Source organism: Scyliorhinus torazame, chromosome 15, assembly GCF_047496885.1.
Source record: "Scyliorhinus torazame isolate Kashiwa2021f chromosome 15, sScyTor2.1, whole genome shotgun sequence".
NCBI lineage: Eukaryota > Metazoa > Chordata > Chondrichthyes > Carcharhiniformes > Scyliorhinidae > Scyliorhinus > Scyliorhinus torazame.
The window spans coordinates 172,356,203-172,428,291 of NC_092721.1; the positions used below are offsets into that span (position 1 = coordinate 172,356,203).

General features: G+C 51.3%; 1 long non-coding RNA gene across 1 annotated transcript; it reads left to right on the top strand.

The window, feature by feature from the left end:
• The first annotated feature begins 41,074 nt into the window (after positions 1–41,074).
• LOC140391989 (uncharacterized) lies at positions 41,075–55,728 on the top strand. The gene is made up of 3 exons (XR_011935222.1): positions 41,075–41,136; positions 43,802–43,874; positions 54,032–55,728. It is a non-coding gene; the product is annotated as an uncharacterized lncRNA (long non-coding RNA).
• Positions 55,729–72,089: the final 16,361 nt, after the last annotated feature.

A 72,089-nucleotide genomic window follows, 5' to 3' on the forward strand; every position in this document is an offset into this window, starting at 1 on the left:
ATAGTACCGCCCTTCGGCCGCTTGCTAGGCTGTGTGCTGGTCACCCTGTGCAGAGCGGTGGGATGGGGGGTAGACAGGCATCCAGACATGATGCTAACAGTGGTGGCCTCAGCTTGGATCTCCGCTCTGATGCTCATCCTTTGCGCACTGCTCGGTTCTGTTCCCCTGCCACCGATCGGCAGTATGCAACCTGCGGCTACTTGGTCAATACGTTCAGCGGCTGTTAGCACTCCCAAAACGGTAAGTACTGGTCGGGAAGTGGTCTGTGACTGGGGTGGGTACAGTGAGAAGAAGCCAGGCCAGGTTTGTCGGACTACTGATTAAACGAGGCCAGTCAAGGGGGCTGACATATGTGAACACTGTGAGAAACCTACAGTCATCACTTTGTGTCGACACTTTCTGGAAACCAGGAAGTAAGTGCTTTTGGCGAGAATGGAGCAGGAGGTGACTTGGATATTTGGATAGTGCAATGCGGTGGAACCAGTAAGAAATAGTGTGACATTGTGTGTTTTTGACAAGTTACTTCATCTCCTCTAAAGTCGTAGTTTGTAAAGTACAAACAAGATTGTACTTTTTTTGTATAATTGGTTTAATTTCTAAAGAAATGGGAATATATTTAAAACAAAGTTTGTGTGTAAGGAAGCACATGTTCAACTGAAGTTGTTTTAATTTTTAGCAGTTAAAAAGTCATAAATTTAGAAAAATTAGTTATTGGAAATAAAGTTTCAAAATTAAAAAAAGAATGCCGTCCACGCCCGGAATCATGGAGGAGAGATTCCTCCATTTTGTAGCTGCCAGCAAGCAAGCAACAGGACTGTGTGAAGAACTGAAGATGGGTCATTTTGTAATAAGGTAGAGAGGACCAGAAGTGCAAACAGACCAGGATCTCACAACTAAATCTGCTGGAAAGAGCTTTGTGGTAAACCACTGTGTTCCTATATTAAGGGTTGTACGTTAGAACCTGCACTACAGGTTCACCTGGGCCCCTGCATGCTAGCTCCGCCCAGGAGGCGGGTTATAAATATGCGTGACCTTCAGCTCACAGCCATTTCACCAGCTGCTGTAGGAGGCCACACTTCAGATACTAATAAAGCCTCACTTTGGATTCAACTTCGTCTCCAGCCAAATTGATCGTGCCTCAATTTATTAGCATCTGATTCAGAAGATGGACCTCCGGATTAAACCGGATCGCCTGCAGCTGGATCCACACGCAAGCGACGCCAGAAAGGACTTCCAGCACTGGTTAGCTTGTTTTGAAGCGTATATCAACGCGGCGCCGACCCCTGTTCCAGAGGCTCAGAAGATTCAAATATTGTACTCCAGACTCAGCTCCAAAGTCTTCCCGCTGATCCAGGATGCGCCCAATTACGCTGACGCTATGACTCGACTCAGAGAGTTATGAGCAGAAGACGAACGCGCTCTTCGCCAGACACGCGCTCGCAACGCGTACTCAACTACCTGGTGAGTCTATTGAGGACTTCTGGAGGGCCCTGATCCCACTAGTTCGGGACTGTGACTGCCAGGACGTTACAGCTAAGGAGCACTCAGACCTCCTTATGTGGGACGCTTTAGTAACTGGGATTGGGTCCGATGTTATCAGGCAGCGGCTCCTAGAAGGGGCCACGCGCGACCTCACAGAGAGTTAAACACTAGCGTTTTTCATGACGGCCGCCCTTTGCAATGTACAGTCCTACGCCCCCAACCGCGCGGCCCACTCCTCCTACGCTTCATGGGCCCCACAGTCAGCCGCCCCAGCAGGGGCGCTCCCCACCCAGTACGCCTGCGCTACGCGCCAGCCAGTGATCTCCGGGGGGCACCAATGCTATTTTTGCGGCCAACAACGACACCTCCGCCAACGCTGCCCGGCCCGCGCTGCCCTTTGTAAGGCCTGCGGGAAGAAGGGCCACTATGCAGCGGTGTGCCAGGCCCGCTCAGCGGCAGCGGTCGCCCCCACCCCCCGGTCACGGACAATGGGGGCCACTATCCTCCCCTCCTGCAGCGGTGAGCCAGGCCCGCTCAGTGACAGCGGTCGCCCCCGCCCTCCCTGGTCACGGACAATGGGTGCCACTATCCTCCCCTCCTCCCCAGGCCATGTGCGAGCAATGGGCGCCACCATTTTCTCCCCCGCACAACACGTGCGTTTCATGGGCGGCGCCATCTTGCTCCACCCCCACAACGTGCGTTCCATGGGTGCCGCCATTTTGTGAGCCCCAGCACCTCCGGGCGCCGCCATCTTGTCCACCCCGCAGCACACGGAGACCAACGGCCTTTCAGGACCCCGACGCAGCGGCCGCCTCACTACCCGACGATCAACCACGACTCGCATCCATGGTAGTCGACCAGTCCAGACCACACACTCTGACCAACGCATCCACCAGCATGAAAGTCAACGGCCACGTGACCACCTGCCTACTGGACTCCGGGAGAACCGAGAGCTTTGTACATTCAAATACGGTAAGGCGCTGCTCCCTTAAGGTACACTCTACCAATCAAAGTATCTCCCTGGCCTCTGGATCCCATCGCGTAGCGATCCGGGGGTACTGCACGGTCACGCTCACAGTCCAAGGCGTAGAGTTCCACGGTTTTCGCCTCTAGGTCCTCCCTAACCTCTGCGCTGCACTTATCCTTGGCCTGGATTTTCAGTGCAACCTCCAGAGCCTGACCCTTAAATTCGGCGGACCCTTACCACCCCTCACTGTCTGCGGCCTCATGACCCTAAAGGTCGATCCTCCTTCCCTCTTTGCCAATCTAACTCCAGATTGCAAACCCGTCGCCACCAGGAGCAGACGGTACAGTACCCAGGATAAGGCCTTCATCAGGTCCGAGGTCCAGCGGTTGCTTCAGGAGGGAGTGATCGAGGCCAGCAACAGCCCCTGGAGAGCTCAAGTGGTAGTGGTTAAGTCTGGGGAGAAAAAACGAATGGTCGTGGACTACAGCGAGACTCCCACCCACTCCCACGCATATCTGACATGGTTAACCAGACTGCGCAGTACCGGGTCTTCTCAACGGTGGACCTGAAATCCGCTTACCACCAGCACCCCATCCGTAAATCGGACCGGCCATACACCGCCTTCGAGGCAGACGGCCGGCTATATCACTTCCTTAGGGTCCCCTTCGGCGGCACCAATGGGGTTTTGGTCTTCCAAAGGGAGATGGACCGAATGGTCGACCGGTACGGCTTGCGGGCCACGTTTCCGTACCTAGACAATGTGACCATCTGTGGCCATGATCAGCAGGACCACGATGCCAACCTCGCTAAATTTCTCCGCACCGCCACTCTCCTCAACCTCACATATAACAAGGAGAAGTGTGTGTTCCGTACAAACCGCTTAGCCATCCTCGGCTACGTGGTCCAGAACGGAGTTCTGGGGCCCGATCCCGACCGCATGCGCCCCCTCATGGAGCTTCCCCTGCCCCAAGGCCCTCAAAATCTGCCTGGGGTTCTTCTTGTTCTTCTTGGGTCCCAAACTATGCGGTCAAGGCCCGCCCACTCATACAGTCCACTCATTTCCCCCTGACGGCAGTGGCCCAACAGGCCTTCGCCCGGATCAGAGCTGATATTGGCAAAGCTGGAATGCACGCTGTAGATGAAACACTTCCTTTCCAAGGAGAGAGCGACGCATCGGACGTCACCCTTGCCGCCACCCTCAACCAGGCAGGCAGGCCCGTGGCATTCTTTTCCTGCACCCGCCATGCCTCCGAAATTCGGCACTCATCCGTCGAAAAGGAGGCCCAGGCTATCGTGGAGGCTGTGCTACATTGGAGGCATTACCTGGCCGGCAGGAAATTCACTCTCCTCACTGACCAATGGTCGGTAGCCTTCATGTTCAACAACACACAGCGGGGCAAGATCAAAAATGATAAAATCGTGCGGTGGAGAATCGAGCTCCCCGCCTATAACTATGAGATTAAATATCGCCCTGGCAAACTCAACGAGCCCCCAGATGCCCTATCCCGAGGTACATGTGCCAGCGCACAGGTAGACCGACTCCGGACCCTGCACGACAGCCTTTGTCACCCAGGGGTCACATGGTTGTACCACTTCATTAAGGCACAAAGTTTGCCCTACTCCGTCGAGGAAGTAAGGATGATCACCAAGGACTGCCAGGTCTGTGTGGAGTGCAAACCGCACTTCTACCGGCCGGACTGCGCGCACCTGGTGAAGGCCTCCCGCCCCTTTGAATGCCTCAGCGTGGATTTCAAAGGCCCCCCTCCCTCCTCCAACGGACACACATATTTCCTCAGTGCGATCGATGAATACTCCCGTTTTCCCTTCGCCATCCCATGCCCCGACATGACGTCTGCCACTGTCATTAAAGCCCTTAATTCTATCTTCACTCTGTTCGGCTTCCCCGCCTACATCCACAGTGACAGGGGATGCTCATTCATGAATGATGAGCTACGCCAGTTCCTGCTCAGCAGGGGTATCGCCTCCAGCAGAACAATGAGCTACAACCCCCGGGGAAACGGACAGGTAGAAAGGGAGAATGGGACGGTATGGAGGGCCGTCCAGCTGGCCCTACGGTCCAGAAATCTCCCGGCCTCCCGCTGGCAAGAGGTCCTCCCTGATGCACTACATTCCATTCGCTCATTACTTTGCACTGCTACTAACAGTACACCACATGAACCCTTTTTTTGCCTTCCCCAGGAAGTCCACATCCGGGGTATCACTCCCAACTTGGCTCACAGCTCCGGGAACCGTGCTTCTCCGTAAACATGTGTGGCTCCACAAGGCGGACCCCTTGGTGGAAAGGGTGCACCTGCTCCACGCAAACCCACAGTACGCCTACGTGGCGTTCCCCGACAGCCGCCAGGATACCGTCTCCCTCAGGGACCTGGCACCAGCAGGTTTCACCCCCACACCACCCCGTCGCCCTTGACGCCACCCTCCCCTCCCCCGCCGCCCCCATCACCCTTCCTAGGACCGTCCGTCCTCCCCCTGCCCACCCCCGTTGATGAAGAGGATTTCGGCACGCTCCCGAAGCCAACTTCGACCACGACAGCACCAACATCGCCGGCTCCCAGAGGACGATCAAGGCGCCGGACCGGCTGAACCTTTGACCGGCCCACCAGATGACCAGAGACATTTTTTTTTCACTGTTCTGTAAATATTAAAGATTGCGAATTGTATATAGTCATCCACCACCCCGCCGGACTCAATTTAAACAGGGGGTGAATGTGGTAAACCACTGTGTTCCTATATTAAGGGTTGTGCGGTAGAACCTGCACTACAGGTTCACCTGGGCCACTGCATGTTAGCTCCGCCCTGGAGCCGGGTTATAAATATGCGTGGCCTTCAGGTAGCAGCCATTTCGTCAGCTGCTGTAGGAGGCCACACTTCAGATACTAATAAAGCCTCAGTTTGAATTCAACTTCGTCTCCAGCCAAATTGATTGTGCCTCAAGCTTCTCAGGAGAGCCCATGGTAGCACAAGGCAATGCTGGTGTGAGCTGTATCCCGAGCTCCAGGGCCTCTGGTGAACAAACAATTAAAGTAGAATGGGAGCCTTAAAGGGGAACGTGCAGTCGAGGTCGCACTTAGTCCCATTTTCTGCAATGAGGAGCTCCGCTTGCCAAAAAACCTCAGTGCAGGGAGAGATCGGGACGCCATTTTTAAATAGTGTCCTGATCTCTCAACCCCCCCGACGTGTCCCCCCCAAGCCCCTACTGACCAGTGAGGGGATCCTCGTCTCCCCCCCTGCATCCACCCCGCACCCACTAAGGGCACCCCTGGGCCCAATTCTATTGTGTAAAAACGACAGCTTGGCAGCGCCAGCCTGTCACCTTGGCAGTGCCCCTGCCAGCATCACCTGGGCACCTGGGAAGTGCCACGGTACCAGTCTGGCAGTGCCATGATACCAGGCCAGCAGTACCAGCATGCCACAGTGGCACCAGTAGTACCAGTGTGCCACCCTGTCCAGAGGATTAGCAATTTTGGACCTCAAATCCTCTGGGATACCCCCACGAAGCTAACAGAGTGTAGGCTTACCGTACACACAACATGGTCACTCAAATCGTACCAGTGGTTGAGGTCAGTCCATGATGACCTTGAATTGCAGTTGCATTGGTAGTGAAAGTGCCAGTGTTTGCCATCATTACTGTGTGAAACACAAACATTTCAGCCATCTGTAACTGCACAGTTACACTCGGAAAGCTGTAAGTTAGTGTCAGTGATACACCGCTCCTCCACAGGGTGTGCTACTGCCACCTTCACAGATATACACGGTAGCACAGTGGTTAGCACAGTTGCTTCAAAGCTCCAGGATCCCAAATTCGATTCTCCAGCTTAGGTCTCCAAAATTATGAGGAGCATAGACAGAGTGGGTAGTCAGAGACTTTTGCCCAGGGTAGAGGGGTCAATGACTAGGGGGCATAGGTTTAAGGTGCGAGGGGCAAGGTTTGGGGAGATGTACCAGGCAAGTTGTTTACACAGAGGGTAGTGGGTGCCTGGAACTTGCTGCCGGAGGAGGTGGTGGAAGCAGGGACGATAATGAAGTTTAAGGGGCATCTTGACAAATACATGAATAGGATGGGACCCCGGAAGTGTAGAAGATTTTAGTTTAGACGGGCAGCATGGTCGGTGCAGGCTTGGAGGGTCGAAGGGCCTATTCCTGTGCTGTACTTTTCTTTGTTCTTTGTTCTTTGTTCTGTGCGGAATCTGCACTTTCTCCCCATGTCTGCGTGGGTTTCCTCCGGGTGCTCCGGTTTCCTCCCACAGTCCAAAGATGTGCAGGTTAGGTGGCTTGGCCATGATAAATTGCCCTTAGTGTCCAAAAAAGTTAGGTGGGGTTACAGGGATAAAGAGGATAGGGTGAAGGCGTGGGGCTTAAGTAGGGTGCCCTTTCCAAAGGCCGGTGCAGACTCGATGGGCTGAATGGCCTCCTTCTGTACTGTAAATTCTATTATATAATTAACGCAGAATCAGCAACTTAATATGAACCGTAACTTTTTATGCACTATTCTAATTTTAGAAGCCAGTGGAAATGTGAAAACTTGTTGAATGAGGTGTAACTGATTTCCTAGCAGCATAATAAGTCAGAATTACTGCTTTATAACCTCTCTGGCCCTGAAAAACCAATGTTGTAAGTGTGGCATTCATTTTAAGGCTTCATGATCATTCTCTCAGAATAATATTTCACGGTTTCATAATCTTTGGAATAATTAACATTAATTTTAATATATTTTAAAGTTTTTTCATGTTACTTCAGTTTCTACTTTAATCCCATATTCAATCCGATATTTAATTTTCTTTCTGTAAATTGATTAAAGCATTCTAATTCACGATTGTACTTCCTGCTTTGCTGCCTGTGAGAATATTTCAGTCTGACTGGCTGCTCAGTCTGCTTGATAACACTATTGCTCCTGGATGCCAGAGATTCCTTGTGAATAACATCACATTGAGCGTCATACCGCTCTGTAAAATAAAGCAAATTAGCGTGGTCAAGAAAAATGTAATGTATATAAGCAACAACTGTTTATAAATATGAGAAACGGAAATAAAAAGATTTTCAAAAAAAAAAACATTGAGCGTCATATTGGAATGAACAAAAATCAATTTTCTGAAGCCTCTTATGTCTTTAATGGCAGCTTTCTTCAGTTCAACGGTGTGCTCCTCACTCCTGACTACAAAACCTGGGTAATCTAGGATGGATAATTATGGAACAATGAGGTTTCCTTGTTGTCTAACGGTTAGTGTGATATGTGGAATGTTACGTGGCTGATTTTCAAATCTTTGTTACTGTTGAGAGTTTAATAAATAAAATATTCTCAACTCTCAAGTGCCTCCTCAAGGGCACAGGTGCAGTATCTCAGAGAATAATAAGTGCACAGCATTTCCATGTCCTGTAACTTTTGATGCCCTTGGCGGACATCCTCGGGAGGGCCTGGAGGCTAAAGGCCTCGGTCAGCTTACCTGTGCCACAGACGTTGCTGTGCCACCCTGGTCTGCCAGCTGCCCTTGATATGCACTGGTGTCAGGAGGGCGGGGGGGGGGGGGGCGGGATTCGGACGAACTAGAGACCGCCGTTGTCGCCTTGGCGGAAGGCCCTGTGTTGGCCTCCAGAGCCTCCTACCTGACAGCTGGAGTGAATTCCAAAAGGCTTCTGAGTCATCTGGCTCTGCCAGTTTTGACGGGCATGGACAGGGTGGATAGGGAGCAGCTGTTCCGCTTCGTTAAAGGGTCAGTCAGGAGGGGACACAAGTTCATGGTGAGAGGGATGAGGTTTAGGAGGCATTTGAGAAAAGCCTTTTTTACCCAGGGGGTTGTGACGGTCTGGAATGCACTGCCTTGGAGGATAGTAGAGGCGGGTTGCCTCACATCCTTTAAAAAATACCTGGATGAGCACTTGTCCAGTCATAACATTCAAGGCTATGGGCCAATTGCTGGCAAATGAGATTAGGTAGGCAGGTCAAGTGTCTTTCATGTATCGGTGCAGACTCAATGGGCCGACGGGCCTATTCTGCACTGGATTATTCTGTGATTCTGTCCTGGCAGCTCCCCATTGTCTGCACCATGGTGTCGACACCCTCAGCAATGGATGGTCCTCCGTGACTGGGCCATGCTCTGCAGTGCCTTGGCAATATCCACCTGCAACTGCGACATGTGTCCTATCGACTGGGACAAGATGGCGAGGCCCTCAGCCATGGTTGACACAGACTGAGCCATGCCTTGGACATCGCCACTCAAGGTGCGGACGTGGTGCTCCAAGATTTCCTCTATGGTCGCCACCCTAACAGTGTTGGCCTCGGTGCCACGCATTGTCGGCATCATCTCCTGCGCCCCGAGCCGTTGGGACTACTCCAATCAGCGATGCACTCACTGGAATGTTGCTGATATCCTCTCCTGAATGTCACTGCTGTGTCCTATCATCTGCATCAGCTCTTGGAGAACCTTGTCCAGATGCTCGGCATCTGACTGGGACCCATCTGAGTCCTGGGATCCAGCAGACCTCCGACTGCTGTCGCCCTTGGATGTTCCTGCCTCCACCTGAGGTGCATCAGCAACCGTGTGGTGCTCACCAGATTGTGTCCCAGAAGCGTGTCCACTAATGTGGCCCACCGATGTGTGTGTCTCTGCGCTGCTGGAAGGTGGGGGTGATAGTTGTGATTCCTCGATGGTGGTCTCCTTGAATCTCTCCTCCGAGGTGGTCTCTTGGATGGCGGGGAGGGGGGGAGGGGGAGGGAATGACTCCGAATGGCCCAGCCTTGTCAGGTAAAGGTCCTGCAAGACAATGGACATGTGGTTAGTGAGAGAGAAGGATCATTTTGTCTGACTAGAACTACTTAATTGAGACAGTCATCTGGATGAAGGGGAAGTGGATCCTCACCTCTGTCATGCAGGCCAACCTCTCTGTCGGTGACTGCTCTCTCCTCAACCAGGGCCTGCTCCTCATAGGGAGTGAGGACTCAAATCGCTGGGGCTCCGTCTTGACCCTTTCCCATTTATTATGGGCTATCTTCTCCTGTGGGAAGAAAGAGCAGTGGGGTCTATAGCTGGTGGCATGTATGGGCACCACACCTGAACATGAATGGATTGTGCTGGTGGGTGTCAATGGGTTTTGTGGAACATGCACGAAGATTGGATGTGGGGAAGATGTGATGTGTCAGCCTATGATTTGCGGGGAGGTATTTTGGGAATTTGAGGGGTGGCAGGTAGAATAAATGCCAGAAGAAAGATGGTAACTCACCCTTGCAGCTCAGTGGAGGGCATTGGTCTTCCTTCGACATTGGATGATGGTCGTCCTTGTGACACTTCCCGAACTGACAGCCTCTGCCACTGCCTCCCAGGTGACATCGCTGACCCTGCTGCTGGTCCTCTGACCCCCCTCGGGGGAACAGGATGCCTCACCTGTCATTCAGAATACAGAGGGCTCACAGGGGAGGTGAAAAAGCATATTAGAGAAGTGGAGAAGGATTATGATAAAGGCTAGCAGTCAACAAAGAGGGGACTCCCAAAGTCTTCTATAGGGATATAAATTGTAAAAGGATGGTAAAAGGAGGAGTAGTGCTTATTAGGGACCTAACAGGGGATTTACGCATGGATGAAACGTATTAAATGAATACTTTGCATTTACCAAGGAGGTGGATGCGATCCAGGACATGATTACAGATGAGGAAACTCTGCCTCTAGAAGGGTTCAAAATTGATAAGGAGGAAGTGTTGAATAGACTATTGGTACTGAAAGTTGACAAGGCGCCGGGACCGGATGAGGTGCATCCAAGAATTTTGATGCAAGTGAGAATGAAATTGCAAGGGTACTGGCCATAATCTTTCAGTCTTTTCTGGACTCAAGGGAGGTGCCAGAACTAGAGAATTGCAGACATTATACCCTTATTCAAAAAAGGTTGTAAGGCCAAGCCCAGCAATTACAGACCAGTTTAACACAAGCTTCCAGAAACAATTATTCGGGATAGAATTATTAATCACATGGAAAAATGTGGGTTGATTAGGAAGAGCCAGCATGGATTTCGAAAGGGAAATTGGTGCTTAACTAACTTGCTGAAGTTTTTTGAAGAGGTAACAGAAAGGATGGATGAGGGTAATGCTGTTGATGTGGTGTACATGGACTTTCAGAAGGCATTTGGTACAGTATCACACAACAGACCTGTGAGAAATGTTGTAGCTCATGGAATAAAAGGTACTGTGGCAACATGGATACAAAATTGGCTGTGTAATTGGAAACAAAGAGTAATGGTCAATTGATAGTGTTCGGGCTGGAGGAAGGTTTGTAGAGGTGTTCCCTTTGGATCAGTATTGAGACCATTGTTTTTCCTGATGATCTAGATGTTGGTGTGTAGGGGACAAAGTTTGCTGAAGATACAAAACTTGGAAATATTGTAAACTATGAGGAGGACAGTGTAGAACTTCAAAAGGACTTAGACAAGTTAGTGGAGTGAAGGATAGCTGGCAAATGTAATTTAATGGAGAGTGTGAGATGATGCGTTTTGGTAGGAAGGACATGGAGAGGCAATATAAAATAATGGGTAAAATTCTTAAGGGGATGCAGGTACAGAGGTATATACGTACATAGAATCATAGAATTTACAGTGCAGAAGGAGGCCATTCGGCCCATCGAGTCTGCACCGGCTCTTGGAAAGAGCACCCTACCCAAGGTCAACACGTCCACCCTATCCCCATAACCCAGTAATCCCACCCAACACTAAGGGCAATTTTGGGCACTATGGGCAATTTAGCATGGCCAATCCACCTAACCTGCACATCTTTGGACTGTGGGAGGAAACCGGAGCACCCGGAGGAAACCCACGCACACACGGGGAGGATGTGCAGACTCCGCACAGACAGTGACCCAAGCCGGAATCGAACCTGGGACCCTGGAGCTGTGAAGCATTTGTGCTATCCACAATGCTACCGTGCTGCCCCAAATACATAGATCATTGAAGGTGTCAGAACAGATGTAGAGAGTATTTTATAAAGTTTTTAGTATTCTGGGCATTATTAATAGCAGCATAGAGTTCAAGAGCAAGGAGGTTATGCTGAACTTATACAAGATACTAGTTAGACCTCAACTGGAGCACAGTGTACAGTTCTGGGTGCCACGAGATAGGAAGGATGTGAACACATTGGAGCGAGTGCAGAAGGAGTTTATAAGAATGGTTCCAGGGATGAGAAAATTTAGTTATAGAGGATAGATTGGAGTGTTTGGGACGTTCACCTTGGAGGGAAGAAGGCTAAGAGGAGATTTGATAGAGATGTTGAAAATAATGAGGGGGCTGCACAGAGTAGATCATGAACAGGAGGACGAAGATTTAAAGCGATTTGCAAAAGAAACAAATGTGATGTGATAAAAAACTTTTCCACACCGTGAGTGGTTAGGGTCTGGAGTGCACTGCCTTCAAGTGTGGTGGAGGCAGATTCAATTGAGGCATTCAAGAGGGCATGAGGTGATTATTTGAATAGAAACAATGTCCTGGGATATTGCAGGGAAAAGGCAGGGGAATGGCACTCTGTCAGAATGCTCATTGAGGAGCTGGTTCAGACACGACAGCCGGAACGTTCCAGCTATTCTCGCCGACGGGACCTTCCAGTCCCGCCAACGCCGAACCCTCGCCGCGGGATTCCCGCCGGCAAGGGGTGCATAGAATGGAAAACATCGCTGACAGGGGCGGGTCAGATGATCCTGCCGCCAGCCAACGACAGGCCATCTCTGCTGCCACAGGGCGCGTGGACAATCCGGCCCGATGGGCCAAATGGCCTCCATCTGCGCGGTGACAATTCTGTCATTCCGCTAAATCAACTTCTGTGCCACCCGCGTGGTTTTCTTATTGCAAAGTCTTGTAACAAAACAAGAAAGCGGTACTATTTATCATTTCATCACAACAAAATAATTAGTTTACAACCCAACATTTAAAGGAATGTAACATGTTTGGGAAAAAAGCACTGCCATTCCCTGATGGAACCCGTATTGCTGTCAACCACATAATTGTTTTACTTGTTATGATCCTTTAGTAATCAGTTTGATTTTGCGATGAAACAGATGTAGCGATGTTGCACCAAGGCCTCGTGCTTTCAGAAACTCTTACTGTCTACATGACCGATGAGCAAAACTCCATGATTTAAAAGCAACTGCTCTTTTCAATGTATAGATGTGGATGGAAAACACACTCAAGAAATGGTGTGCACGGCTGCACTCGTAGGATTTCAAATTATCAGTGAAAACTCTTTAATATCTTTGACGGCCTTTCCAGATAAAATCCTCCGTGTGATTTTAGATTTCCAGCCAAGGGAGATTCAGTTTACAGTTTTTTCACAGACACATTGGAGATAATTGTTTAGATTTTAACCCTCCAGCAAACTCAGTTTTGGACAATTTACTGCTTTCACGGACATAGTGAGACATAAAAAATATTGATCAGAATTGTCAAAGAGCTAAGTCTCCTCTGGCTTGCTAATGTTTGACAATGAAGGCTGGTCAGCATAAGAGTAAAGGACATCTAGGCAGGACTGCACGGCAACCTCAGCTCTGATCAAAATGTAGGCAGGCATGAGGTTTAAAAACCCCTGCGATACTGGAGAAAATCAGTTTCCATTCTGAGAAAGGACCTTCCAGTGATACTTCATAGAAAAAGTCCAGGGGCGGGATCCTCCGCTTGCTGAAATAACGAAACGCGATTGGGCGAAGAACACCATCCGACGCCAAAATCGGTTTGACGCCAACTCGGGATGCTCCGGCCCTTCGAAAATGGAGTAAATGCGTCGCTCGCCACGTGGGGTTAAAGTAAGGTAGGCATATCATTAGTGGGCCTGACCTCCTATTCTCCGGGGCCTCCGAGATTCACCGCCCCCATGGCGCGTTTCACTTGTCTCAAAATCGTGAACCTGGTGTCGTGGCTGCTGAGCGAGAGAGAAAGGTAAGAAATGGCGTGGAGTGACTGCGGGGTGCCGGTCCGGACAGCGGCCGTGTTGGCTGCGATGGGGGCCTCCTGCCAGGGAAGGGGGAGGGGGAACAGGCCGAGCAGTGGGGGTGCCCACCCACAGGACTGGGGCGGTGCCCAGGCACTGACCGCCATTACATTGGCCATCTTGCTGCACACCCACTGACCACCCATCGCACCCCACTGCCTGCCACAGCGCGCCACCCCCCGCCTCCGAACACCCATCCGAGGGCTGGGGGGACCACCCAGGGCCACATTCAAGGCAGCCTCCAGTGAGGGCAGTGCCAGCCAACGGTACCTCTGGCAGCAGGGATGGGTACCAGGGCCGTGTGAGCCGGCGGTGCCAGATACCAACGGGGCAGGGGTGGGGGAGGGACATGCGTGGGTGGAGCCCGCAGTGCCAACCGGGTCCACCGTGTAGCCTATGGAACCTGGCTGGGCATGGGGGTATGCGCCATGCTAACATGTTGGCCTTCCACCCCTGCAGACAATTCTTTTATTACACTCCTGTAGCATCTTTTATTACACTTCTTTGTGAGTTTGGATATACTACTGAGTATAATATGTGTTACTCAAACCTTGGTTGCTAATGAGGTTTTCTGAATCTCGATGAAGAAGACTTGAACTCATCCAGTAGTGACAAAAAGTTTATTGAGTAACTATAACAATAACTGCGTGAGTTCTTTACTTTAACATTGATACTAGTGATAAGGTCAACAAGATCTAACTACAGTAACTTTGCTTAACTACACAAACTATCTGAGCTAATCTTATACTCCTATCCTAGTCACAGTACACCCGAAAGAGAGAGAGGGAGAGGCACAATGCGGTTGCTTTTATACCCCTGTTGGTCCGGCCCTCTGGTGATCATCTGGTGCTACTGATTACACATTAACCCCTTATGTACATGCACATAGAGATCACTACAGACAATGGCGTTTGCCGTTCAACCAGCAATGCTGGCCGCCGTGGTGATAGTCACAGCTCTGCGAGATGTCTTGTGACCGTGTGAGTGAGGGCCGTCCGGCGAGGAAGGGGAAGCTGCAGTAGCGGGACGGCCAGCAGAGGAAAGGGATGCTTGGAATGGGCTGCAGAGGGGCAGGTGGCGGCCGCATAGGTTGGAAAGCCGGCTGCCCAACAGGCCGAGGAGGAGGAGGTGCCAAGGAGGCGTGCATGAGGCCTCGTGTGTATTGGCACCGCCTATCGTTCGAGGAAAGTGGGTGTGCAGCAAGATGGTCGCCGTATTGGTGGTCGGTGCCTGGGCACCATCCCAGTCCTGTGGGTGGCCACCCCGGCTGCTCGGCCTGTACCCACTCTCCCTCCCGTCCTCCGACCCTGGCAGGGGGCCCCACACCACAGCCAGCACAGCCGGTATCCAAGCCAGCAGCCCACAGTCAATCCACGCCATTTCTTACCTCCTCTCTCCCGCTCAGCAGCCATGATGCCAGGTTCATGAATTTTGAGAGCACAAGCGAACCACGCCGCCAGGAACTTGGCCGATTGGCGGTGGTGAATCTCGGGGGCCCCGGAGAATTGGGTGTCAGGCCCACTAATAATATGCCTACTGTACTTTTACCCCACGCAGCGAGTGACGCATTTATGCCATTTTCGGGTTGCCGGAGCATCCCGATTTGACTTCAAACCGGCACCTTCCACGATTCTTCTGTCAGAAGCTATTCTTCACCCAACCACGTTTTGCGATTTCAGAGTCAGCAAACGGAGAATCCAGCCCTGAGTCTCTGAGACGGAGAATCCCGCCCAAAATTCCTCACAGGAGCATTACAAAACAAAATACGACTCCGAGCCACTTAAGGAGATATTAAAGACCCCTAACATCCTGGCACCCCAACATTAAATTTGGGGGGGGTGTACTCTAAAGATGCTCTGGGGAATCCCCCTTGGAAGTTTCCAGATGAGGGTTTACCAGGACTTTGTTCAGAACCATTAACTTCACCTGGACAATTGCACTGCGCTGGAACCCATCTGTCAAAGTGATTTAAATCACTAACGTCAGATGGTTCTGCCAGTTTTACATTCATAGTTACTCTGAAAGAGTTAGAAGGAATAAAAGCACTTCCAACTTCGGAGTATCTATTTTAAACACCCAGATTGAGCTCCACAGGAGACATGTTCCCACACCCCCATTACCGAGGGGACCCCCCACACTGCCACCCACCCCCCACCCCTCATCTAAGCACCCCACATCCATGGTATTCCCCACTGCAAATTAATCACGGTCTGACTAAAATGTTGAGAGTCTTCTCGTGCCATGTAGCACAATCTAAAGTTGTTTCCCATGTTGTGCCTGTACTTAATCTTCTATCACCTCTTACCACTGGTGATCACCGTGTCATGTCATTATAATATCTACCATATGAGACAAAAGGCACCAATCACTCAGGAATTTGGTGAACATGTTGTGGGTTCATTTATTAAGACTACGCACATGAAAACAATTGTGCATAAATATGATGATCGAAGGCACCAGAGATGTGTCTGTGCTTTGCTCAAAGCAAAAGTGAAACTGAGACTGGATCACATGACACATTTCCCTTTGCATAATGTCATGCTAAAACCCCTTAAAAGCATATTACAACAACCACTAATGGTGGAGCATTTATATTGGGAGCTGCCCCCAAGATGCCAGAAAGGGAAGAGTGCAGATATGTCAGAACATTGTTGGTCTGGATGAGCCTAGAGACGAATAGAGGGGCAAGACTGTGGAGGGATTTGAAATCAATTTTGCCAATTTTAAAGCCAAGACATTGCTTGGAATGTAAGTCAGCTGGAATAGGTGTGATAGGGGAATGGAGCTTGTTGCGAGTTCTGGATGACATCAGGTTTACGGAGGGAAGAATATAGCAGACTAGCCAGGAGCGCATTGGAACTGTTGAACCTAGAGGTAACAAAGATATGAATGAGGATTACAGCAGTGGAGAAATCCTCGAATTCTTTTAAGGATTCATTAATTTTGTGAGAACGGGCAAATTGATCTTTTCTTTTAGGATGTTATTGGTTGTTTACTTTAGAATGTATTTTAGCATATTGTGGATGTCTCAGCTACTGTGATGGAATTTGTCACAGAAGTCAAAACATGGGGCGTGATTCTCCGCAATCGGCGCGATGTCCGGCGACCGGCGCCAAAAACGACACAAATCAGTCCGGCATCGCGCCGCCCCAAAGGTGCGGAATTCTCCACATCTTGAGGGGCCGAGCCCTCACCTTGAGGGGCTAGGCCCGCGCCGGACTGATTTCCGCCCTGCCAGCTGGCGGGAAAGGCCTTTGGCGCCCCGCAGCTGGCGCGGAAATGACTTTGCCGTGCGACGCATGCGCGGGAGCGTCAGCGGCCGCTCACGGCATCCCCGCGCATGCGCAGCGGAGGGGGTCTCTTCCGCCTCCGCCATAGTGAAGACCATGACGAAGGCGGAAGGAAAAGAGTGCCCCCACAGCACAGGCCCGCCCGCGGATCGGTGGGCCCCGATCGCGGGCCAGGCCACCGTGGGGGCACCCCGACCCGGTGGGGGGGTCGGAGAATCGCGCCCTTGAGCAGAGTTTTCAGAGCAGGTTGTTAGACATAGATTGGCCTGATGCCGTCTGAATGAAATGAAACCTCTCAATGCAAAGAATTCTTTTATTACAGGTTTGTAGTTACAGAGCATCAAACATACAGGGACAAGCCTCAAGGAAGAACTGCGTAATTATAATAACAAAAACACAGTATGATACAGGTATGCTCTCTATGGAGTGCCCTGTTCACCAAGAATCAAGGAAGACCACATAATGGCATATTTGTATTGATTGGTAACTACATTTCAAATAGTTCTGCAAGAGTACCTCGCCATTTAACATTGGCTGTGGCGGGGTGAAGTCAGATCGGTGAATCCCGGCCATGCTGTGTAACATGTCTTAGAGCATAGAACATAGAAACATACAGCACAGAACAGGCCCTTCGGCCCACGATGTTGTGCCGAACCTTTGTCCTAGATTAATCATAGATTATAATTGAATTTACAGTGCAGAAGGAGGCCATTCGGCCCACTGAGTCTGCAGCGGTTCTTGGAAAGAGCACCCTACCCAAGGTCAACACCTCCACCCAACACTAAGGGCAATTTTGGACACTAAGGGCAATTTATCATGGCCAATCCACCTAACCTGCACATCTTTGAACTGTGGGAGGAAACCGGAGCACCCGGAGGAAACCCACGCACGCACGGGGAGGATGTGCAGACTCCGCAGAGACAGTGACCCAAGCCGGAATCGAACCTGGGACCCTGGAGCTGTGAAGCAATTGTGCTATCCACAATGCAACCGTGCTGCCCTTAAGAACAAATAAATCTACACTATATAATTTTACCGTAATCCATGTACCTATCCAATAGCTGCTTGAAGGTCCCTAATATTTCCGACTCAACTACTTCCACAGGCAGTGCATTCCATGCCCCTACTACTCTCTGGGTAAAGAACCTACCTCTGACATCCCCCCTATATCTTCCACCATTCACCTTAAATTTATATCCCCTTGTAATGGTTTGTTCCACACGGGGAAAAAGTCTCTGTCTACTCTATCTATTCCCCATATCATCTCATAAACCTCTATCAAGTCACCCCTCATCCATCTCCATTCTAATGAGAAAAGGCCTAGCACCCTCAACCTTTCCTCGTAAGACCTACTCTCCATTCCAGGCAACATCCTGGTAAATCTCCTTTGCACCTTTTCCAAAGCTGCCACATCCTTCCTAAAATGAGGCGACCAGAACTGTACACAGTACTCCAAATGTGGCCGTACCAAGGTTTTGGACAGCTGCATCATCACCTCACGGCTCTTAAATTCAATCCCTCTGAAAATGAACGCTAGCACACCATAGGCCTTCTTCACAGCTCTATCCACTTGAGTGGCGACTTTCAAAGATGTATGAACATAGACCCCAAGATCTCTCTGCTCCTCCACATTGCCAAGAACTCTACCGTTAACCCTGTGTTCCGCATTCATATTTGTCCTTCCAAAATGGACAACCTCACACTTTTCAGGGTTTAACTCCATCTTCCACTTCTCAGCCCAGCTCTGCATCCTATCTATGTCTCTTTGCAGCCGACAACAGCCCTCCTTACTATCCACAACTCCACCAATCTTCGTATCGTCTGCAAATTTACTGACCCACCCTTCAACTCCCTCATTCAAGTCATTAATGAAAAACACAAACAGCAGAGGACCCAGAACTGATCCCTGCGGTACGCCACTGGTAACTGGGATCCAGGCTGAATATTTGCCATCCACCACCACTCTCTGACTTCTATCGATTAGCCAGTTCATTATCCAACTGGCCAAATTTCCCACTATCCCATGCCTCCTTACTTTCTGATAAACCTACCATGGGGAACCTTATCAAATGCCTTACTAAAATCCATGTACACTACATCCACTGCTTTACCTTCATCCACATGCTTGGTCACCTCCTCAAAGAATTCAATAAGACGTGTAAGGCAAGACCTACCCTTCACAAATCCGTGCTGACTATCCCTAATCAAGCAGTGTCTTTCCAGATGCTCAGAAATCCTATCCTTCAGTACCCTTTCCATTACTTTGCCTACCACCGAAGTAAGACTAACTGGCCTGTAATTCCCAGGGTTATCCCTAGTCCCTTTTTTGAACAGGGGCACGACATTCGCCACTCTCCAATCCCCTGGTACCACCCCTGTTGACAGTGAGGACGAAAAGGTAATTGCCAACGGCTCTGCAATTTCATCTCTTGCTTCCCATAGAATCCTTGGATATATCCCGTCAGGCCCGGGGGACTTGTCTATCCTCAAGTTTTTCAAAATGCCCAACACATCTTCCTTCCTAACGAGTATTTCCTCGAGCTTACCAGTCTGTTTCACACTGTCCTCTCCAACAAAATGGCCCCTCTCATTTGTAAATACAGAAGAAAAGTACTCGTTCAAGACCTCTCCTATCTCTTCAGACTCAATACACAATCTCCCGCTACTGTCCTTGATCGAACCTACCCTCGCTCCAGTCATTCTCATATTTCTCACATATGTGTAAAAGGCCTTGGGGTTTTCCTTGATCCTACCTGCCAAAGATTGTTCATGCCCTCTCTTAGCTCTCCTAATCCCTTTCTTCAGTTCCCTCCTGGCTATCTTGTATCCCTCCAACGCCCATGTGAACCTTGTTTCCTCAGCCTTACATAAGTCTCCTTTTTCCTCTTAACAAGACATTCAACCTCTCTTGTCAACCATGGTTCCCTCACTCGACCATCTCTTCCCTGCCTGACAGGGACATACATATCAAGGACACGTAGTACCTGTTCCTTGAACAAGTTCCACATTTCACTTGTGTCCTTCCCTGACAGCCTATGTTCCCAACTTATGCACTTCAATTCTTGTCTGACAACATCGTATTTACCCTTCCCCCAATTGTAAACCTTGCCCTGTTACACGCACCTATCCCTCTCCATTACTAAAGTGAAAGTCACAGAATTGTGGTCACTATCTCCAAAATGCTCCCCCACTAACAAATCTATCACTTGCCCTGGTTCATTACCAAGTACCAAATCCAATATTGCCTCTCCTCTGGTCGGACAATCTACATACTGTGTTAGAAAAGCTTCCTGGACACACTGCGCAAACACCACCCCATCCAAACTATTTGATCTAAAGAGTTTCCACTCAATGTTTGGGAAGTTAAAGTCACCCATGACTACTACCCTGTGACTTCTGCACCTTTCCAAAATCTGTTTCCTAATCTGTTCCTCCACATCTCTGCTACTATTGGGGGGCCTATAGAAAATTCCTACCAAGGTGACTGCTCCTTTCCTATTTCTGACTTCAACCCATACTACCTCAGTAGGCTGATACTCCTCGAACTGCCTTTCTGCAGCTGTTATACTATCTCTAATTAAGAATGCCACCCCCCCACCTCTTTTACCACCCACCCTAATCTTATTGAAACATCTATAACCAGGGACCTCCAACAACCATTTCTGCCCCTCTTCTATCCATGTTTCCGTGATGGCCACCACATCGTAGTCCCAAGTACCGATCCATGCCTTAAGTTCACACACCTTATTCCTGATCTTTCTTGCGTTGAAGTATACACACTTCAACCCATCTCCGTGCCTGCAAGTACTCTCCTTTGTCAGTGTTCCCTTCCCCACTGCCTCACTACAGGCTTTGGCGTCCTGAATATCGGCTACCTTAGTTGCTGGACTACAAATCCGGTTCCCATTCCCCTGCCAAATTAGTTTAAACCCTCCCGAAGAGTACTAGAAAACCTCCCTCCCAGGATATTGGTGCCCCTCTGGTTCAGATGCAACCCGTCCTGCTTGTACAGGTCCCACCTTCCCCAGAATGCGCTCCAATTATCCAAATACCTGAAGCCCTCCCTCCTACACCATTCCTGCAGCCACATGTTCAGCTGCACTCTCTCCCTAGTCCTAGCCTCGCTATCACGTGGCACCGGCAACAAACCAGAGATGACAACTCTGTCTGTCCTGGCTTTGAAATTCCACCGAACTCCCTAAACTCGTTTATTACCTCCACACCCCTTTTCCTACCTACATCGTTGGTACCAATGTGCACCACGACTTCTGGCTGCTCACCGTCCTCCTTAAGGATCCTGAAGACACGATCCGAGACATCCCTGGCCGTGGCACCCGGGAGGCAACATACCTTCCGGGAGTCTCGCTCGCGACCACAGAATCTCCTATCTATTCCCCTAACCATTGAATCTCCTACTACTATTGCTTTTCTATTCTCCCCCCTTCTCTTCTGAACCCCAGAGCCGGACTCAGTGCCAGAGACCTGGCCGCTAGGGCCTACCCCCGGTAGGTCATCCCCTGAAATCCGTGCACATTTGTGAAGATAAGGGGGAAGTGAATGAGTATTGGATTATAATCAAATTTTTCTTGTTTAATAAATGTACTTTATTGTTAAAAGGTAATTGGAAAGGTGATGCAGTGGTTAGCACTGCTGCCTCACGACGCAGAGGACCCGGGATCGATCCCGGCCCCAGGTCACTGTCCATGTGAAGTTTGCACATTCACCCCATGCCTGCGTGGGTCTGACCCCCACAACCCAAAGATGTGCAGGGTAGGTGAATTGGCCACGTTAAATTGGAAATTAAAAAAAAAAAATTAATTGGCATTCCTGTGATTCTATTTCTCCATGTTTTACAAAAAAAAATGTTATGGTCTTCTGAGGTTATGATCCTCTGAGTTTATGATCATCTGAACAAAGAACAAAGAACAAAGAAAAGTACAGCACAGGAACAGGCCCTTCGGCCCTCCAAGCCTGTCCCGACCATGCTGCCCGACTAAACTAAAATCTTCTACACTTCCTGGTTCCATATCGCTCTATTCCCAACCTATTCATGTATTTGTCAAGATGTCCCTTAAACGTCACTATCGTCCCTGCTTCCACCACCTCCTCCGGTAGCGAGGTCCAGGCACCCACTACCCTCTGTGTAAAACACTTGCCTCGTACATCGACTCTAAACCTTGCCCCTCGCACCTTAAACCTATGGCCCCTAGTAATTGACCCCTCTACCCTGGGAAAAAGCCTCTGACTATCCACTCTGTCTATGCCCCTCGTAATTTTGTAGACCTCTATCAGGTCGTCCCTCAACCTTCTTCGTTCCAGTGAGAACAAACCGAGTTTATTCAACCGCTCCTCATAGCTAATGCCCTCCATACCAGGCAACATCCTGTTAAATCTCTTCTGCACCCTCTCTAAAGCCTCCACATCCTTCTGGTAGTGTGGCGACCAGAATTGAACACTATACTCCAAGTGTGGCCTAACTAAGGTTCTATACAGCTGCAACATGACTTACCAATTCTTATACTCAATGCCCCGGCCAATGAAGGCAACCATGCTGCATGCCTTCTTGACTACCTTCTCCACCTGTGGTGCCCCTTTCAGTGACCTGTGGACCTGTACACCTAGATCCTTCTGACTGTCAATACGCTTGAGGGTTCTACCATTCACTGTATATTCCTGACCTGTATTAGACCTTCCAAAATGCATTACCTTACATTTGTCCGGAATAGACTCCATCTACCATCTCTCCGCCCAAGTCTCCAAACGATCTAAATCCTGCTGTATCCTCTGACAGTCCTCATCGCTATCCGCAATTCCACCAACCTTTGTGCCGTCTGCAAACTTACTAATCAGACCAGTTACATTTTCCTCCAAATTATTTATATATACTACAAACAGCAAAGATCCCAGCACTGATCCCTGCGGAACACCACTAGTCATAGCCCTCCAATCAGAAAAGCACCCTTCCATTGCTACTCACTGCCTTCTATGACCTATCCAGTTCTGTATCCATCTTGCCAGCTCACCCCTGATCCCACGTGACTTCACCTTTTGTACCAGTCTGCCATGAGGGACCTTGTCAAAGGTCTTACTGAAGTCCATATAGACAACATCCACTGCCTTACCTGCATCAATCATCTTTGTGACCTCTTCAAAAAACTCTATCAAGTTAGTGAGACACGACCTCCCCTTCACAAAACCATGCTGCCTCTCGCTAATACGTCCATTTGCTTCCAAATGGGAGTAGATCCTGAGCCAGTAGTTCTTCTTGTCCAGCAGTAAATTCAACTGGGATCACAACAAATGTCATGAGGAACATGAAAACCATCTCTTTTGGTAGTACATGTTAAATGTAATACATAGAGATGTAGTAAAATATAAGATTACATGGTATTTAATAAGTAAGGATACAGTTTTCTTTGCATTGTTTTACTCATTAAGTTAAGCATTCTAGAGCGGCGGAATAAAATGCTTATCCTTTTCTTGTCAGCGGTATCAGCATTAGGAGGTTCAGATTATTAGATGCATAACAATGTACCTGAATCCCAATTAAAAGGTCTATTCCCGACTTCACCAGTGTGATTTATTTTGTTCATGGGATGTGGGCATCTCTGAACACTGAAATTTATTATCCAGCTCTAATTGTCTTTGTGAGAAGGTGGTGGTGAGTCACTGTGTTGAACAGCTGTAGTCCATGTGATGTAGACACCAACGACAGTGCTCCTGGGAGTTCTAGCATGTTGGCCCTGCAGAGGTGAAGGAATGGTGATAAATTTCCACTCCATATGGTATAATATGCAATAATATTCTTCTGCTTCTGGGTAGTAGATGTTGTGATATATACGTTTAAGGAGTTGAATTTTAAACTACTGTCAATCATTATAAACCTCGGCTGGATGTGATATATTAGCCCATGATCTGTAGTCAGCCTACAAGCAGCAGTAGCAGAGACTATACTTAGCTTCCCAGTGAATACCATCTGTATATTTTCATCTCTTCAAATATAGAGCCCACATTATTGTTTCACCAATTCTCGCGTATTATTGGCATGTTTACATTGAAGAGAAGAAGGTAGCGTGACGGCAGGTGGAAGCATGGGTTTGGCTGAGCAGAAGACAAGGTTCAATCCTTCCTAAGCCAGAGGAAGGAAGAACTGCAATTCATTTATCAGCAATCCTTCTCTGCTGGTTTGCTGTCAATCCAGAAGTAGTCATGTGCTATGAATTCATGGAGTTGAAGTTAACCATTTAATTTCATTCATCATAGAGAAGTGGCTTTTTGTTACCTGTTAGAGCTGGATTCAAACCCATTATCAAAGGTTGGAGGACAATACTTGACCTCACTAAGATATTGAATCTCCTTTATTTGGTTTGGACAAGCTTCCTATTCACTTCATAGAACATACAGTGCAGAAGGAGACCATTAGAACATAGAACATAGAACAATACAGCGCAGTACTCCAGAGACTCCAGGATGGTATGTTGCCTCCCTGGTGCCAGGGTCCAGGATGTCTCCGAACGGGTAGAGGGAATCCTCAAGGGGGAGGGCAAACAGGCAGAGGTCGTTGTACATATTGGTACTAACGACATAGGCAGGAAGGGGCATGAGGTCCTGCAGCAGGAGTTCAGGGAGCTAGGCAGAAAGATAAAAGACAGGACCTCGAGGGTTGTAATCTCGGGATTACTCCCTGTGCCACGTGCCAGTGAGGCTAGAAATAGGAAGATAGAGCAGATAAACACGTGGCTAAACAGCTGGTGGAGGAGGGAGGGTTTCCATTATCTGGACCACTGGGAGCTCTTCCGGGGCAGGTGTGACCTGTATAAGAAGGACGGGTTGCATCTAAACCGGAGAGGCATAAATATCCTGGCCGCGAGGTTTGCTAGTGTCACACGGGAGGGTTTAAACTAGTATGGCAGGGGGGTGGGCACGGGAGCAATAGGTCAGTAGGTGAGAGCATTGAGGGAGAACTAGGGAATAGGGACAGTGTGGCTCTGAGGCAGAGCAGACGGGGAGAAGTTGCTGAACACAGCGGGTCTGGTGGCCTGAAGTGCATATGTTTTAATGCAAGGAGCATTACGGGTAAGGCAGATGAACTTAGAGCTTGGATTAGTACTTGGAACTATGATGTTGTTGCCATTACAGAGACCTGGTTGAGGGAAGGGCAGGATTGGCAGCTAAACGTTCCAGGATTTAGATGTTTCAGGCGGGATAGAGGGGGATGTAAAAGGGGAGGTGGAGTTGCGCTACTTGTTTGGGAGAATATCACAGCTATACTGCGAGAGGACACCTCAGAGGGCAGTGAGGCTATATGGGTAGAGATCAGGAATAAGAAGGGTGCAGTCACAATGTTGGGGGTATACTACAGGCCTCCCAACAGCCAGCGGGAGATAGAGGAGCAGATAGGTAGACAGATTTTGGAAAAGAGTAAAAACAACAGGGTTGTGGTGATGGGAGACTTCAACTTCCCCAATATTGACTGGGACTCACTTAGTGCCAGGGGCTTAGACGGGGCGGAGTTTGTAAGGAGCATCCAGGAGGGCTTCTTAAAACAATATGTAAACAGTCCAACTAGGGAAGGGGCGGTACTGGACCTGGTATTGGGGAATGAGCCCGGCCAGGTGGTAGATGTTTCAGTAGGGGAGCATTTCGGTAACAGTGGCCACAATTCAGTAAGTTTTAAAGTACTGGTGGACAAGGATAAGAGTGGTCCGAGGATGAATGTGCTAAATTGGGGGAAGGCTAATTATAACAATATTAGGCGGGAACTGAAGAACATAGATTGGAGGCGGATGTTTGAGGGCAAATCAACATCTGACATGTGGGAGGCTTTCAAGTGTCAGTTGAAAGGAATACAGGACCGGCATGTTCCTGTGAGGAAGAAAGATAAATACGGCAATTTTCGGGAACCTTGGATGACGAGTGATATTGTAGGCCTCGTCAAAAAGAAAAAGGAGGCATTTGTCAGGGCTAAAAGGCTGGGGACAGACGAAGCCTGTGTGGCATATAAGGAAAGTAGGAAGGAACTTAAGCAAGGAGTCAGGAGGGCTAGAAGGGGTCACGAAAAGTCATTAGCAAATAGGGTTAAGGAAAATCCCAAGGCTTTTTACACGTACATAAAAAGCAAGAGGGTAGCCAGGGAAAGGGTTGGCCCACTGAAGGATAGGCAAGGGAATCTATGTGTGGAGCCAGAGGAAATGGGCGAGGTACTAAATGAATACTTTGCATCAGTATTCACCAAAGAGAAGGAATTGGTAGATGTTGAGTCTGGAGAAGGGGGTGTAGATAGCCTGGGCCACATTGTGATCCAAAAAGACGAGGTGTTGGGTGTCTTAAAAAATATTAAGGTAGATAAGTCCCCAGGGCCTGATGGGATCTACCCCAGAATACTGAAGGAGGCTGGAGAGGAAATTGCTGAGGCCTTGACAGAAATCTTTGGATCCTCGCTGTCTTCAGGGGATGTCCCGGAGGACTGGAGAATAGCCAATGTTGTTCCTCTGTTTAAGAAGGGTAGCAAGGATAATCCCGGGAACTACAGGCCGGTGAGCCTTACGTCAGTGGTAGGGAAATTACTGGAGAGAATTCTTAGAGACAGGATCTACTCCCATTTGGAAGCAAATGGACGTATTAGTGAGAGGCAGCACGGTTTTGTGAAGGGGAGGTCGTGTCTCACTAACTTGATAGAGTTTTTCGAGGAGGTCACTAAGATGATTGATGCAGGTAGGGCAGTAGATGTTGTCTATATGGACTTCGGTAAGGCCTTTGACAAGGTCCCTCATGGTAGACTAGTACAAAAGGTGAAGTCACACGGGATCAGGGGTGAACTGGCAAGGTGGATACAGAACTGGCTAGGCCATAGAAGGCAGAGGGTAGCAATGGAGGGATGCTTTTCTAATTGGAGGGCTGTGACCAGTGGTGTTCCACAGGGATCAGTGCTGGGACCTTTGCTCTTTGTAGTATATATAAATGATTTGGAGGAAAATGTAACTGGTCTGATTAGTAAGTTTGCAGACGACACAAAGGTTGGTGCGATTGCGGATAGCGATGAGGACTGTCTGAGGATACAGCAGGATTTAGATTGTCTGGAGACTTGGGCGGAGAGATGGCAGATGGAGTTTAATCCGGACAAATGTGAGGTAATGCATTTTGGAAGGTCTAATGCAGCAAGGGAATATACAGTGAATGGTAGAACCCTCAAGAGTATTGAAAGTCAAAGAGATCTAGGAGTACAGGTCCACAGGTCATTGAAAGGGGCAACACAGGTGGAGAAGGTAGTCAAGAAGGCATATGGCATGCTTGCCTTCATTGGCCGGGGCATTGAGTATAAGAATTGGCAAGTCATGTTGCAGCTGTATAGAACCTTAGTTAGGCCACACTTGGAGTATAGTGTTCAATTCTGGTCGCCACACTACCAGAAGGATGTGGAGGCTTTAGAGAGGGTGCAGAAGAGATTTACCAGAATGTTGCCTGGTATGGAGGGCATAAGCTATGAGGAGCGGTTGAATAAACTCGGTTTGTTCTCACTGGAACGAAGGAGGTTGAGGGTCGACCTGATAGAGGTATACAAAATTATGAGGGGCATAGACAGAGTGGATAGTCAGAGGCTTTTCCCCAGGGTAGAGGGGTCAATTACTAGGGGGCATATGTTTAAGGTGAGAGGGGCAAGGTTTAGAGTAGATGTACGAGGCAAGTTTTTTACGCAGAGGGTAGTGGGTACCTGGAACTCGCTACCGGAGGAGGTAGTGGAAGCAGGGACGATAGGGACATTTAAGGGGCATCTTGACAAATATATGAATAGGATGGGAATAGAAGGATACGGACCCAGGAAGTGTAGAAGATTGTAGTTTAGTCGGGCAGTATGGTCGGCACGGGCTTGGAGGGCCGAAGGGCCTGTTCCTGTGCTGTACATTTCTTTGTTCTTTGTTTTGTTCTTTGTAGTACAGGCCCTTCGGCCCACGATGTTGCACCGAAACAAAAGCCATCTAACCTACACTATGCCATTATCATCCATATGTTTATCCAATAAACTTTTAAATGCCCTCAATGTTGGTGAGTTCACTACTGTAGCAGGTAGGGCATTCCACGGCCTCACTACTCTTTGTGTAAAGAACCTACCTCTGACCTCTGTCCTATATCTATTACCCCTCAGTTTAAAGTTATGTCCCCTCGTGCCAGCCATATCCATCCGTGGGAGAAGGCTCTCACTGTCCACCCTATCCAACCACCTGATCATTTTGTATGCCTCTATTAAGTCTCCTCTTAACCTTCTTCTCTCCAACGAAAACAACCTCAAGTCCATCAGCCTTTCCTCATAAGATTTTCCCTCCATACCAGGCAACATCCTGGTAAATCTCCTCTGCACCCGCTCCAAAGCCTCCACGTCCTTCCTATAATGCGGTGACCAGAACTGTACGCAATACTCCAAATGCGGCCGTACCAGAGTTCTGTACAGCTGCAACATGACCTCCCGACTCCGGAACTCAATCCCTCTACCAATAAAGGCCAACACTCCATAGGCCTTCTTCACAACCCTATCAACCTGGGTGGCAACTTTCAGGGATCTATGTACATGGACACCTAGATCCCTCTGCTCATCCACACTTTCAAGAACTTTACCATTAGCCAAATATTCCGCATTCCTGTTATTCCTTCCAAAATGAATCACCTCACACTTCTCTACATTAAACTCCATTTGCCACCTCTCAGCCCAGCTCTGCAGCTTATCTATATCCCTCTGTAACCTGCTACATCCTTCCACACTATCAACAACACCACCGACTTTAGTATCGTCTGCAAATTTACTCACCCACCCTTCTGCGCCTTCCTCTAGGTCATTGATAAAAATGACAAACAGCAACGGCCCCGGAACAGATCCTTGTGGTACTTCACTTGTGACTGTACTCCATTCTGAACATTTCCCATCAACCACCACCCTCTGTCTTCTTTCAGCTAGCCAATTTCTGATCCACATCTCTAAATCACCCTCAATCCCCAGCCTCCGTATTTTTTGCAATAGCCTACCGTGGGGAACCTTATCAAACGCTTTGCTGAAATCCATATACACCACATCTACCCTCGTCTACCTGTTCAGTCACCTTCTCAAAGAACTCAATAAGGTTTGTGAGGCATGACCTACCCTTCACAAAGCCATGCTGACTATCCCTGATCATATCATTCCTATCTAGATGATTATAAATCTTGTCTCTTATAATCCCCTCCAAGACTTGGCCCACTACAGACGTGAGGCTCACCGGTCTATAGTTGCCGGGGTTGTCTCTGCTCCCCTTTTTGAACAAAGGGACCACATTTGCTGTCCTCCAGTCCTCTGGCACTATTCCTGTAGCCAATGATGACATAAAAATCAAAGCCAAAGGTCCAGCAATCTCTTCCCTGGCCTCCCAGAGAATCCTAGGATAAATCCCATCAGGTCCCGGGGACTTATCTATTTTCAGCCTGTCCAGAATTGCCAACACCTCTTCCCTACGTACCTCAATGCCATCTATTCTATTAGCCTGGGGCTCAGCATTCTCCTCCACAACATTATCTTTTTCCTGAGTGAATACTGACGAAAAATATTCATTTAGTATCTCGCCTATCTCTTCAGACTCCACACACAATTTCCCATCCCTGTCCTTGACTGGTCCTACTCTTTCCCTAGTCATTCGCTTATTCCTGACATACCTATAGAAAGCTTTTGGGTTTTCCTTGATCCTTCCTGCCAAATACTTCTCATGTCCCCTCCTTGCTCGTCTTAGCTCTCTCTTTAGATCCTTCCTCGCTACCTTGTAACTATCCATCGCCCCAACCGAAACTTCACACCTCATCTTCACATAGGCCTCCTTCTTCCTCTTAACAAGAGATTCCACTTCCTTGGTAAACCACGGTTCCCTCGCTCGACGCCTTCCTCCCTGTCTGACCGGTACATACTTATCAAGAACACGCAGTAGCTGATCCTTGAACAAGCCCCACTTATCCAGTGTGCCCAACACTTGCAGCCTACTTCTCCACCTTATCCCCCCCCAAGTCACGTCTAATGGCATCATAATTGCCCTTCCCCCAGCTATAACTCTTGCCCTGCGGTGTATACTTATCCCTTTCCATCATTAACGTAAACGTCACCGAATTGTGGTCACTGTCCCCAAAGTGCTCACCTACCTCCAAATCCAACACCTGGCCTGGTTCATTACCCAAAACCAAATCCAACGTGGCCTCGCCTCTTGTTGGCCTGTCAACATATTGTTTCAGGAAACCCTCCTGCACACACTGTACAAAAAACGACCCATCTATTGTACTCGAACTATATCTTTTCCAGTCAATATTTGGAAAGTTAAAGTCTCCCATAATAACTACCCTGTTACTTTCGCTCTTATCCAGAATCATCTTCGCCATCCTTTCCTCTACATCCCTAGAACTATTAGGAGGCCTATAAAAAACTCCCAACAGGGTGACCTCTCCTTTCCTGTTTCTAACTTCAGCCCATACTACCTCGGAAGAAGAGTCCCCATCTAGCATCCTCTCCGCCACCGTAATACTGCTCTTGACTAGCAGCACCACACCTCCCCCTCTTTTGCCTCCTTCTCTGAGCTTACTAAAACACCTAAACCCCGGAACCTGCAACATCCATTCCTGTCCCTGCTCTATCCATGTCTCCGAAATGGCCACAACATCGAAGTCCCAGGTACCAACCCATGCTGCCAGTTCCCCTACCTTGTTTCGTATACTCCTGGCATTGAAGTAGACACACTTCAAACCACCTACCTGAACACTGGCCCCCTCCTGCGACGTCAAATCTGTGCTCCTGACCTCTATACTCTCATTCTTCCTTACCCTAAAACTACAATCCAGGTTCCCATGCCCCTGCTGCATTAGTTTAAACCCCCCCAAAGAGCACTAACAAATCTCCCCCCCAGGATATTTGTGCCCCTCAGGTTCAGATGTAGACCATCCTGTCTTTAGAGGTCCCACCTTCCCCAGAAAGAGCCCCAGTTATCCAGAAATCTGAATCCCTCCCGCCTGCACCATCCCTGTAGCCACGTGTTTAAATGCTCTCTCTCCCTATTCCTCATCTCACTATCACGTGGCACGGGCAACAACCCAGAGATAACAACTCTGTTTGTTCTAGTTCTGAGCTTCCATCCTAACTCCCTGAAAGCCTGCCTGACATCCTTGTCCCCTTTCCTACCTATGTCGTCAGTGCCAATGTGGACCACGACTTGGGGCTGCTCCCCCTCCCCCCTAAGGACCCGGAAAACACGATCCGAGACATCACGTACCCTTGCACCTGGGAGGCAACATACCAAACGTGAGTCTCTCACGCTCCCACAAAATCTCCTATCTGTGCCCCTGACTATAGAGTCCCCAATTACTAATGCTCTGCTCCTCTCCCCCCTTCCCTTCTGCGCAACAGGGACAGACTCCGTGCCAGAGGCCTGTACCCCATGGCTTACCCCTGGTAAGTCGTCCCCCCCACAAGTATCCAAAGCGGTATACTTGTTTCTCAGGGGAACGACCTCAGGGGCTCCCTGCACTGACTGCTTTTTCCCAGTCCCTCTTACAGTTACCCACCTATCTCCAATCTTTGGTGTAACTAATTCCCTGAAGCTGCTATCTATGACCCCTTCTGCCTCCCGAATGATCCGAAGTTCTTCCAACTCCAGCTCCAGTTCCCTAACTCGGTCTTGGAGGAGCTGGAGATGGCAGCACTTCCTGCAGGTAAAACCAGCAGGGACACTAACTGCATCCCTCACCTCAAACATCCTGCAGGAGGAACATTGCACTCCCTTCCCTGCCATTCCTCTAACTTTCTACCAAGATCTGGCTAACAACTAAATTAAATTTTTTATAAAAAATAATAATAATATAATAAAATATGGTACTTACCTGAGACCAATGGGTTTTCTTATTAGGTTAGAGGAGGAGGGCGGGTGGGAGACACTACACGTGTAGTGTCTCGGGTTTCCTCTCCACCAGAATTTATTGGTGAGGGTCTTCCCAGACGTCCGTGGGTCGACTTCCTGTTCCCGCCTAAAACACTAATTTTAAAAAAAAGAAAGAAAAATTCTCAGCTCCTGCTGAAATTGACTAACCAGCCAGCTCCACTCCCGCCAAAATCGACTGGCCTGCCTCTGCAAAGACAAGTGCTTTTAAAGGACAGACTTACCTCCCAGAAGCCACTTCCGCAATGCTCCCGCTGAAACTGACTCACCAGCTGTTCGCCCGCCGAAATCGACTGGCCTGCCCCTGCAAAGACAAGTGCTTTTAAAGGTTGCCTTACCTCCCAGCAGCCACTTCCGCAATGCTCCCGCTGAAACTGACTCACCAGCTGTTCTCCCGCCAAAATCGACTGGCCTGCCCCTGCAAAGACAAGTGCTTTTAAAGGACAGACTTACCTCCCAGCAGCCACTTCCGCAATGCTCCCGCTGAAACTGACTCACCAGCTGTTCTCCCGCCGAAATCGACTGGCCTGCCCCTGCAAAGACAAGTGCTTTTAAAGGTTGACTTACCTCCCAGCAGCCACTTCCGCAATGCTCCCGCTGAAACTGACTCACCAGCTGTTCTCCCACCGAAATCGACTGGCCTGCCCCGTGCTTTTAAAGGACAGACTTACCTCCCAGCAGCCACTTCCACAATGCTCCCGCTGAAACTGACTCACCAGCTGTTCTCCCGCCGAAATCGACTGGACATTCGGCCCATCGAGTCTGCACCGACCTACTTCCACCCTATCCCCACAACCCAATAACCCCTCATAACCTTTTTGGACACTAAGAGCAATTTAGCATGGCCAATCCACCTAACCTGTCTGTCTTGGGACTGTGGGAGGAAACGGGAGCACCCGGAGGAAACCCACGCAGACACGGGGAAAACGTGCAGGCTCCACACAGACAGTGACCTAGCGAGGAATCGAACCTGGGACCCTGGCGCTGTGAAGCCACAGTGTTAGCCACTTGTGCTACCGTGCTGCCCATCCAATGTTGTAATTAAAAGTAATAAGCTCTTCAGAAATAAATGAGCAATAGCTTTTTTTCCCACATTTTGCCAGTAACAGATTTGTCAACTCACAAGGACTGCTGGAAACTTTGAAATAGATCCCTTAATGTGTAACTCATTTAACAATACACTCCACAGTGTTAATCGACTGCACAGACTGTTGTGTGCTTGCAAAGATTCTTTTCGCAACTTGGATTTCTTTGAAGTTCAACTACTTAGGTTGTTCTGTTTAGAGTTTTCAGGTCAAATAGCAGGAGAGATATGAATCTGTGGCTTAAAAAGTACTGTATAGTTTATGCTATTACGAAACCATAATCAGTCAACTTATTTAGGCTTAAAGACCATAGAAACATCATGTACAAATCCTCCTGAGATTTGAAAAGTTCAGAAGGTAGACTGTACTACCTAAGTATTTCCTATGTGCTCTTTGGTTCTTTCTGAACACAATGTGGTTTTATGACTCTGCTTAACACATATACATCTATATCACAAATGACTTCCCCTATCCTTATGACACAGCATTAAATGGGCATAGAATCTGAAGTATAGGCTACTGTAGTACAGTGTTCAATTGTTTCTTCTAATGGATAATTGCGATGCAAATATTCAAATAAGACAATACCTGCCTTGAAATGTCTCATTGGGAAATCACAAACTATTTTACTTTCACTCACTCTTACCTCACGCAGAAATGTTATTAATTTTTTGCTATCTATAAAAGTGAAGTATTTGGATCAGAAAATTGTGGCTGAGGTGGTTTATGTTCTGTTTCCTGGTCTAATGTGAGAGTTATTTAGAAGAAACATGACATGTTCAACTGAGACAGGGCACTGAACTTTGCCCTCCTTCCATGAGTTTTTCCATGGAAAAAGTTGACAGTACACACTGAACAATAATCCCAAATCATGGCATTACCTGAAGGTGCCACACGTTTAGAAAAAAATGTTGGGTTTAGCAATATCTATTTTCTTTTTCAAACAACTAAAGCTTTGTTCTCCAGCTGCTTGTATCAATGCTATTGTGTTTGAGATGTCTTCACCAGGATTGATGTGCACCTGTATTAAACTCTAACACATCCAATTTGCCTGAAAAGTCAAGGGATTAGCAGTGTCCTTTTATACTGTTCACTCTACATTATACTACATTATCTTTTGCATTTTTTCATTAAAGTCTTTTGAATGTACTATTTGTTGAACCTCAACTCTGTGGTTTCCGGATAGAAGTAGTATCTGTAGTTCATTCATGCCAGCATTTTAGCCAATTCCATTCTTTCTTAGCATTAAACTATGTAATCCCTGGCCTCAATTCGATAGTTACAGGCTTCGGCAAGCTGCAGGTGATTACATGCTCTGTAGCAATCTGTGTTACAATCTGGCATTTTTCTTACTCTTTGTTCCTTGGACCATCCATTCTCTCCGCATTTATTTCAGCTACACCCAAATGTTACTGACATATAATGACATGGACAAAGAATTTGTGTCATGGGTTGATTTTCCACGAAGCTCTTGAAGCACTGTGCATTCCAAAGTGCAGTACAGAATCTTATATCGTGCCTTTCTCAACTACCAGAGTGCCCCAAAGTGCTTTACAGCCAATGAAGTAACTTTGTTGTATGAGGAGATTGGGTTAACTGCACCTGTATTCACTGGAATTTAGAAGAATGAGAGGAGATCTAATTGAAACGTATAAAATTCTGACAGGGCTGGATGAAGGGATATTGTTCCCTCTGATTGGAGGACCTAGAATAAGGGGGTCAGAGTCTCAGGATGTGGGGTGGGCCATTTAGGACTGAGATGAGGAGGAACCTCTTCGGTCAGAGGGTGATCATCCTGTGAAGTTCTCTACCACTTGTCTGTGGAGGCCAAGTCACTGAATATATTTAAGATTGAAATAGATGGGCCGGGGGTGGACATGCGTTGGCAACCGCCTGCCATGCTGCCCATGGCACCTGGTCGTGGAGGGTGGTATAGCAATGATGAAACCCTGTCTATTCCCAACCCCCACAGATGTTCAGCCATCTTCCAGCGTTGTTGGCCGCCATGGCGGGGGCTGCTGCCCTGCATGAGGCCCAGTGGGAGCTGGAGCACGGGCGTGAGAGGGAGGTGGTGGAGCCAGCAGTACAGCAGCGGGCCGCAGTGCCGCATGCCCGAGAGGCGCAGGAGGGGCACCACGCCGTGCGGGAGCCACAGCACAGGGATGCCGAGAGGGAGGAGGAGGAGGAGGAGGGGGAAGAGGAGGAGGGTGTGCCATGGCTATGGAGGCATCCGATGCGACACCGTGTGTACCAGCCTTCGAGGACCTCCCGGACAGGGCGTGCAGGAGGAGACTGCGGATGAGCCGCGAGACCGTCGCCCACATCTGCCACCTGATGGCACACCAGGTACCACGCGGGGCCGGGGGTGGACATGCCATCCCGGTGGCCGCGAAGGTGACGCTCGCCCTCAACTTCTTTGCGACGGGGTCGTTCCAGTCGCCGAGTGGGGACCTGTCTGGCATCTCCCAGCCATCGGTGCACAGGTGCATCTGGGCCGTCACCGACGCCCTGTATATCGCGGACCAGTACATACAGTTCCCTGCGGACCACGCCCGCCAGGATGCCCGCGCAGCGGGGTTCGCCGCTGTTGCCCAGATGCCCATGGTGCAGGGGGCGATCGATGGAGTTCACATCGCAATGCGGTCCACCTCGGAGGAAAGGACCATGTGCCTAAACAGGAAAGGTGTGATCGTGCATCAGGGTGCACATTTAATGAACGTGCTGATTGTCTGCGACCACAGGATGACGATCCTGCACGTCTACGCCAGGTACCCTGGCAGTGTGCATGACTCCTTTATACTGGCTCAATCGTTCATCCCTGACATGTTCGAGGGACAACCCCCCACCCCCCCGCCCTGCGGGGCTGGTTGCTGGGCGACACGGGTTACTCGTTACGGTCATGGCTGATGACGCCTATACAGAAGCCACAGACCGACGCGGAGCAACGCTACAACGATGCCCATGCAGCAACCAGGGGTGTGGTCGAGAGGTGCTTTGGGATGGTCAAGATGCACTTCAGATGCCTGGACCGCTCTGGAGGGGCCCTCCAGTACCCGTCGGAGAGGGTCGGCCGCATCGTCGTGGTCTGCTGCGTCCTGAACAACATAGCCCAGCAGAGGGGCGATGTGCTGGAGGAGGAGGAGGACGGTCAGGATGAGGGGAACTCCTCCCCAGATGAAGGGGATGGCGAGGGGGGAGCCGATGCACGGGACATGGGGGATGGACGGGAACACGAGGCTGCCCGGCGCCGCCGGCTGGGCTAGGAGGCACGGGAGGCGCTGGTAGCTGCCTGTTTCGGCGACCACGGTGGGCGACAGTAGTGATGGATATGGGCACAGGCAGCGGGTTCGACACCTCCACAACGGACGAACACCCTCACCTCCCCCACCCCCACCGCCACCACAACACCCACACCCCCAACCCCCCCACCACCACAACACCCGCATGCACACCACCCCTCCATGACACATCCGCCTGCGGCACAATGGGATGGGGGCACGGTCGATGGTATACGCGGGCCTGCTACAAGGCATGGAGGATGATGACAGCCTGCCCTGTGGTGGGCTCCGAGCCATACATCATTCAACAATGTCTGACTCATGGCCATATCACGACCCTCCACCTGGGTGGACTCGGCACGCAGCCCTGACACTGCATCTCATGGCCCTGTCGTATGGCCCGGCTGGCGTTGGGGAACCGAGAAGGGGGGGGGGGGTGCGCGTGGGGGGAGGGGGCGCAGGTCACACGCACCGGAGCCCAACATCTATCGCAGCACTCCTCAGACGCATCGGACAGAGTACAGAGGCAGTTCGCATAGATGTGGAATGTGTTTAATAACAGACGTCCTGTACATGTTCCCTCGCCCATCTAACTAATCTGTGCCCTGCACCCATGTCAACTCACTCATCCGTGTCTACCTTTCTGGCCTTACGGGCCCTATGACTATATCTAGGTGTTCCCCCAGACGGCACAGCAGAAGTGGAGGTGGACTCCTGTGATTCCTGCCCTGTGACTGGGGTCCCCATCGGCGGCTGCTTCCTGGGGCGGCCCAGCCTGGATGGGCCAGGCCGCACCTCGGGCAATTGGGATGGCGTGGCGCCACCCTGTTCTGCCCGCTGCCCACCAGGTGCACCAGGGGCGGTAGGGGTTGGGGGGGGCAGAAGTGGCGCGGGGTTCTGGGACCCCGACTGCAGGGGGACCCGGGATGGGCCCCAGCACCTCCTCCCCCCCAGGGGTGCCCGGTGGCCCCCGAAGCTCTCCATGGGATGGGGGTGCAGGCAGATCCAGCACCTGGGGCACTGGCATCACCTGGCGCTGCCAGTCCTGGAGGCCCGTGCTGGTATCGACCAGGGTCTGGACGTTCACGGCCATGGAGTTCAGGGAGTGCACCATCCATGTCTGGCTCAGTACAACGCCATCCATCGCCCGGCCAATGGCGCTGATGCTGTCAGCGATGGCCTGCAGAGACTGGGCCGTGGCCTGCTGGGACTGGGCCGTGGCCTGCTGGGACTGGGTCTTGGCCTGCTGGGACTGAGCCGTGGCCCGCTGGGACTGGGCGAGGTTGTTGAGTGCCTCTGCGATGTTCAGCTGGCTCTGGCCTATGGCTTCCTGTATGGCGGCAGCCCTTTCCCGGGCCGTGGAGGCCGCGTGCCCGGATAGCCCCAGGCCTTGCGGGCTCCGTCACCACAATTGTCTCCACCGCGGACGCCACCCGTGCGGTGTTGGCCTGACCGGCACCATTTCCAGCTCCTGGAAACGGATGCACTCCTCCACCTGCGTCTGCAGGTGCTGGAAAGCGTCCGTCACCTTCTCACGCCCCTGGGTCCCCGACTGCATCGGGTCTATGGGTGGACGGGGGAACTCCAGGGACCTGGGACCCGTCCGGGCGACAGGTGTTTGCCGGGGCTGGGCTGCCCTCCCACTGTCCTGCCCTTCGGCTGCTCGTACCTCCACCGGAGCAGCTGCGTGGTGCGCACCAGTTAGTGTCCCAGACGCCTCACCACTAACATGGCCAACCAAGGTCAGTGTCTCTGCGATGGTGGGGGGTGGAGATAGCTGTGATGCAACTTCAGTCTCTTCATCGGAACTGAGGTCGGGGATCCCCTGGGGTGCCGTGTCCTGTCTCTCCGTCCCCTCCGTGTTGGTGTCGTGTTGGTGTCCTTTCATGTCCGTCTGTCCCCTATGTGCTAGTGTCCTGTGTCGTCGTGTCGTGCCTGTCTGTCCCCTGTGTGCTAGTGTCCTGTGTCGTCGTGTCGTCACTGGACTGGGCTGGGGAGCTGTTGTTGGAGCTGCCCTCCCCGTCGCTGCTAGAGACCCTTTGGGCTGGCCGCCCAGACGCTGGCCGTGGGCGGTGTCTGCCAGGTGCGCCCGGTTGCTCCGCGTCGGCGGCCGTCCAGGCGCTGGATGCGGGCGCTGTCCGCCAGGTGCTCCAAGTCGGTCACCGCGTGGCCCTGCAACACACAATACACCATCATGGTTAGGCGGGTGCAGGGGGGTGTGGTTCGCTGTAAGGGGTGAGGGTAAAGGGCTGAAGGGAAAGGGCTGAGGGGAGGGGGCTGAGGGGAAAGGGCTGAGAGGAAAGGACCGAGGGGAAAGGGCTGAGGAGATGGGGCTGAGAGGAAAGGGCTGAGGGGAAAGGGCTGATGGGAGAGGGCTGAGGGGAAAGGGCTGAGAGGAGAGGGCTGAGGGGAAAGGGCTGAGGAGATGGGGCTGAGAGGAGAGGGCTGAGGGGAAAGGGCTGAGGAGATGGGGCTGAGAGGAAAGGGCTGAGGGGAAAGGGCTGATGGGAGAGGGCTGAGGGGAAAGGGCTGAGAGGAAAGGGCCGAGGGGAAAGGGCTGATGGGAAAGGGCTGGGGGGAAAGGGCTGATGGGAAAGGGCTGAGGGGAAAGGGCTGAGGGGAAAGGGCTGGGGGGAAAGGGCTGAGGGGAAAGGGCCGAGGGGAAAGGGCTGATGGGAAAGGGCTGGGGGGAAAGGGCGGAGAGGAAAGGGCTGGGGGGAAAGGGCTGAGAGGAAAGGGCTGGGGGGAAAGGGCTGAGAGGAAAGGGCCGAGGGGAAAGGGCTGATGGGAAAGGGCTGGGGGGAAAGGGCTGAGAGGAAAGGGCCGAGGGGAAAGGGCTGATGGGAAAGGGCTGGGGGGAAAGGGCTGATGGGAAAGGGCTGAGGGGAAAGGGCTGAGGGGAAAGGGCTGGGGGGAAAGGGCTGAGGGGAAAGGGCTGGGGGGAAAGGGCTGAGAGGAAAGGGCCGAGGGGAAAGGGCTGATGGGAAAGGGCTGAGAGGAGAGGGCTGAGAGGAAAGGGCCGAGGGGAAAGGGCTGATGGGAAAGGGCTGGGGGGAAAGGGCTGAGAGGAAAGGGCCGAGGGGAAAGGGCTGATGGGAAAGGGCTGAGGGGAAAGGGCCGAGGGGAAAGGGCTGGGGGGAAAGGGCTGAGAGGAAAGGGCTGGGGGGAAAGGGCTGGGGGGAAAGGGCTGAGGGGAAAGGGCTGAGAGGAGAGGGCTGAGGGGAAAGGGCTGAGGAGATGGGGCTGAGAGGAGAGGGCTGAGGGGAAAGGGCTGAGGAGATGGGGCTGAGAGGAGAGGGCTGAGGGGAAAGGGCTGAGGGGAAAGGGCTGGGGGGAAAGGGCTGAGGGGAAAGGGCTGGGGGGAAAGGGCGGAGAGGAAAGGGCTGGGGGGAAAGGGCTGAGAGGAAAGGGCTGGGGGGAAAGGGCTGAGAGGAAAGGGCCGAGGGGAAAGGGCTGATGGGAAAGGGCTGGGGGGAAAGGGCTGAGAGGAAAGGGCCGAGGGGAAAGGGCTGATGGGAAAGGGCTGGGGGGAAAGGGCTGATGGGAAAGGGCTGAGGGGAAAGGGCTGAGGGGAAAGGGCTGGGGGGAAAGGGCTGAGGGGAAAGGGCTGGGGGGAAAGGGCTGAGAGGAAAGGGCCGAGGGGAAAGGGCTGATGGGAAAGGGCTGAGAGGAGAGGGCTGAGAGGAAAGGGCCGAGGGGAAAGGGCTGATGGGAAAGGGCTGAGGGGAAAGGGCTGGGGGGAAAGGGCTGAGAGGAAAGGGCCGAGGGGAAAGGGCTGATGGGAAAGGGCTGAGGGGAAAGGGCCGAGGGGAAAGGGCTGATGGGAAAGGGCTGAGAGGAGAGGGCTGAGAGAAAAGGGCCGAGGGGAAAGGGCTGATGGGAAAGGGCTGAGGGGAAAGGGCTGGGGGGAAAGGGCTGAGAGGAAAGGGCCGAGGGGAAAGGGCTGATGGGAAAGGGCTGAGGGGAAAGGGCTGAGGGGAAAGGGCTGGGGGGAAAGGGCTGAGAGGAAAGGGCCGAGGGGAAAGGGCTGATGGGAAAGGGCTGGGGGGAAAGGGCTGAGAGGAAAGGGCTGAGGGGAAAGGGCTGAGGGGAAAGGGCTGATGGGAAAGGGCTGGGGGGAAAGGGCTGAGAGGAAAGGGCTGGGGGGAAAGGGCTGAGAGGAAAGGGCTGAGAGGAGAGGGCTGAGAGGAAAGGGCTGAGGGGAAAGGGCTGAGGGGAAAGGGCTGAGAGGAGAGGGCTGAGAGGAAAGGGCCGAGGGGAAAGGGCTGAGGGGAAAGGGCTGCGGGGAGAGGGCTGAGGGGAGAGAGCTGAGGGGAAGGGGGCCAGGCAGGGGAGGAATCTCACTTGATGGCGCGCCCCCGACCTCGGCATGGGCAATCTCCCGGTCCTCGGGTGCACCGGCGATGTCCAGTGCCCTCTGCTCGTGCACAGTGAGCTGGCGCAGGTGAGGTTCACCCCCTTCGGTTCGGGCTCGCTGCCGTTGGTTATGGGCGCTCTTTTGCTGGGGGGGGAGGGAGGAATAACAGCATTGTTAAGCGGTCCACTGCGTGCAGTTGGGTCTATGTTGGCATGGATGCTCAGGGCACAGGGCCAATGCGGCTTGTATGGGTGGCTGCAACCATGTGCCTCACGGCTGTTGTTGTACCGTCCCCCTGGGGAGGGGATGGGTGTCACACATGTGTGGGGTAGGGGGGTTGGTGCCATGGGCACACTGCTGGGTACTCACCCTGGCTGCCCTCAGTAGGTCGTGGTGTTTTTTGCGGCACTGCTTGCCAGCCCTGGGTGTCACCGCGGTGGCACTCACAGCCGCACCACCTCCGTTCACAGACGCCGGGCCACGTTGGCTGGCACCCTCCGGCCGGGTCCAGGGTACGGACGCCCCCTCCTCTCCTCGAGGGTGTCCAGCAGCATCTCCAGGTTATGGTGTGTGAACCTGGGCGCTGCTTGACGTGGCGTCGTGGTCCCCCGTCGGCGGCCTGTGCGCTCGCGTCACCTATTGTGCGCCGCGGCGTCGTGTCATTTACGTGGCGCCGGATCTCCGACGCCACTCCGAGACCACGCCCCCGTGCTTCCCGCCACTACTAGCCCCCTTGTCGGCCGGGGAATGCCATCTCGGAACAGGCGCCAGCAGTGAGGTAAAACGCACCCGCTTTCCCGTCGGTGCCCGGACTCTGTCGCCGGAGCGGAGGATCGCGGCCAGGCTTCTTGAAGTGTCAAAGGGGAGATCATAAGAATGTGTCATTGAGATAGAAGATCAACTATGATCATATTGAATGGCAGAGCAGGGCCGAAGGGCCACATGGCCTCTTTCTCCTATTTTCTATGTTTCTATAATGTGTCTTCATTTTTCTGTTGTAATGAGGGGTGTTTTAGTATGAAATCTGTATACTTTTCATTCATGAATTTTATGTGACAATAAACCTTTGCCTATCGAGGTAGAGTACCTTTCAGGCCCCATTACATTATAGAAAGTAAGAACTTCCATTTCCACTTTCACTAAAAAGAGAAAATAATGCGTATGATACCCAGCCACCAGCATACTAGCAAAGATTCTTTCTTAAGATATCCGACTCCTGCTGCCAATTAAAGAGGCACTTATCAGTGACTGGCAATGCTGAACTAAAAATTCCAAATATCCTAACACCACTTTAAGTCATCATTAGGTGACTGGAATCAGGCAGTGGTGAAAACATTTACAGGAACTGACTTTGCAGTAATAGGTGAGGTATTAGGGTTGAAAGGGTTAATGCAGAGAAATAGTACCACCCACATGATGATGTAAAAGACATATGACTGTGGTGGTATGTATTAGGGGCAATGTGGTACCTGTGAAGCCGAGAGGCTATTGGCTGTCAGGTCCCGGGTCCTGGTTGGATCTGCTGACTTCTGGCTCCGCCCTGAAGGCGGAGTCTAAGAGCCCGAGCTTCTCCCCGCAGCCTTATTCTGTTGCTGAGCTGCTGGGGACAAGTTTCGCTTAATAAAGTCGAGATCGACTTCACCGCTTCTCGTCTCGCGTAAGTCATTGTGCGCTACAATGACCAAGAGCCCAGAGGGAGAATGCCCATGGCTCAGACTTAGCAAACACCTAGTCATGTATATCTGTATAACTATGTTTATGCTATAAACCAGTTTACTGTTCAGACATACGTAGATCTCAGCAATCATTCCTTAGCCAGTCACAACCAACGCACAGCAATAAGCAGAACCATCTTAACAGAGGGGAAAGTTGTAACTTTTCTGCTCTCATTTGATGCACTACTATTTTAATCTTCTCGAGTCGTGGGCAGCACGGTAGCATAGTGGTTAGCACAATTGCTTCACAACTCCAGGGTCCCAGTTTCGATTCCCAGCTTGGGTCACTGTTCTCCCTGTTCTCCCCGTGTGTGCGTGGGTTTCCTCCGGGTACTCTGGTTTCCTCCCACAGTCCAAAGATGTGCAGGTTAGGTGGATTGGCCATGCTAAATTGCCCTTAGTGTCCAAAATTGCCCTTAGTGGGTTTGGGTAGGGTGCTCTTTCCAAGAGCCAGTGCAGACTTGGTGGGCCGAATGGCCTCGTTCTGCACTGTAAATTCTATGATAAACGCCATTCGATAAACAGGAAATGACGGGCGAAATTCTCCATCCCGCCCCGCCACATTTCTGCCCCGACCCGCTGGTGGGATGCTCCGTTACACCGGCCGGTCAATGGGGTTTCCCATTGTGGGGCAGCCCCACGCCATCGGGAAACCCCCGGGCGCCGGCAAAACGGAGACTCCCACCGGCGGAGAATGACGCCCCACATCACCAACAGGCCCGTTTCCTGGGATATAATGACCTCTTTGGACTAATGCTTGTGTCTCCCTTCCCACTCTTCTCACCCTTTGGGTAAAGTTATGATGGCAGCCTTGTTCGAGTAAAGGCATTGTTGCTGTCCTTGTGCGACATCTGTTCCTGATTTTGACACAATAACAGCTATGGGCTGGATTTATTGAAGACATGCACTGACCCAGCAAGTCATTTAAAGCCCAGTTTAATTGGCTAGGGTCCACCTGAGTGACTTTGATTTCTGTTTCCGCGACTGGTTTCAAGCAAGCTGAATTTAAACATTGAAAACCTATGTTGGATCCAGAACACTGCACACGACAAGTAGCTGATTCATATCACACTCCTCTTTCTAGATCATAGAATTACAAGCCTGACAGTGCAGAAGGAGACCATTTGGCCCATCGAGTCTGTGACTGACCCTCTGAAAGAGCACCCTAGCTAGCCATCCTCTGCCCCCCGCCCTATACCTGTTGCCCAACCTAACCTGCATATCTTTGGATACAAAGGGGCAATTTAGCATGGCCAATCCACCTAACCTGCACATCTTTGGACTGTGGGAGCAAACCGGAGCACCCGGAGGAAACCCACGCAAACACGGGGAGAATGTGCAAGTTCCACCCAAACCGTCATCCAAGGCATGAATTGAACCAGGATCCCTGACACTGTGAGGCAGCAGTGCTAACCACTGTGCTGCCAGTAGACTTCTGGAAGGAGCAGATACACTTAGAAACAAGGCTCCATAAGGCCACAAAATAGTCGGCAACTTGTTGGGTTTTCTTTTTGAAAACGAGGAATGAAAAACATAAGTATATCTCTTTACGTCATCAAGAGTTTGACTATTTTAGAAATTATTCCTTTTTCTAATTAATAAAAAGAATGATAAAACGTAACATTTTATGAGACCCAAAGGAGAGTCATCTGCGACATGCAAAGTTAACTCTTGTTTCTCTTTGGCGGAGCTGCCGAGTTTTCCCAGCACTTTCTGTTTTTATTTCAGATCTCCAGCATCCACAGTATTCTGCTTCGTAAATATCGTAATGTCCCACTGAAGAGCAGCAACCAAGAGTCAGGTAAACCCACAATGCACTTCTGCTTGACGCATATGGTTGACCGCATAAACTCAAGTTTAAATGCAACTCACCTTTCAATGGCACCAGCAGTAATGTACAGGTTCAGTGCCTGACGGTGCCAGTAAATTAGAAGGTAGACTCTCAGTTATAGCTTGTGGCTCAGTATTGCGGTACAATTCTGTGCGATGGAAAAATGTGGAAAGTGTTTCGGTCATCACACGTGCCCACTGCAAATTGCAGCCGCATACAGAACTCTAATTTATACTGAGTCGGGAACAGTGAAGGTGACTGAGGTTCTCACCTCCCATGCTGCTGACATCTCCCAGTAATTATGCTGACAACAGACAGTTCAGGACGTGTAGGTACATCATTCAAGCAACGGCTCCATTAGGGAAGGGAATACATCAGTTTATATGGTTCTCCATGGACACAGGATGCAGCTGCTCGTGTAGCAGACTCCTTCAACTATTTAAAATGGAAAAGGAAACCGTTCATTGAACATGCATTTGATTAAGTGGATGGTACCCACCTGTATAATCCTGTGCTCTGTTTCTGTGAGCAGGTTCCTTGCAAACAGACGTCTCACATTGTCAGCCTCCATTGAATACTATCCTTTAGCAGGTTACAGAGGGATATAGATAAGCTGCAGAGCTGGGCTGAGAGGTGGCAAATGGAGTTTAATGTAGAGAAGTGTGAGGTGATTCACTTTGGAAGGAATAACAGGAATGCGGAATATTTGGCTAATGGTAAAGTTCTTGAAAGTGTGGATGAGCAGAGGGATCTAGGTGTCCATGTACATAGATCCCTGAAAGTTGCCACCCAGGTTGATAGGGTTGTGAAGAAGGCCTATGGAGTGTTGGCCTTTATTGGTAGAGGGATTGAGTTCCGGAGTCAGGAGGTCATGTTGCAGCTGTACAGAACTCTGGTTCGGCCGCATTTGGAGTATTGCGTACAGTTCTGGTCACCGCATTATAGGAAGGACGTGGAGGCTTTGGAGCGGGTGCAGAGGAGATTTACCAGGATGTTGCCTGGTATGGAGGGAAAATCTTATGAGGAAAGGCTGATGGACTTGAGGTTGTTTTCGTTGGAGAGAAGAAGGTTGAGAGGAGACTTAATAGAGGCATACAAAATGATCAGTGGGTTGGATAGGGTGGACAGTGAGAGCCTTCTCCCGCGGATGGAAATGGCTGGCACGAGGGGACATAACTTTAAACTGAGGGTTAATAGATATAGGACAGAGGTCAGAGGTAGGTTCTTTACGCAAAGAGTAGTGAGGCCATGGAATGCCCTACCTGCTACAGTAGTGAACTCGCCAACATTGAGGGCATTTAAAAGTTTATTGGATAAACATATGGATGATAATGGCATAGTGTAGGTTAGATGGCTTTTGTTTCGGTGCAACATCGTGGTCCGAAGGGCCTGTACTGCGCTGTATTGTTCTATGTTCTATGTTTACCCGAACAAATATCTGAGCAATGGTGAGTGGTAAACTGCAAGGGGTGCGGGTGGTACTAGTGAATGTATACGCCCCGAATTGGGCCGATGCCGGATTCATGAGGCGCATGTTGGGTCGGATTCCGGACCTGGAGACAGGGAGCTTGATAAAGGGGGGGGGGGACTTCAACATGGTGTTGAACCCAGCATTGGACCGCTCCAGGTCCAGGATGGGTAAAAGGCCGGTGGCGGCCAAGGTGCTCAGGGGGTTTATGGACCAGATGGGGGGAGTGGACCCATGGAGGTTTGCCAGGTCGGGTGCCAGGGAATTTTCCTTTTTTTCCCACGTCCATAAAGTCTACTCCCGGATAGATTTCTTCATTATGAGTAGGGCACTAATCCCGAGAGTGGAGGGCACGGAATATTTGGCCATAGCCATCTCGGACCACGCCCCGCATTGGGTGGAGCTGGAGTTGGGGGAGGACAGGGACCAGCGCCCGCTGTGGCGCCTCGATGTGGGACTGTTGGCGGATGAGTGGGTTTGCAGGCGGGTATTGAAAGGTATTTGGAGGCCAACGACAACGGGGAGGTGCAGGTGGGGGTAGTCTGGGAGGCGGTGAAGGCGGTGGTCAGGGGGGAGCTAATCTCCACTAGGGCCCATAAGGAGAGGAAGGAGAGGAGAGAGAGGGAGAGATTGGTGGGGGAGATATTAAGGGTGGATAGGAGGTATGCAGAGGTCCCCGAGGAGGGATTACTCAAGGAGCGACGAAGCCTCCAGGGCGAATTCGACCTGTTGACTACCAGGAGGGCAGAGGTGCAGTGGAGGAAAGCGCAAGGGGCGGTGTACGAATATGGGGACAAGGCGAGCCGGATGTTGGCACATCAGCTTCGGAAGTGGGAGGCAGCGAGGGAGATTGGGGGAATTAGGGATAGCGGGTGCGGAGTGCGGTGGGAATAAATGAGGTATTCAGGGACTTTTATGAGGAGCTGTATAGGTCGGAGCCCCCGCGACGGAGGGGGGGATGCGCCAAATTTTGGATTGGCTGAGGTTCCCGAGGGTGGAGGAGGAGCAGGTGGTTGGGCTAGGGGCACCGACTGGGCTGGAGGAGCTGGTTAAGGGGTTGGGGAGCATGCAGGCAGGGAAGGCCCCGGGGCCGGATAGGTTTTCGGTGGAATTCTACCTGTTGGGCCCGCTACTAGTGAGGACTTTCAATGAGGCGAGGGAGGGGGGCCCTGCCCCCGACAATGTCCAGGGCACTCATCTCGCTGATCCTGAAGCGGGACAAGGACCCATTACAGCGTGGATCGTACAGGCCGATCTCGCTCCTTGACGTCGACGCGAAGTTGTTGGCGAAGGTGCTGGCTACCAGAATTGGGGACTGTGTCCCGGGGGTGATTCACGAGGACCAGATGGGATTTGTGAAGGGTAGGCAGTTGAGCATCAATGTGCGGGGGCTCCTCAACGTAATTATGATGCCTGCAATGGAGGGGGAAGCGGAAGTAGTGGCGTCTACGGACGCGGAGAAGGCCTTCAATAGGGTGGAGTGGGAGTATCTTTGGGAAGTGCTGAGGAGGTTTGTGTTCGGGGAGGGGTTCATCAGTTGGGTTAGGCTACTTTATGAAGCCCCGGTGGCGAGTGTGGCCACGAACTGGCGGAGGTCGGAATACTTTCGGCTGTACCGGGGGACGAGGCAGGGGTGTCCCCTATCCCCCTTGTTGTTCGCATTGGCAATTGAGCCTTTGGCCATGGCACTGAGGGAGTCCAGGAACTGGAGGGGACTGGTTCGGGAGGAGAGGAACACCGGGTGTCGCTGTATGCCGATGACCTGTTATTGTATGTGGCGGACCCAGTGGAGGGGATGCGGGAGGTTATGCGGATCCTCAGGGAGTTCGGGGACTTTTCCGGATATAAGCTTAACGTAGGGAAGAGTGAGCTCTTTGTGATACACCCAGGGGACCAGGGAAGAGAGATAGACGAGCTTCCGCTGAAGAGGGTGGAAAGTGGCTTTCGGTACCTGGGGAGGAAGAGTTTAAAAGGTTGGATATGTTGCCACTGTCGTTGGCGGGTAGGGCGCAGTCGGTGAAAATGACGGTCCTTCCGAGGTTCCTCTTTGTGTTCCAGTGCCTTCCCATCCTGATCTCTCAGGCCTTTTTTAAACGCATCAGCAGGAGCATCATGGGATTTGTGTGGTCGAGTAAGGCCCCGAGGGTAAAAAGGGTGTCTCTGGAGCGTAGCAGGGACAGAGGAGGGCTAGCGTTGCCCAATCTATGTGGGTACTACTGGGCTGCCAATGTGGCGATGATAAGAAAGTGGATAGTGGAGAGGGAGGGGGCGGCGTGGAAGAGGCTGGAGATGGTGTCCTGTGTGGGCACGAGTCTGAGAGCGCTGGTGACAGCACAGCTGCCGCTCCCGCGGACAAGGTACACCATGAGTCCGGTGGTGGCGGCGACTCTGAAAATTTGGGGGCAGTGGAGGCGCCACAGGGGTGAGTAGGGACCTCGGTTTGGTCCACGAACCATCAGTTCGTCCCGGGGAGAATGGATGGGAGGTTTCTGAGCTGGCACAGGGCAGGAATTAAAAGAATGGGGGACCTGTTTAAAGATGGGACGTTTGCGAGCCTTGGGGCGCTGGAGGAGAAATTTGGGCTGCCCGCCGGAAACGCCTTCAGGTACATGCAGGTGAGGGCATTCGTGAGACGGCAGGTGAGGGAATTTCTGTGTTTCCAGCACGTAAGATTCAGGATAGGGTGCTCTCGGGGGTGGGTTGGAGAAGGCAAGGTCTCGGCGGTCTATCAGGAGATGAAGGAAGAGGAAGAGACCTCGGTGGAGGAGCTAAAGGGTAAATGGGAGGAGGAGCTGGGGAAGGAGATAGATGAGGGTCTGTGGGCTGATGCCCTGGGTAGGGTTAATTCTTCCTCCTCTTGCGATACAATTTAAGGTTCTTCACAGAGCGCATATGACAGGGGCGAGGTTGAGTAGGTTTTTTGGGGTAGAGGACAGGTGTGTGAGGTGCTCGGGGAGCTCAGCGAACCACGCCCATATGTTCTGGGCATGTCCCGCGCTGGATGGGTTTTGGAGGGGCTTTGCGAGGACTGTGTCTAAGGTGGTGAACACCTGGGTCAAGCCGAGCTGGGGATTGGCATTATTTGGGGTATCGGACGAGCCGGGAGTGCAGGAGGCGAAAGAGGCCGGTATTCTGGCCTTTGCGTCCCTGGTAGCCCGGCAGAGGATTCTGCTACTGTGGAAGGATGCGAAGCCCCCAAGCGTAGAAGCCTGGATCAGCGACATGGCAGGGTTCATTAAATTGGAGAGGGTAAAGTTTGCCTTGCGAGGGTCTGTGCAAGGGTTCTTCAGGCGGTGGCAACCGTTCCTAGACTTTCTAGCGGAAAGTTAGGAGGTGGTCAGCAGCAGCAGCCGAGGGGGGGGAGGGAGGGGAGAGGGGGGGAGGGGGGGAGGGAGGGGGAAAGGGAGGGAGTGGGGGAGGGAGGGGGGGGGATTCGGGTAGGTGTTTGTTATTGTTTCATGGGGGGGTTTGTACATTGGGGGAATTCACGATCTAAGTGTACGATGTTGATCTGTGTGTTTTATGCTTATCTTTTTTCTGTAAGGGGGGGGGGGGGTTGTTGAAAATTTGCTAAAATTGAATAAAAATACATATTTTTTAAAACAAATATCTGAGCCAATTCATAAGGGGTTGCTATTTCTGGCTATTTCCAGCAATTATTGATCAATTTCTCACAATCTAATAATCTGACGGATTGGCGAAATTCAAGTTGTAGATGAAGAACTGTGGGTAATGTGCTCTCATGAATGGTGAGAATTGAAGCTAACTTGGACATTTTGTTTGTACATCACAGTGATTATGGGAGCGACTCTCCAGAAGATTTTGAAGCGTTGTAGCGTGCGGGAACTGCCGCGAGCTTCCCGGTGCTCGGCCCACCGAGGTCGGCAACACCATTCAATGATAACTCATCCACTTAACAAAGCCTCACGAGCTTCTTGCTGCAAATGAAGGCTCGCCAGCTGATTTGCCGGCACCGAGCTCACCAGCCCCCCGCTAACAAGGTCGAGCAGGAATTAAACAGTGCTTGCTCAGCCAACCCGAGCCAGCTCGCACTAATGGTGCCCAGGAAATCGGTCCCAAGATTCAGGGATGCAGATCTGAGAGGCTGCTGGACGCTGTGGACACCAGGAAGGAAGTCCTGTTCCCCCGAGGGTCCAGGTGGGTCAGCCAGTGCTGCCTGGGATGAGGTGGTGGCGGGCGTGAGTGCCGGGAGTCTGACCAGGCGGACTGGCCTCCAGTGCAGGAAAAAGATCAACGGTCTACACTGGACAGCGCGAGCGAGTAGACACCAGGTTTCCCCCCTCCCAAGACGTTTCCACCCCTCAACTCGCCATGCGAACCCCAACCCTCCCTCCAGCATCCCCAACCTTTCCTTCACACACCCCCTCTAACCACTGTGAACCCCGCGTGTGGCTAATTATGCCCTCTCCATGTCCCTTCAGGAAAAGCTCTTCCACAATCGCCGGCAGAGGTCCCAGACTGACAGTGATGTGCCAGACATGAGAATCCTCACCTCCTTCGAGAAACAGGCCCTGGAGGTGACTGGTGCGGCCAAGGACAGAGCGGCCACCAACGCAGAGGGCAGAGTTTGGTGGACACCGCAGAGGTGAGGAACCACCAGGCTCCACCCAGGGGGACTTGTCAAACGTGAGTAGTGATTGCCTTCTTGACTGACCCATTTCTCCCACTGACCACATGTCCATTCTCCCGCAGGTCCTCCAGCCGACAGTGCTGACCCATCCCGGGCGGCCCCCTCTCCAAGCTCCCATGAGACCACCTTGGAGGAGAGTTCCGAGGAGGCCACATTCGATATGTCATAGCTGTCATCCCCACCCTCCACCAGCGCAGATACACCCAACTCGGTGGGAAAGGTTAGTGGTCAGGCTTCTGGGGCACAATCTGGTGAGCACCACCCAGCTGCTGATGCACTTCAGGTGGAGGCAGGAACCCCCAGGCGAGACAGCAGTCGGAGGTCTGCTAGACCCCAGGACCTAGCTAGGTCCCAGCGTGATGCTGAGCCTGTGGAAGAGGTCATCCCTGAGCTGATGAAGATGTTAGGCCGGCAATGTGTGACACCGAGGCCAACACTGCTAGGGTGGCGACCGCAGTGGAGAGTCTGGTGCATGACGTCGGCGCCATTAGTGAAGGTGTCCAAGATTTCGATGACGGCCATGGCTGAGGATCTCGGCGGAATATCCGCCTCGCTGGGGGATGTGACTCACCTTGATGAGGTACTGCGGGATATGTCCCGCTCTCAGATGGGAATGGCCGAGACACTGTGGAGTTTCTCCCAGTCGCAGGTGGGCATTGCCGAGGGACTGCAGAGCATTTCCCAGTCACTGAGGAGCATCCCCGAGGGCGTCGACACAATGATGTTGACATTGGGGAGCCACCAGGGCTGGCAGAGCCAGATGATGCAGGGGCAGCTGGGGCTCAAAACAGCTGCTCCTCCATCCCAAAGTGAACTCCTGGGCCCTATTGGCTCTGACTGGGAGGAGGGGTGCTGAGTGCCAACCCGGACCCATCACATGGCGTGGGGATGGTGGTTATCAGGTCCCCTGAGTTCCGCCCCTCTGATGAGGCTGGGTCTCACTGTCAGCACACGGGACAGGGCGGCAACACCGACAAATGAGCCGAGGCCCTCCGGCCTCAGATCCCCCAGAGGACGCCCACCAGGGGCATCGAAGGCCACGGGACAAGGCAGTGCGCTGGCTGCCTCCACCTTCGATGTGTATCCTGGGGAGCCACATAGACGTAGCTAGGATGGCCAGGCACATTGAGGATCACTGAGGAAACAGGTGAGGGGGGACGGGGTGGGGGGGGCGGAGAGGATAGTGAGTTAAGGGTGAGGAGAGTGGGGATAGGGAGGCCGGCACCTTCGGGAGAGTGGGGAATAGTAAAACACAATAAACACCCTTGAGCGCAACCAGTGTGATGCCTCTGTCACTTTCTGGCTGACCTCTGAACCCTTGGTTCTTCTCTCCAGGCATCCCCACCCCTCCCCGGGCACACAGTGTGCAGGTGATGGGTGTGAGCGAGGCAAAGGTCAGACTATGGCATAGATTGAAGAACACTGGCGCTCATATCTTTGCAGGTTATCAACACCATCCCCCGCTGCCCTCGACAGTGGCCCGCTAATGGGGCTGAAAGTCCCAGCATCCTGGAGTGATGTGACACAGACCCTGGGAGGGTGGGAAATGGGAGTGGCGGGTGACGGAGCAGGCCACGTCCTAATTGAATCGGGTGAGTTTGAGGGCCCCTGGCCGTCCGGGCTTGCCGGACCCTCGCCGCATCTGCCTGTCCTGCAGCCTCCGGCTGGTCCTTAGGTACGTCCCCAGCCTTATCCTCTAGCCCCTGCTTGTCCAGCGCCACCTCATCATCCTCGTCCTCATCATCCTCCTCCTCCTCGGAGGTGGCCACATGTTTCTAATCACCAACCTCCAGCTCGTCACCCCGCTGCCTTGTGAGGTTGTGGAGGGCACAGCAGACCACCACACGGTCAAGGCATCAGAACCTCATCTTGAGGTGTACCACTCAATGACAGCCTGGGTGGCCACATGGACCTCGTTGTATCGGGTCTCCGCTTCGGTCACCGGCCTCCATATTGGGGTCATTAGCCAGGTCCTCAGTGGATATCCCTTATCCCCCAAGAACAAGCTGCCCATCCTGGGGTGGTCCTCGAAGAGGCCGGGACGACTGACTGCCCCAGGATGTAGCTGTCATGCACACTCCTGGGAAGCATGCACACACATGCATTATCTTCATCTGGTGGTCACATGGAAGCTGTATGTTGAGGGAGTGGAACCCCTTTCTGTTAACGTACAGCACTCCCAGATGGCACGGTGAGATCAGGGCAACATGCGTGGCATCTATTACCCCCCTGGACCTGGGGCATCCAGGCAATGGCAGGCAAACTTTCAGCCCGGGCATTTAGCTGGGCTTGGTCCATGTCAAAGATGATGTAGTTCTCCGTCCGGGCATATAGGTCATCCATGACTTGTCAGATGCAACTGTGGGCTGTGGCCTGCGAGGTGCCACTCAGGTCCCCGATTGAGCCTTGTACTGATCCCGAGAATATAGATTCAAGGCTGCAGTGTCCTTGACGGCCACTGGGTGGTGCCAAATCTGTGAGGACATGGCACAGGTGCCGCACTGTCTCCTTATTGAGGTGGAGCCTCCTGCAGCACGTGCTGTCCGTTATCTGTTCGAAAGACCAGCGAGGCCTGTACATCCTGGGCTGATGAGGGCCCCCACCCTCCGGGTCCCTCCCTGGCCTGATGGGCGCTCGGGTCCTCAGGGTGTGGGGCTGGCTCCGGCACGTGGGCCGCTACCTCGAGCATCTGCTGACACTGCTGCTGCTGCTGTCTCCGGTGTCCGGCCGCCCTGACTACCAGCAGCAGTACTCAGGCAAGTTCTGGGTCCAATATCCCTGCCATAGTGTTTACTATCTGTAGGGCATTGGGAAAGGGTGTTGGACTGACAAACAGCGGTGGCTCCCACCCCAGGACCCTCCATTCCCCCATTGATACCCCTCCCACCCGGAACGCCCTGCCCACGCACACCCGACCGCAGTGGATCCCTCTCAACAGATCCCGGACCCTGTACCCCAGACACCTGCTCATAATGCCACCTGGATTGGGCACTGATCCGCTCCCCGTGGCACTCACCTATCCTCCGGCTGTGGACATGTCCCTGGAGCTGGGTACCACCCCCTGGGTGTTCGGATGTTGTGTGTGTGGTGTTGCCTCCCGCAGTGTTGAGGCACAGTAACCACGATTGCCAATTCCCGATTAGCAATAGCCTTCAGCCGTACGGCCAGAGGCCTTGGCAGCCAATGGAGGTTATGGGTGGTCAGTGGGGCAGACGGGCAGGGACAAGGGTTGCCCCCGGAATGAGTACACATGATCCAGCTGTTGGCATGGTGGTGCCATGAGCGGTTGCTCCCCCGGTTGCCCCCAGTGCTTCCCTCCGTCCCATGGTGCCCCCCCCTCCTGCCGAGGGTTCCCCCCCAAGTCGAAGGTCCCCCAAACTCCTCCGCGCACTGTGGTCGCAAGCCCAGTGCCACTGGGCTCTTTGCCTGTGAGCAAAGATGGCTACTCACCTCCTCGGCTCCCCACAGAAGCCCTTCAAGTTTTTCAAAAGGAGTACTAATCGGCGCCAATGTGACCACTTGCTGGGGAGGCCAGTAAATGATGGGAGGCTCCTGTTAATCGTATGGAAATAGGGCTTAAGTGACGATAATTTGTTTCTCACCACGCTACGGCGAGGTCCTGACATCACAAAGTGCTTGGCGCCTGGCACGGTTCGCGCTTTTCCCTCTCCCGCTATTCCCCGACCTCGTTTCGCTTGAGCGGGAGCACAACGAGGCTGGAGAATCGTGCCCCATCGCAGGGAAGCATGGTAGATATTTCCCTTGCTAAACTATGAAACTTTTTTTGGGAAACATTTTAAGCAATCGTTTTTGAATATAGTGACCGGCAGTGTGCAAAATGCCGCCGAATTCACCACAGTTGAGTCTTCCCGTACCAGCCTCCACGAACAGGCGCCGGAATGTGGCGACGAGGGGCTTTTCACAGTAACTTCATTTGAAGCCTACTTGTGACAATAAGCGATTTTCATTTTATTTCATTTTCATTTCATTTCATTTCATTTCTTTCAGGCAAATCTCACATGCTCTCCGTGGATGAGGTGAAAAAGGGTATTGCCATTAGGTCAACCAGTATTTGACAGATTTGGAAACAGTATGAGACTTGCAAATTGATCTACTGAGAAACCTACACCTCTGGCTGACCAGCACCTAAAAGGAAGATGGACTTTGATTCATATGACTTAAGCTGTTTGAAAACGCTTTCAATACAATTAAGTACTTCAGAGCATAGTCACTGTAATGTAATAAAGGGCAGCACGGTAGCACAGTGGTGAGCACAGTTGCTTAACAGCTCCAGGGTCCCAGGTTCGAGTCCCGGCTTGGGTCATTGCCTGTGCGGAGTCTGCACATCCTCCCCGTGTGTGCGTGGGTTTCCTCCGGGTGCTCCGGTTTCCTCCCACAGTCCAAAGGTGTGCAGATTAGTTGGATCGGCCATGATAAATTGCCTTAAGTGTCCAAAAGGTTTAGGTGGGGTTACTGGGTTATGGGCATACAGGTGGAGATGTGGGCTTAAGTGGGGTGCTCTTTCCAAGGGCTGGTGCAGACTCGATGGGCCGAACGGCCTCTTTCGGCTCTGTAAATTCTATGATTCTATGGAGTCTGCATTCTCTCCCATAGAGGTATACTCAACATTAAGCACAAGTTGACAGAACCAAGGTTTGGGGGCGGGATTCTCCGTGAATCGGCGGGGCGGGCAACTCCGGCGCCGAGGAGTGGCGTGAACCACTCCGGCGTAGGGCCGCCCCAAAGGTGCGGAATCCTCTGCACCTTCAGGGACTAGGCTGGTGCCAGAGTGTTTGGCGCCGCGCCAACCGGCACCGAAGGGCCTTGGCCAACACGAGATGGCGCATGCGTGGGAGCGCCAGCGTGTGCTGCGTCATCCCAGCACATGCGCAGGTGGGTTCTTCGCACTGGCCAGGGCGGAGGTTGACAGCGGCTGGTGTGGAGGGAAAGAGTGCCCCCACGCCACAGTCCCGCCCGCGGATCGGTGGGCCCCAATCACGGGCCAGGCCACCATGGCGGCACCCCCCCCCCCCCCGGGGCCAGATCCCCCCACTCTGCAGGTCGCCGTGGAGCCAGGTCCCGCCGGTAAGGACCTGTTGTGATTTACGCCAGCGGGACCCGCCGAAAACAGGCGGCCACTCGGCCCATTGCGGGCCGGAGAATCGCCGGGGGACCACTACCAGCAGCCGCCGACCGGCGCGCCGCGAATCCCGTCCCCATCAAAACCCCACCGCCGGAGAATTCGGCAGCCGGCAGGGGCGGGATTCACACCGCCCCCCGGCGATTCTCCTACCCAGCGGGGGGTCGGAGAATTCTGCTCCGGATGTTTGAGCTGGGGAATAGCTTGAGTTTAACTTGCTGAAGTCTCACAAATGATCAAGTTGTGGTAAGCCTCCCATGGAATGCACCAAAGTCATGGATTCCTCAGTGAGAATCCCCCTTCGGTTTTGTGGTGAACGTATTGTACTAACCATCCACCATTGTATCACATTGTGTATCACGCTGTTGCCCATGTGGGCTCCACCTATGGACCATTGTACTGTACTACACGGAATGTATCATGTTGGTGCCCTTGTGGGCTCCACCCCTGGCTCCGCCCCCTTGAGGGGAGGTATCAAGACCAGCTGCCCTGTAGGCGGCTCTCACTGGCAGAGAAGTCGCAGGCAGGCACTGTTCTAGTCGATTAAAGCCACAGTTCACTTCCACTCACTGTCTCGTGTGAATTGATGGTCGCATCAATTTAATCAACTACAACACCGCAATGGAATCGGCCCTCAGACCTGACCGACTGGAACTCGACCCACAGGCCGCGGAAGCCAAAGGGATTTTTTCACACTGGCTCCGATGTTTCGAGGTCTACCTCGCCGCCTCCTCCTCGCCCTCCGTCACTGACGATCAGAAGCTGAGCCTCCTCCACGCCCGGGTGAGCCATTGATCTCTGTACAACTCGAGGAAGTCTCCACATACACGGACTCCCTCGCGATGCTGATGCGCCGATACGTAAGACCGGTGAACGAAGTGTACGTGTGGCATCTCCTCACCACTTGCCGCCAACGCTCCGGGGAATCGCTGGAGGAGTACCTACGCGACCTCAAAGTCCTCGCGCGAAGCTGCAACTACCAGGCTGTAACGGCCTCCCAAAATATGGACCTCGCCGACGCCTATGTGGCTGGAGTCAGGCCCAACTATGTCAGACAGCGACTGCTCGAGAAAGATGCCCTCGACCAAGAAGAGACGGTAAAACTGGCCACCTCCCTAGAAGTAGCGTTCCAAAGCCTCAATCTGATCACGCGACCCCCTCGTGGATCCCCGACAGAGAGTACCCCAGGCCTGTGCCGCGCGGCTGCCCACCCAACCCGGGGGGGCTACCCTGCTATTTCTGCGGCCAGCTCCAGCACCCCAGGCAGCGTTGCCCGGCCCGGAACGCGAACTGCAGCGACTGCGGCAAAAAGGGACACTTCGCCAATGTCTGCCTGGCCAGGTCCAAATCCTCCAAATTGCAGGCCCGACTCTCAGACTCACAGGCCCGCAGACCCCGCAGTGTGACTGCGTGCCTGCCGGCTCCGCCCCCTTCGGACGCGTCATCTGCCTCGTGTTGTCCGTGGGGGCGACCATATTGAACTCGGCACACCATGTGCGCCACACGGGGGCCGCCACCTTGGCCGCCGTCTCCCACGCGGCCCGCCACATGCAACTCATGGGGGCCGCCATCTTCCTAACCACCCGGCACGTGCGACCGAAGGGGCCAGCCATCTTGGGACCACCCCACCACCTCCGACCACGCTGGCTACCAGCAACTCGGCGTGGTCACCCTCGACCAGCCACGACCAAAGCACCTTCGGAACTCCGTGATGACCGTCCGGGTCAATGGACACAAAACGCCTTGCCTGTTTGACTCCGGGAGCACGGAGAGCTTCATTCACCCCGACACGGTAAGGCGCTGCTCACTCCAAATCCTTCCCGCACTTAAAACAATCTCCCTCGCTTCCAGGTCGCACTCAGTACAGATCCAGGGGTACACTGTCGTGAACCTCGCGATACAGGGCGCCGGGTAAGCCAACTTCAAACTATATGTACTCCCCGATCTCTGCGCTCCCCTCCTGTTGGGACTGGACTTCCAGTGCAACCTCAGGAGCCTAACCCTGAAGGTCGGCGGGCCCCTATCCCCACTCACCGTATGTAGCCTCGCGACCCTGAAGGTCGAACCTCCCCCACACTTCGCAAATCTCACTGCCGACTGTAAGCTAGTCACCACCAGGAGCGGACGGTACAGTGCCCAGAACAGGACTTTTATCAGCTCCGAGGTCCAGCGACTCTTGCGGGAAGGGATCATCGAGGCCAGTAATAGCCCCTGGAGAGCTCCGGTGGTGGGCGTCAGGACCGTGGAAAAGAATCGGATGGTTGTAGACTACAGCCAAACCATAAACCGGTACACACACCTTGATGCGTACCCCCTCCCCCGGATAGTGGACATGGTCAATAAGATTGCTCACTACCGAGTCTTCTCCGCGGTGGATCTGATGTCCGCATACCACCAGCTCCCAATCCGCCCGGGGGACCGCCACTACACGGCCTTTGAGGCAGACGGCCGCCTCTTCCACTTCCTCCGGGTTCTCTTCGGCGTCACAAACGGGGTCTCGGTCTTCCAAAGAACGATGGACCGAATGGTGGACGAGGTACGGGCTGCGGGCCACATTTCTGTCCTTGGACAACATCAGCATCTGCGGCCACGACCAGCAGAACCACAACGTCAACCGCCAGAAATTTCTCCAAACCGCCCAAGCCCTCAACCTCAATTATAACAAGGAGAAATGCGTTTCCGCACAACCAGACTAGCCATCCTCGGCTACGTCGTGGAAAACGGAGTTCTAGGGCCCGACCCCGACCGTATGCGCCCCCTCCTGCAACTCCCCCTCCCCCACTAACCCAAGGACCTGAAACGGTGCCTCGGGTTCTTTTCCTATTACGCCCAGTGGGTCCCCAACTACGCGGACAAAGCCCGCCCACTATTCAAAGCTACCATCTTCCCACTGGCGGCTGAGGCCCGCCAGGCCTTCAGCCGCATCAAGACATATATTGCCAAAGCCGTGATGCGCGCGGTGGATGAGTCCGTCCCCTTCCAGGTGGAGAGCGACGCGTCAAAGGTCGCCCACGCCGCTACCCTCAATCAGGCGAGCACGCCAGTAGCATTTTTCTCCCGTACCCTCAACGTCTCAGAAATTCGACACTCCTCAGTCGAAAAAGAAGCCCAAGCCATCGACGAAGCTGTGCGGCATTGGAGGCACTACGTCGCTGGTAGGAGGTTCACCCTCGTCACCGACCAACAGTCGGTAGCCTTCATGTTCGATAATACACAGTGGGGCAAGATCAAGAACAATAAGATCTTGAGGTGGAGGATCGAACTCTCCACCTATAATTACGATATAGTGTATCGTGCTGGGAAGCTCAACGAGCCCCCAGGTGCCCTGTCCCATGGCACGTGCGCCAGCGCGCAAGATGACTGACTCCGGGCCATCCACGATGACCTCTGCCACCCGGGAGTCACCCGGCTTCTCCACTAAATCAAGGCCCGCAACATGCCCTACTCCACCGAGGAGGTCAGGGCCATGACCAGGGACTTCCAAATCTGCGCGGAGTGTAAGCCGCACTTCTCTCGACCGGATAAGGCCCACCTGGTGAAGACATCCCGGCCCTTTGAGCACCTCAGCATCGATTTCAAAGGGCCCCTTCCCACTACCAACCGCAACACGTATTTCCTCAATGTCGTTGACGAGGTCTCCCGCTTCCCCTTTGCAATCCCTTGCCCCGACATGACCGCTGCCACGGTCATCAAGGCCCTACATAGTATCTTCACCTTGTTCGGTTTCCCCACTTACGTCCACAGTGACCGGGGCTCCTCGTTTATGAGCGACACACTGCGTCAGTACCTGCTCGGTAACGGCATCACCTCAAGCAGGGCTACCAGTTACAACCCCCGGGGAAACAGACAGGTGGAGAGGGAGAACGCGACGATATGGAAGGCCGTCCTCCTGGCCCTACGGTCTAGGAATCTCACAGTTTCCCACTGGCAGGAGGTCCTCCCCGCCACACTCCACTCTATTAGGTCCCTCCTTTGCACAGCCACGAACGAGACCCCTCATGACTGCCGCTTTGTTTTCCCTAGGAAATCCACCTCCGGGGTCTCGCTTCCATCCTGGCTGAAGACACCGGGGCCCATCCAACTCCGCAAACACATAAGGAGCCATAAGTCCGATCCCTTGGTCGAGAGGGTCCAGCTCCTTCACGCAAACCCCCAGTACGCATACATAGAACACCCCGACGGCCGACAGGATATGGTTTACCTCCGGGACCTGGCACCCACAGGCTCCCCTACCACCACCCCAACCTACCCCCCTTAACCTACACCGACCAGTGCCACCGCCCCTACATGGCCTCCACACCCCCTCCTATACTCGCTCCCCCCTTCGCCGGCCAACAGGATGAAGCTCCTGAAGACACGCTCCCGGAGTCATAGATTATCACAGATTATCATAGAATTTACAGTGCAGAAGGAGGCCATTCGGCCCATCGAGTCTGCACCAGCTCTTGGAAAGAGCACCCTACCCAAGGTCAACACCTCCACCCTATCCCCATAACCCAGTAACCCCACCCAACACTAAGGGCAATTTTGGACACTCAGGGCAATTTTTTATTATTTTTTTATCATGGCCAATCCACCTAACCCGCACATCTTTGGACTGTGGGAGGAAACCGGAGCACCCGGAGCAAACCCACGCACACACGGGGAGGATGTGCAGACTCCGCACAGACAGTGACCCAAGCCGGAATCGAACCTGGGACCCTGGAGCTGTGAAGCAATTGTGCTATCCACAATGCTACCGTGCAGTCCACGCCTGTGCTCGCACCGACGAGTTCACCATCCATGTCCGCACCGACGGGTTTGACACCCGGGCCCGCTGCGGTACCAGAGCTCTGGCAATCACAGCGCACGATCATGGCGCCGGACAGACTGAACCTGTGAGCCCTTCACCCCCGCCGGACTTCAATTTTTTAACAGGGGGTGAATGTGGTGAACGTATTGTACCAACCATTCACCATTGTATCACATTGTGTATCACATTGTATCATGCTGTTGCCCATGTGGGCTCCACCTATGGACCATTGTTCTGTACTACACGAAATGTATCATGTTGGTGCCCTTGTGGGCTCTGCCCCTGGCTCCGCCCCCTTGAGGGGAGGTATAAAGAGCAGCTGCCCTGTAGGTGGCTCTCACTAGCAGAGAAGTCGCAGGCAGGCACTGTTCTAGTCGATTAAAGCCACAGTTCACTTCCACTCACTGTCTCGCGTGAATTGATGGTCGCATCAGGTTTGTGTATGTGATCGAAGGAACTGGCCATGTAATAGAGTGACACTGGACTAGCCAGAATGTTGTCAGCCACATATCAGCAGAAACACATCTACTTAGAAATGACCATAGGCTTTGAGTCAGCACAAGTCCAGATCCAGAACTGTGCCACCTGCTGCATAGGCAGATAACTCATACCAAAGCATTAGTAATTGGGGACTCTATAGTCAGGGGCACAGATAGGAGATTTTGTGGGAGCGTGAGAGACTCACGTTTGGTATGTTGCCTCACAGGTGCAAGGGTACGTGATGTCTCGGATCGTGTTTTCCGGGTCCTTAGGGGGGAGGGGGAGCAGCCCCAAGTCGTGGTCCACATTGGCACTAACGACATAGGTAGGAAAGGGGACAAGGATGTCAGGCAGGCTTTCAGGGAGCTAGGATGGAAGCTCAGAACTAGAACAAACAGAGTTGCTATCTCTGGGTTGTTGCCCGTGCCACGTGATAGTGAGATGAGGAATAGGGAGAGAGAGCATTTAAATACGTAGCTACAGGGATGGTGCAGGCGGGAGGGATTCAGATTTCTGGATAACTGGGGCTCTTTCTGGGGAAGGTGGGATCTCTACAGACAGGATGGTCTACATCTGAACCTGAGGGGCACAAATATCCTGGGGGGGAGATTTGTTAGTGCTCTTTGGGGGGGTTTAAACTAATGCAGCAGGGGCATGGGAACCTGGATTGTAGTTTTAGGGTAAGGGAGAATGAGAGTATAGAGGTCAGGAGCACAGATTTGACGTCGCAGGAGGGGGCCAGTGTTCAGGTAGGTGGTTTGAAGTGTGTCTACTTAAATGCCAGGAGTATACGAAACAAGGTAGGGGAACTGGCAGCATGGGTTGGTACCTGGGACTTCGATGTTGTGGCCATTTCGGAGACATGGATAGAGCAGGGACAGGAATGGATGTTGCAGGTTCCGGGGTTTAGGTGTTTTAGTAAGCTCAGAGAAGGAGGCAAAAGAGGGGGAGGTGTGGCGCTGCTAGTCAAGTGCAGTATTACGGTGGCGGAGAGGATGCTAGATGGGGACTCTTCCTCCGAGGTAGTATGGGCTGAAGTTAGAAACAGGAAAGGAGAGGTCACCCTATTGGGAGTTTTTTATAGGCCTCCTAATAGTTCTAGGGATGTAGAGGAAAGGATGGCGAAGATGATTCTGGATAAGAGCGAAAGTAACAGGGTAGTTATTATGGGAGACTTTAACTTTCCAAATATTGACTGGAAAAGATATAGTTCGAGTACAATAGATGGGTCGTTTTTTGTACAGTGTGTGCAGGAGGGTTTCCTGAAACAATATGTTGACAGGCCAACAAGAGGCGAGGCCACGTTGGATTTGGTTTTGGGTAATGAACCAGGCCAGGTGTTGGATTTGGAGGTAGGTGAGCACTTTGGGGACAGTGACCACAATTCGGTGACGTTTACGTTAATGATGGAAAGGGATAAGTATACACCGCAGGGCAAGAGTTATAGCTGGGGGAAGGGCAATTATGATGCCATTAGACGTGACTTGGGGGGGATAAGGTGGAGAAGTAGGCTGCAAGTGTTGGGCACACTGGATAAGTGGGGCTTGTTCAAGGATCAGCTACTGCGTGTTCTTGATAAGTATGTACCGGTCAGGCAGGGAGGAAGGCGTCGAGCGAGGGAACCGTGGTTTACCAAGGAAGTGGAATCTCTTGTTAAGAGGAAGAAGGAGGCCTATGTGAAGATGAGGTGTGAAGTTTCGGTTGGGGCGATGGATAGTTACAAGGTAGCGAGGAAGGATCTAAAGAGAGAGCTAAGACGAGCAAGGAGGGGACATGAGAAGTATTTGGCAGGAAGGATCAAGGAAAACCCAAAAGCTTTCTATAGGTATGTCAGGAATAAGCGAATGACTAGGGAAAGAGTAGGACCAGTCAAGGACAGGGATGGGAAATTGTGTGTGGAGTCTGAAGAGATAGGCGAGATACTAAGTGAATATTTTTCTTCAGTATTCACTCAGGAAAAAGATAATGTTGTGGAGGAGAATGCTGAGCCCCAGGCTAATAGAATAGATGGCATTGAGGTACGTAGGGAAGAGGTGTTGGCAATTCTGGACAGGCTGAAAATAGATAAGTCCCCGGGACCTGATGGGATTTATCCTAGGATTCTCTGGGAGGCCAGGGAAGAGATTGCTGGACCTTTGGCTTTGATTTTTATGTCATCATTGGCTACAGGAATAGTGCCAGAGGACTGGAGGACAGCAAATGTGGTCCCTTTGTTCAAAAAGGGGAGCAGAGACAACCCCGGCAACTATAGACCGGTGAGCCTCACGTCTGTAGTGGGTAAAGTCTTGGAGGGGATTATAAGAGACAAGATTTATAATCATCTAGATAGGAATAATATGATCAGGGATAGTCAGCATGGCTTTGTGAAGGGTAGGTCATGCCTCACAAACCTTATTGAGTTCTTTGAGAAGGTGACTGAACAGGTAGATGAGGGTAGAGCAGTTGATGTAGTGTATATGGATTTCAGCAAAGCGTTTGATAAGGTTCCCCACGGTAGGCTATTGCAGAAAATACGGAGGCTGGGGATTGAGGGTGATTTAGAGATGTGGATCAGAAATTGGCTAGCTGAAAGAAGACAGAGGGTGGTGGTTGATGGGAAATGTTCAGAATGGAGTACAGTCACAAGTGGAGTACCACAAGGATCTGTTCTGGGGCCGTTGCTGTTTGTCATTTTTATCAATGACCTATTGGCCGCATTTGGAGTATTGCGTACAGTTCTGGTCACCGCATTATAGGAAAGACGTGGAGGCTTTGGAGCGGGTGCAGAGGAGATTTACCAGGATGTTGCCTGGTATGGAGTGAAAATCTTATGAGGAAAGGCTGATGGACTTGAGGTTGTTTTCGTTGGAGAGAAGAAGGTTAAGAGGAGACTTAATAGAGGCATACAAAATGATCAGGGGGTTGGATAGGGTGGACAGTGAGAGCCTTCTCCCGCGGATGGAACATAGCTTTAAACTGAGGGGTAATAGATATAGGACAGAGATCAGAGGTAGGTTCTTTACGCAAAGAGTAGCGAGGCCATGGAATGCCCTACCTGCTACAGTAGTGAACTCGCCAACATTGAGGGCATTTAAAAGTTTATTGGATAAACATATGGATGATGATGGCATAGTGTAGGTTAGATGGCTTTTGTTTGGTGCAACATCGTGGGCCGAAGGGCCTGTACTGCGCTGTATTGTTCTATGTTCTATGTTCTAAAACCGATATTTATATATCATCCTGAGCATTGACAACATCCCCTCAGGCCATTCAAAAAGGCAAAAGATAAAGGAGAGGTCATGAGAAATGGCCAAAAACAGGGCTAAAAAATTGGATTTTGGGAAAGTTTTCAAAGGAAGGGTTTAGGCAGAGAGTTGCAGAGAATATTTAAAAACTTGCAAGATTTAACACCAATGGTGAGGGCAAAAAAGAGGCACAAATCCCCAAAAAACTGGAGACAGAGGATCAAAGATGGCGGAGGAGGTCTGAGGATAAAGAAATAACAGAGATAATGTGGGATTAAACCACGGAAGGAATTCAGATGAGGGTAATGATTTGAAATTTTGTGTTGAAGGAAAAGAAACAAATCTGACAAAGGCAGATGGGCGGCACGTTGGCACAGTGGTTAGCACTGTTGCTTCACAGCGGCAGGGTCCCAGGTTCGATTCCCGGCTTGGGTCACTGTTTGTCCGGAGTCTGCACGTTCTCCCCGTGTGTGCGTGGGTTTCCTCCGGGCGCTCCGGCTTCCACCTACAAGTCCCGAAAGACGTGCAATCAGGTGAATTGGACATTCTGAATTCTCCCTCAGTGTACCCGAACAGGAGCCGGAGTGAGACGACTGGGGGATTTTCACAGTAACTTCATTGCAGTGTTCATGTAAGCCTACTTGTGACACAAATAAAGATTATTATTATTTATAATTGGATGGACCATTGGACTGAATATGAGCAATAAAGCTTGTGAAATTTTAAATTGATGGAAGGTGGTGATCGCCAAATAGGGCATTGGAATAACCATGGGGGGGATTCTCCCTTCTGGGGACTAAGTTCCCATGCCGGCAGGAAAACCGGCACCAACCACTCCGGCATCAACAGACTCCGAAAGTGAGGAATTCTCCAAGTTTTTGGGGGCTAGTTTGACGCCGCAGTGGTTGGCGCCACTCCAGCCGGCGTCGAAGGGCCGGTGCGAGTTTGCGCATGCGCGGAACGGCCGGCATGATCTCGCGCATGTGATGACCGGCCGGCATATTTCCGCGAATGCGCGGTGGTTCTCTTCTCTGCGCCGGCCCCCGGGCAATATGCCCAAGCCTGACAGGGACCGGGCACGGAGGAAAGAAGGCCCCCATAGAAACAACCCACCCGCAGGATCTGTATGCCCCGATCGCGGGCCAGGCCACCATGGGAGCCCCCCGGAGTCGGATCTCCCCGCAACCCCTCCAGGACCATTCCCGCACACTTACCTGCCAGGTCCCGCAGTGCGTGAGGTGAATAATTCACGCCGGCGGGACTGGCCAAAACTGGACGGTCACTCGGACCATCGGGGCCCGGAGAATCGCCAGGGGGTGAATTAGCACGTCCTCATCAGCAGCACGGTTCAATTCCTGTACCAGCCTCCCCGAACAGGCGCCGGAATGTGGCGACTAGGGGCTTTTCACAGTAACTTTGTTTGAAGCCTACTTGTGACAATAAGCCATTTTCAATTCATTTCATTTCAATAGGACATGAGGTGTGTTTGTCAGCCCCAGTTGAACAGGCAACTTAGGTTTTACACAGTCTGACTGAGCAAGTGGCAGGGAAGGAATAAAATATGGTGGAGACTGAAAACATTGGCCCATAATAGGTCATTAATATGACTCCATTAAATAAGGTGGGTCAGCAATAATAATTAGGTGAGAAAAGGAGTTGAAATCTTTACCATGGTCCAGCAGGTAGCATTCTTACCTCAGTGCTGGAAGCTTATGAGCTCAAGTCCCACTCTGTATTATTAAGGATTAATGTAAAAAGACAGCCTACTTCATCAGTGATCTAAGATCACATGACAACAGAGTATACTGAGAGATAGTTCTATGTGAAGCCTCGTGCTCTGCATTATATTGTGCATAGTGAGAAGAATGTTTTATAAAAGTTAGTGTACAACAGCTTTTCCTCCGGCAGTCTCTATCGAGCCTAAGCACGGAAAACCTTAGACCAGAAGACCGTAAGACATAGGAGCAGAATTTGGCCACTCGGCCCATCGAGTCTGCTCCGCCATTCAATCATGGCTGATATTTTTCTCATCCCCATTCTCCTGCCTTCTCCCCATAACCCCTGATCCCCTTATTAATTAAGAACATATCTATCTGTGTCTTAAAAACACTCAGTGATTTGGCCTCCACAGCCTTCTGCGGCAAAGTGTTCCACCGATTCACCACCCTCTGGCTGGAGAAATTCCGCCTCATCTCTGTTTAAAAGGATCGTCCCTTTAGTCTGAAATTGTGTCCTCTGGCTCTCGTCTTTCCGACAAGTGGAAACATCCACTCTGTCCAGGCCTCGTAGTATCCTGCAAGTTTCAATAAGATCCCCGCTCATCCTTCTAAACTCCGAGTACAGACCCAGAGTTTTCAGCCGTTCCTCGTATGACAAGTTCTTCATTCCAGGGATCATTCTTGTGAAACTCCTCTGGACCCTTTCCAAGGCCAGCACATCCTTCCTTCGATACGGGGCCCAAAACTGCTCACAATACTCCAAATGGAGTCTGACCAGAGCCTTATACAGCCTCAGAAGTACATCCCTGCTCTTGTATTCTAGCCCTCTTGACATGAATGCTAACATTGCATTTGCCTTGCTAACTGCCGACCGAACCTGTACATTAACCTTAAGACCATCAATGATGATAACAGAGGAAAGAAAAAGCACTGAGTAAATGGTCCAGTGACTTAAAAACAGCAAGGAAAATTGCTACAAGAAATGATAGTGTGGGAACAAATGCCAAGAGAACTTAAAGAAAGGCAGGAGTTAAGAAAAACTTGCGTTTACTGGAGTACTTTGAACATGTGGAAGGTGTGGATCAAGCTGGTAAGTGGCAAACAGGCATCGTAGACTTGCCAGGATTAGAACCACTTTGGAATGAGCAGAGAAGCCTACTAAGGAACAGGTCGACACTCTTGTCTGCATGGTAGGTATTGTACAGATGATGCAATGGTCGATAGGGCATAAATGAAGTAACCGCAACATATGAAGATGTTGGGGTGACTTTCAGCCCATGATCGCTGTCAGAGAGAACAGTGATGGGGGCAGAAAATCCAGAGAGAGCCAGGAAATGTGATTCTCTCTAGAGAGATCGGGTCTCCTGATTTCACCGCCCCTCGCTGGCGTCGTCATGAAACATACGCCAACAAAGGGAGAGAACCTCTCTTCAAGGGATTTTGAATATCAGTAGCCAGCCCCGCCCACCACATGATCCCCCTCACTGAGTATTCATACCTCAACAATGTGACATGACGTGGCGAGGTTCAGAACAGCTTTTTAAATACGGGTTTCATTTGAGGGAATTCCTCTGTGGGTGCAAAGGTAAGTATAACCCCAGGAAGAGAGGGGGCATGCCCGGGAAATGCCAATCTGGCAATGCCAACCTGTGCCGGGGGCAGTGCCAGGGACAGGCCCTTTTGGTAACCCCATTGGGACTACCACAGGGAGTTGTAGTCATGTGTGGTAGAGTGGGTTTAGAGCGGGCAATGAGGGGGGAATTTGCAGGCACGGCGGGGGGTGGGGGAGCAGCCACTGATGCGGGGGAGGGTAGCACCGGTGATTCTTCTGCGGTGCTAGGGGGAGCCACCGATGAATGTCTGGAGTGGGGGGGGTGGGGTGGTAAAACATCACCTCTGATCAGGGCGCCACAATCTCTGTGGAGCTGGGTGCCAGCTCTACCAGGCTCAGCCCCTTCAGAGTGATGGCGTAAACCATGCCCACTCATCTTTTTCTCTTTAAAGTGACTTCAGATTTGGAGAGAAAACTGGTCCGTGCAACTGGAGAGCTACACGCCAGTTTTCAGTCTGCGCTTGACACTTTGAAAAAATATGACAAAATTCCACCCGTCAGAAAAGCGCTGATACATATTTCAGACTTATTGTGAACACAATCATAGAAGTTCATAGATGTACACAAAGACCAGGAGAGAGGCGTGGATTCCTTTACTAACAATTTATATCGACTAACTGAAAACTGCAAAGGTGGACACCCGAAAGATGAAATTATTCCCCCTTTGAGGGGGAGCTGACTGATGATGATTTAACCTGAGGTTCATCACACCTCAAGCGAGGGGTAAGGTTGAGAAGATGGATAACCTCAGCCAGTATGGGAATTGAACCCACACTGTTGGCCTTGCTCTGCATCACGAACTAACTGTCCAGCCAACCGAGCTAAGCCAGTGCCTAAATGCATAAACAGAGCGAGTGAAGAGCATGCGGTAGCCGCCATTACTCAGTGTTCTTGCTGTGGCAGCAAAAGGCTGCTCTGGCGTGAAGAATGCCCACCAAACATGCAGAGTGCCATTCTTGTAAGAGGAGAGGATATTTTAAAAATATATACCACAGCAAAAAGGTCCTCACTCAGAAATGTAGGAAGAAACCAATTAAAGCATGTAGCGCTCAATAAATTGAAAGTTAAAAAGAAAATGCCATTCTTAGGAAAAATTACAGGGTCTAATGGGAACTATTGGAGCACAGATGTTATGGTCAACGGATCTAAAACAAACTTCAAATTAGACACTGGAGCAGGAGTTTCAGTTCCTTCAGTCACAGAAAAGTGTCTATAAAGCAAGATTTCTTCCATCCATCAACTTTACAACCCCATGGTCCAGGAGGCATTCAGCTAAAGACCAATGGAAATTTGGCTTCAGTACAAAGGAAAATAAATCATAGAAAGTTTGTATCCAATCCAAAGCCAAGAGTGTTCGCTATTCAGCTTAAAAGCTTGCATAGATTTACAACCCATCATTAAAGTAGACAAATTGGGATCAAAGACAAATTGAAAGGATTCAGGACAACATTTCCAAACTTATTTAGAAGAAGCTGAAAACACTTTTTCACATCACATTGATACCAGATTCCAAATCAGTGTGCTTGTTCACCCCAAGAAAATGTCCACATCCACTTTTACGGAAGGTGAAGCAAGAAATTCAGTCAGTGCTGCCTTAGGGAGTTATCTCATCTGTAATCAAACCGACAAGTTGATGTTCAGGCATGGTTCCAATGCTGAAACCAAATGGTTCACTGCGAATCTGTGTTGGCCTCAAACAGTTAAACCAATTCTTGGAAAGGGAGATTCACCAATAGCATCTCTGGATGAGAGTCTGGCAAAGCTAAGAAAAAGCACAATTGTTACAAAACTAAATGCGGACAACGGCTTTTGGCAACTAACTTGCAGGGTTAGGAAGAAGCACCGCAACCCCTTCTGGCCGGTAAAGAGGTTGTGTTCGCTCAGCTCCTGTCGCCTGGTTTGCCAGAGCTCGGGAAAGACAGCTGGCCACAGTCAAACCTCCAAGACACGTCAAATCCTAGCCTTCCAGCTCATGAACTCACGTCAAATGCAAATCCGCCTCCTGGCAGAGAATTGGCTGTATTCCCCTTGTCCCTCCTGAGTTCAGTTGCCTTCCATTTCTTAGCGGTTTAAACCCTCATCCACACGTAGTCTGGCCCACTCACCCATGTTAGAATTCCTCCCTGTTACACTTCAGAATGTTAGCCAGTGGAACTTTGTCAAAGAGAAAACGTACATTTTGAAGAGGGTAAAGGTTTAGAGAATAAAAATGTTTTAAAAATAAAAGTTCAATTAAACTTAGATAAAGTAAATGAATTTTGTAATTAACTTTGTGAATTAGTTATTAATATTTGGCGAATTTGCGATATGAATAATTTTGGACAACAGCGGTTAAGGGGCTTCATTGATACCTTTCCATGTATATCAGCTCTAACCTTTTGCAGGTGGAAATTCCCCTGCAACTCTACCCACGGACATTAATTAGACATGACTCTAGTAGCAGTTTGATTTATTACTGCAATGTGTTTCGTATTCGAAATGTGTAATGACTAAAATAAAAGACGTATGATGAGAAGACAGGTCTTTCAAATGGAAAGATTAATGCTCTAATGTTTCCCAGAGGATTTGAGGACTTTTACAAGCACATGAGGACAGCTATATCAGATACTGGAGATACTGTACTAATAGTCTGAAGGGGGGAGGGGTGTCAGGAGTAATGACAAACATGCCAAAAAAGGCAGAAAAGTTCACAGATCGCCAAGCAGGTTTGCTGGTTTGGATTATGGGAGCTTGGCAATGTGGCAACAGTCTGTTCTGCAGACCGTGCTCTCAGGAAGCAGTGGATTATAGCCAATAGAATATTAACCGATGTCAGCCAGGTTAGTTCACAGGTTTTGCTGGCAAAAGCTCAGAGTCACGAGATGGTCTGTTTGACATGTTGGATGACTTCAGTTCAGGTGGGGGATGGAGTGGATGGGAGGGGGGAACAAATGGTTTATTAAATAGTAAAGAATTATCCAATGAGTTCTGGATTGGAAAGTTGGGAGTGATACTGAAGATAAAGGTCCAGTTCCGATGATAATAATCCAAATAAAGGTAGAAGTGAAACAAAACATTAATGCAGGGGATCTAAAGATACATGGATGAGGATGACCTTGAAAGTCAAAGGTGAGTGTGGCAAAGTAATATTCCCTGACATACTTGGGAAAGGAGAGAAATTCTTTCATTTAATTACAAATGTTGATGAATAGCCGACAATCTGGTGTCAAAGCAACAACATTAAGGCAATAACTTGGAGCATTCTCATATAATCTTTGTTTAAACAAGTCAGAGGATCATTGAGAGAGGAATTAAAAATCATTTGAACCAGACAAATCCAACACGCCGGGTACTCCCCAGGAGTGATTTCCAGACAAAGCGTATCTTATTCTTTTTTTATTTTAAACATGGTTTCTCAAACTGCGATGGCTGGATTTGAAATCATGTTGTGGATTATTAGTCCAGAGCTCTGAATCTCTTGGACACTAGCGTATCCAATTACACAACCATTTGAAGCTGTCAGTGAAGGGGTAACAACACTGAAAGATAGAATGAGCCAGAAGCATGGTGGTGGTGATGGGGGGTGGGGGGGGGGGGGGGCGGGGGGGGGGGGGGGGGGGAGGGGCGCAGTTGTGACAACATGTTCGTATAGATTATGGACAAACATTCCCTCGAAGTAATAACAAAGAAGTGTCAAGGCAAAGTGAACAATTTGGCTAGAAATTAGGTTTCGGTCGAAGGCAAGTGAGAAGAGGTTAAAACAAATACAACTCCTCGAATGGATCTATGTATCAGAAACTTCAGAGAGATTAGCGAGGAGATTTATGAAACATGGAAAATCATTATGAGGGTGTCAGTGCGTAGTGAGCATTTGCTCTTTCTCCCTGCAGGAACTTTAGAGGTTATTTTTCCTCCTTGTTGAGCTAGGCAAATTTGTTTGTTACTCATTAAGAAGCAATAAGTGGACACGGGGGATGTACGAGTAGATTGGAAACAGCCCAATGTGTTTGGCATACTCAATAGGGTGATAAAAACAGATACAGGCAACAACAGATCTATTAGTCTTAGTACTGTACATAGGGCAGTGGATGTTGTCTATATGGACTTCAGTAAGGCCTTTGACAAGGTCCCTCATGGTAGACTAGTACAAAAGGTGAAGTCACACGGGATCAGGGGTGAGCTGGCAAGGTGGATACAGAACTGGCTAGGCCATAGAAGGCAGAGAGTAGCAATGGAGGGATGCTTTTCTAATTGGAGGGCTGTGACCAGTGGTGTTCCACAGGGATCAGTGCTGGGACCTTCGTTCTTTGTAGTATATATAAATGATTTGGAGGAAAATGTAACTGGTCTGATTAGTAAGTTTGCAGACGACACAAAGGTTGGTGGAATTGCGGATAGCGATGAGGACTGTCTGAGGATACAGCAGGATTTAGATTGTTTGGAGACTTGGGCGGAGAGATGGCAGATGGAGTTTAATCCGGACAAATGTGAGGTAATGTATTTTGGAAGGTCTAATGCAGGTAGGGAATATACAGTGAATGGTAGAACCCTCAAGAGTATTGAAAGTCAAAGAGATCTAGGAGTACAGGTCCACAGGTCATTGAAAGGGGCAACACAGGTGGAGAAGGTAGTCAAGAAGGCATACGGCATGCTTGCCTTCATTGGCCGGATCATTGAGTATAAGAATTGGCAAGTCATGTTGCAGCTGTATAGAACCTTAGTTAGGCCACACTTGGAGTATAGTGTTCAATTCTGGTCGCCACACTACCAGAAGGATGTGGAGGCTTTAGAGAGGGTGCAGAAGAGATTTACCAGAATGTTGCCTGGTATGGAGGGCATTAGCTATGAGGAGCGGTTGAATAAAGTTGGTTTGTTCTCACTGGAACAAAGGAGGTTGAGGGGAGACCTGATAGAGGTATACAAAATTATGAGGGGCATAGACAGAGTGGATAGTCAGAGGCTTTTCCCCAGGGTAGAGGGGTCAATTACTAGGGGGCATAGGTTTAAATTGAGAGGGGCAAGGTTTAGAGTAGATGTACGAGGCAAGTGTTTTACACAGAGGGTAGTGGGTGCCTGGAACTCGCTACCGGAGGAGGTGGTGGAAGCAGGGACGATAGTGAC